At 40.5% G+C, this 72089-nt stretch overlaps 1 protein-coding gene and 1 long non-coding RNA gene across 2 annotated transcripts; one reads left to right on the top strand and one right to left on the bottom strand.

Annotated features, from left to right (window-relative positions):
• Positions 1–29152: 29152 nt before the first annotated feature.
• Positions 29153–32571, bottom strand: LOC146445477 (uncharacterized). Its single transcript, XR_014852186.1, has 2 exons — positions 32441–32571; positions 29153–30464 (listed from the first exon to the last, which is right to left on the bottom strand). It is a non-coding gene; the product is annotated as an uncharacterized LOC146445477 (long non-coding RNA).
• Positions 32572–43905: 11334 nt separating this feature from the next.
• Positions 43906–67980, top strand: CXADR (CXADR cell adhesion molecule). The gene is made up of 7 exons (XM_085074790.1): positions 43906–44064; positions 60040–60209; positions 60866–61070; positions 61435–61590; positions 62603–62725; positions 63011–63149; positions 63502–67980. Exons 1-7 carry the CDS (start codon positions 44004–44006, stop codon positions 63767–63769), a joined length of 1122 nt encoding a protein of 373 aa, XP_084930916.1. The 5' UTR covers positions 43906–44003; the 3' UTR covers positions 63770–67980.
• The last annotated feature ends 4109 nt before the right edge of the window (positions 67981–72089 follow it).

Below are 72089 nucleotides of genomic sequence, written 5' to 3'. Positions count from 1 at the left end.
TTTGTCCTGCTCTAGAAACAATCATGTCTACATGACAGCAGCATTAAGTGCCAAGCTCGGCACCTTTGTTTCAGGGTAATAGCAAGAAAGTTCTAAAGAACACCATCTTCCCATCACCCTAGGCTGAGGTTTATGCAATTTGATATCAAATCAAAAAGGGCTGCAAATGTACTGAAACAAGGTTAGAATTCAAAGTGCTCTTGACATAATGTACAGAGCCAGAAAATAGCAGGCTTCTAACTTTTCTAAACTTAAGACTATTCTTCTACTCTCCACCCCTTCACAAATTTTATGATAGATTAACTCTATTCATTAGTGAAATTGCTCTGGATAGATACTAAAGTGAAAGTACAAATAGCCCTGTGGATTCTGAATTTTACAGCTTCTATTTTTCATTCTTTATCCAGCTGAATATCCATGTTTCTTACAAAAAATTGTAGAATGTAAAGCTGAAGAATATAGAAGTTAAACTACAAAAGACATTCTTGCAATCAGGTAATATAATGTAGATTCTTTTGTATCTTTTTAGAGGTACCTTTATTCCCATACATTTGAAAGGAATGGAAATATAGCTATTCTAAGTATTTGACCTTGAAGAGTAGATTCAAGCCCATTACCAGTTCTTGAGTTATGTTGCTCCATGCTGCTACTTTTATTCTGCAACAATACATGTAGGAATATCAAATACACTCTGACATTAGACAAAAGCCATTGGAAAAGTTGGGCTGTTTTTTTCAGCAGCAAATCTGACTCACTACTGGAATAACTCCTAACCTTTCCATTTGGACGCTCTAGTTATTATTTGGAACAATTTATGAAGTATATTATCTTGTTTATTTTTAATTTTCACTATTAACTCTGAATGTTTTAATGAGGTGAAAATGGTTATGGCCATGTGAAGAAATCAGTGTAGTTTTTCCAAAGATTTTACTGTGATATGTAACTGCTTGTCCCCACTGGTGTGGATGAGCAACAGTACCAACCATGTGTATTTGGCCATGAAGTGGCAAAAATAATTCTTAGTTAAATTCTTGATTGTTTTCATTAGTTTAGTATGTTCAGCACTATCTTAAGTGGGAGAGCAAAAGAATGGTTGAACGGAGCCACTGAAAAGAAAATTGTGTTAGTCAGTCCCCATGTAACTATTTGATAAAAATATTGTTATAGTCATCTCTGAAATTATTGCTGGATAATGGAATTTCTATATTGGATACTGTGCAAACCTTTGCCAGGGCTGACATAGTTTGTAAATTCTTGGCAATGCTCCAGTTACTTTGATAGTGTGCATCAAAGTGCAACACAACTCTCTGGGTTAAACCAAGTGTAAAAAAAGTCATTAACAAATAATTCATCATGCTGTGCCAAACCACTGATCACATGTTTGATGATGCAAATATATTTCTTTTGCTCATTCCTGTTCTTCCATTAGAGGACTCCTTCCATTTGAAGGAAGGCAGCCTGGTAGCAATCCTCAGACAATGGCAATTTTTGAAGACAGAATCCTATTTTGAGCCACAGGCACCTGGCTGGAAAAAATTATTCTTTTCATCAGGAAGAAAAGCCCAGCAATCCAGTGTCTTGGGGACAGTTGAGAGGCAGCCCCTTGGAGGCCAAGGCCAGCCAGGGCCATCAGTCCAGCTTTCATCTGGGAGAAATCCAAAAGTGTTCTCAATTTTAGGAGTCAGAATCCCACTTTCAGCCCTGGGTGCCTGGATGGAAATGACAGCTCTTTTCCACAGAACAAAAGCCCAGCACCACAGTGTCTCATAGGCAGGTGAGAAGGTCCCCTCAAGAAACCAAGACCATTCATTTTACGATTAATTTTAACAAAATGTAGGTGGGGAAAAACATACCAAGTTTAAAGAATGTGAGAGCAGGTTGAAGAAAATTTTGATGAATTAAACATATTTAAGTTGGCAGAAGTTAGTAAAATGTACTCAAGTACTTTGGAAACTAACCCTAAGCATTTCTGAATCTTCTTTAGGGATTTTCTAGTGGACTGGGAAAATATAACTGTGGCACATGAAATGAAATATGGGAAATGGGCAGACTTGGGGCATTATTGAATGTGCACCCTTGTTAGGACAGTTGAGGGAAGAAATGCAGCTAGCTCTCAGATGGAAAGGATCTGTCAGAGCATGGCCTCTGTTCAATCTTGCATTAAGTTGTGGATGACAAAGGGGAAAAGGCACAAATTCAGCAAGGGAGGCACTGAAATTTTAGAGAAAATGATCAGAGTTCAAAACTTATGAAAACTAAGGTGATGTTCACTCAGAAGGACTAGGATGGATACACCAAGTACAGATGTACAAATGGAAAATAAGCAAGAAGCAGAAGAGCACAAAAGTTTCAAAAACACAGTTCAGTGCAAGCTGGCCACACAATTCATTCCCCAAACACCTCATCCTAAGACGTCATCCTACTCTGTCAGTAGATGCTACATCAATTAAAAGTTGGTGATGATCAGCATCTGTTTGTTACCACTACATATGGAGCACTGTCCTCAGCATGGCACTTAGATCCAATGTGGGCAAACCAGAGAAGATACCACAGCACAACAAGAATGACTTATTGTCATCACACCCCATGGGAAGGGATACAAAACTGCACTATGTATTCCTAGAAAAAGAGCATGGGCTGTGGCTGTGAAAGTGACAATGTGCAGGTGTGAGTGCAGTGACTACAGAAAATTATGTGAACATAATTTTCTCTTACACAAAATTTTGATGGAAACAATGACAAGTCATTCCATTGGAGAAGAAACAGTTATCTTGCCCCCAGTTATCAAGATTTTGTGTGGGGAGAAAAAAAAATCGAAACAGCTATGGAGATGAAAGTTCCAGATTCTTTTTTTCTTAATTTAAAAAACCCAGAGTGTAAAAGATGCTCAGTGGCATTAGAGTGATAACTCAAGGTAGGAGAAAGACTCATTTGGCCATGCTGCACAAAATACTTGTAAATGGTGAGCCACTACAAGGGATTCACTCCAGCTGATGGAGAAGGTTTGGAGTAGCTGCCTGTGTGTCAGATGAGATGTAGGACTCCTGCCACCTCAGCTTGCAATTACTGTGTCCAGGGTTTCCTGCCTTTTGGCTTCCAGAATTGCATAACCTAGAACTGAGATCACAGCTCTAGAAATAATCATTCACAGCCTCTCCTTCAATTGTTTATTCAACTGTATATATTTAAAAGGTTGCTGATTAGACAGCTGAACAGTGGGAACTACTCCAGTAGAATAGGAGTGATTCCAGAGAGCAAAAATAGTGTTATTGTCTTCCTGGTTTTACAGGGATGTTAATTTAATGACAATTAATACAGAGTGAAACTGTGGGACATTCTCTACAAGAATTGCATGAAAATTACAAAAAATCCAGAACAACAACAAAAAAAATCAACCAGTGGTGATTTCCACTTTTATACTTTTATTTTCTCTAATTATTAAATTAGTGCTTTGTGGATTTTTTTAATATTGTGCTTGAATTGGCATTTTATTTAGATAAATTATCAAATCTCGCTAGATTACCAAAAACCACAGTATTGCTCTGCTCCAGAATCAAGAGCTAACCCACAGCCAGCCAGAGCTTCACTCCCAAACCAGCCAATGGGATCACCTTGCCTAGCTGGCCAGGCAAAGCAGCTTGCCCTGGCCAGATTCTGTTTCTCCAGCCACTCAGCCCTAGCCAGAGATCCAACCCAATCCAGAGCCACGTTCCCCAGCTGGTCTGTGAGATCCTCCTGCCATCCAGACCCACTCAGCCCTGTCTGGTTCACTGGAGCCTCTCTTCCCTGGACAGCTGAAGCCCTTTTCCCCAGGCAGCCAGAGCCTGCTTGTTCAGCTGGTCAGCCTGAGCCACTCAGCCCCAGCCAACCAGCAAGAGATCCAGCCTGCCTGGCCAGTCAGTCACCCTGGCCAGCCAGACAGATTATCCTGCCTGACCAGCCAGGCACAGAGCTCACCCTGGCCAGCCAGCTGGAACACCCAGCCTGTCCTGCCAGCCAGAGCTCCTCTCTCCAGCCAGGCAGCCAGCCAGAGCAGTGCTTTTCACAGCACAGCATTAGTGTGGGAAACCAGTCACAAGCCCTACTAAAGTCTATACAGACAGCACTGTCTCACCTTCTGCAGTGATTCATCTTTTTCAGCACTGAAGCCAATCAGATTGGTCAAGCATCATTTAACCTTAATGAATCCATATTGACTATTCTTGCTCATCTTGTTTTCACTCATTTTGCCCACAGAGAGCTCCAAAGAAGGCATGTTTTGTCATCTTCCCAGCAACTGAGGTGAAGCTGACATGCCTGTGGGTCCCCAAATTGTCCTTCTTCCATTTCTTTGTGTAGATGCAACAGGTATCATTCTCCTGGTATGTGTTCTTCCCCCATCTCTGTTATGGGCAAGTTTACTGTCCTGAGCTCCAGCTCTGTATTCCACTGCTGCCTCCTCCAGGCCCCTCAGGTTCGTGATCTCCCACTATGCCATGGACTGAACAGCCATGGTTTCCATTAAGATCCCTCACCAGATCCTTGAGAATGGTTATCACTCCATATCTCTCCATCAAAAACCTCTGGTACTCGTGCTGCTCAGGGCTCTTAGTGCAGCAAGTGGCATTGTTAGAATTCAGCTGCACTTTGCATTGTTACAGCTTTCTCTGAACCTGCTGAGCCAGTATTTCCCAAAGCCTCTGCAATATTTCCCCTTCAGTTTTCTTATGCCATTATTTTCACCCCTTTTTTCTCAGGGCTTTGTGCCTGTAAACCCCAGCCACACTGTTATGGAAAGTTTTCATGGGAGGGAACAATTGGTTTTGGAGTGTGAGGACAACAAGGACAAGGACAAAGCCTCCCCTTCATTATCTTGTTTTGCACATCTCAGTTTATGCTGGCAAAATCCAACCAAACTGCACAACAGAATAGATAAGCTATTTAATTATTATTTAACTGTTTTTTAATTTTGTGTATTTATTTAGCACTATTTAACTTCTTATTTTATCACTATTTAATTCCTTGTTAAATTCATTATATATTATTACTTTTTAAATTTTAATTTTTATTATGATTATTATGTTATCATTGGATTATTGTTTTCCAATAACATGCACAATTGGAGCTCAACTGATGTGCAGTATTTGCACCTGATCACCATGTTCAAGTCATCAGTAAAAGCATAATGAACAGCCAAAAGAGAGATTAAATGAATAATTATGAATACAGCATAACTGTGTCATCCTGCCAGATCACCCATGGAGGGAGTCTGCAGCTCACCGAGGGCTAAGTGTCCCAGTGTCTCAAGAGTTCTACATAGATGGAGTCACAGAATCATAAAATCATTAAATTTGGGAAATACCTCCAAGATCATCAAGTCCAACTTTTTGTTGAACTCCACCATATCAGCTAAAACATAGCACTAAGTGTCACATTGAGTCATCTCTTAAACAATACCAGGGGTGGTGACTCCACCTGAGCACCCCAATTCCCAATTCCAATGCTTGACCAAAGCAGAGCAGAGCTTTGAGGTCTCTTCACATTCCCATGGATAATATAGATTGGTGCTACTAAAAGGAAATAGCTGAGGTGGTGACAGCTCACACCAGCTGGAATTCAAGTGAGTTTCCTTACTGCCCTTCAGTAGTGAGACCCTGTTAACTGCAACTGCCTGTAATCCCTTGTTCACTGTTAGATTCACTTCTTAATCTTCTGTATTTCACATCCTTCGTGGATAATTACTTCTTTGGTTTATTTGCTCATTTTTAATTCCCATGCAGATGGAGCTCTGCATTAGTTTGTGGTCCCCCTAATTTCTGTATCACTCCTCTGCTCTTTGAAATATCGTGTCATGCACATTAATGTGTAAAGATTGATAAATGGGATTTTTGCTGTCAAATAGAGAGAACTCATTCTAGTAACTTACATATTTTCTTTTTCTTTTTTTTTTTTTCAAGGTAAATAACTATTGAGGGTATCTTGGTTTTCCAGCGTTCTCTAGATATTCTTATTTATATCTCCCCTTGGCAAATCCAGCTACTTACTTTATCTTACTGTCCACAAGAAATAGAAGTGTCATTTTTGCAGCACCCTCACCCTGCCATAGGTTTGCAGCTGGTCAGCTGATGACCAGTCAGATGCTGAAAAGTGCAGCCAGCAAAGATACACTTCTGAGGTTTTGATGCGTTTCTCAGCTGGCTGAAGCAGCCCAGTGAGCTGCTTTGCTCTTCTTGGAGTGACCTGTTCTGTCTCACAAACTTGTGTTTCTCAGTTGCCAGCCTCCAGTTTCCAGCCTAAATCCTGATCCTTTCTCCTGGTCACTCAGCCCCAGCCGCCTGTTTCTCATTCTGGTTCTACCAACATCCTCAGGCTCTTCCACCCAGCTCCTGCCTCCTGCAGTCCCTGCACAGCTCCTGCTGCCAAACCACCAGCCTCAGAGGGGCAAAAGCAGTCTTTTGCCCTTCAATTGCCTGGCTTCTTCGAGATCCTTTATCCTAGATCTTTAGCTCTGTACAACTAACCTTCTCTGAGGTATGATCATGATTCACTGTTTCAGCATCTGACTCCTCCCTCCCAGCCAGCTGGAACTGTCGGACTCAGCAGTTAGTTGGTCTCCCAGCCACAGCCCACCTTGTAGGTCTGGTCCCAAATCCATTTGCAATTCTTAACATCTCAGTCGGTAGATCTTCCTTATTTAGAGTTGCTGTGCACTAACTTAGCAATTCAGAGATGTCATTATTTTATCAACCCTATCCATAACCTAGCTCACAAAGGCAAGCTCTGGTATGCTGGGTTATTACATTTTTCTCAATCAATATATTGATTTTTTTTTTTAACAGAGGGCTGTGGCAAGATCAAACAGGAAAACAACACAAGCTTTCCATTTAGGATTTATGCTTAAATGTCAAGACACATATCTCTCATTATCCAAGAGCTTTCCCTCTTAGCAATTGTTCTAAATTATGTTCTTTCTTTCACAAAGGGCATTTGAGATGCTTAATACATATGTACTTAGAGAAGCGAAACTGCAAGACCTTAACAAAGCATAAAGGTGTGATATATAACCAGGAGAAAGCAATCTAGGGTGCAATCCCTTTATCAGATGGTAGAATGGGGCTGCAGCCTCTACATTAAATTCCAGACAGGACATGACACAACTGTTAAGGTGTATTGGTAAAGATATGGACCCAGGAGATAACTGCAGCCATGTGAAATGCATAAACCAGGTCTTGTCCCTGTGTAACACGCTCAGCACTCCTACAGGGGCTCAATAATCCAGCTACCATTGAAACAGGATGAGCTGGGATAGAAGAAAAATAACTTAGATGGGGCTGTTACAGGACTCAGAGCAATTGGCGGTTGAAGGGAAACTGTTATCAGTTTTACCCGGAGAAATGTTATTTGATCAATGCTACCATCTTGAAAGGAGAGATGTGATAAGGGGATTGGAAATATATCTTGGAAAATATGCCTGCTTTCCTCCTATTTTAGATAAGCATTCCTTGTTCTGGGGTTTTGGGTTTGTTTTTGTTTGTTTGTTTGTTTGTTTGTTTAATATTAATCTAACACCAGCTATACTGAAGGGTCAAAAATTTCTTCATTTATGTTGTTCCAGCATTGAAATATATCTACCTTGAAAACACTTTGTCCAGGCTTCAGAATGTGACCAGGTAAAATATATGGAGATAGAACCTAACATACAGAACACAGATCAGAGCTCATTTATTCAAAGACAGATGGAAGTAACTCCTAAAAAAACCCAAGAGTTCAGGAAGTGTTCCATTTGAAGACTGTATTTGCCCTGAAAAACAGAGAGCAAGCTGGATTAGACAGCAATAAAATGATTACTCTTTGACATTTTTTTAGCAGACAGAAGGTGGCAATTTCTTAGATATTTTTTGTGTCAGTTTTCTGAGATTTTCCAAAAGCTTTCCTGATATGCTTTTGGTAAAATCTTCACTTAAGAACATAAGGAGTTACCATATTGGATCAGATTTGTGATCCATCTGGTCTGGTAGTCTGTCTACAATAGCGAACAGTACCAGACATGTCAGAAGAAGGTGCAAAAACCACACAGTTGACAGAGGTTGTTTCATGCCTCCTCTAATAGTCAGGGCATAGTAAAAGGATTTTTAAACCCTTAAAATAATTTGTCTGCATTAAATAATTCTGGATATCTTTATTATTGCCGAAAATGGTAGTTCCTTTCACATCCTTCTAAATCCTTAGCCAGAATGGCTTCCACTGTCAGTATGTTTAACAGCCAAGCAATATTGGAAAAACTACTTTCTTTCTTAATCTTACATTTTTGGCCTTCTATTTTCATTAACTGGTGGTTATATCAGTCAGTGTCTCACTGCATCATTGAATAGCTTAAAACACATCGACTCACTGTCTTCCTTTCTACTCCAGGCATTGCTTCGTGCTCATTTCTCTCACTCATCCTCTTTTTACCTTTCCAGAGGAGAAAACCCCAGTCCTTTCTGCCTCTTTTGGTGTGAGATTTTTCCCTGTGTCTGATAATTGCCTCCCCACTCTGAGGAAGCAGATTGCAGCAGGAGGTCCACTTGACTCAAAGTGCAGCTCGAAAAGACAGGACAGGAGCAGAGAGGTCACATAAGAGAACAAGGTTTTGTTTTGCAGGAGGTTGGGTGAGAGGAATAGGACATGAACTCAATTCTGTCCTGCAGAAAGTAGAAAAAAGTCAAGGTGAGAAGGTGAACAGTCTCCAAAAAGGGCTTCATGAGGTACCCTAACCTCTACTGCTTTGTCATCTGCCTTGGCTAGAAACACTGTGAAACCAACTCAAATGATTTCAGGAATGCAGGACTTTTCCAGCAGTACTGAACAAGAACTGAAAGGAAAAAATTAATATCATCTCAATAATGAGAGACTCTAAAAACCAAAAGCTTGTGTTACAGGCTGCTCAGAATGCAAAAGTTCTGAATGTTATTCTTGACTGTGATTACCGCTGTGTGCTTATTAATGTACTTTCTGACCAGAGGGATAAATTCTTGGATTCAGAACTCTTAAATAAGTTCTCCCGTTGAGAGTAAAAATCCAAATCTCCAGATTTTACCAACTTCACTGTATTTCTGCCAGCTCAGACAAATTCTTCCAAGCTGTTGCCAGTATCACTGCTCAGCACTCACATACTGAAAATAACTTTAAATAATGTCACAAGGCTGTGCACAGAAGACGTACCATTGCAAAATAATTCCTGGAGGAATATTTGCATATCTCTCTCCATTTCTTCTTAAACTGAAGAATGAGACTAAATTTTTGAAAGAAGACTCCAATGTTGCCTGTGAGACTGATTGTTTCTTTGGCAGAGAGATGTAGGAAATGTTGCCACTTTTGTTTCTATAGAGTTTTCACAAGTGCAACCAATGGACTTTGGTAACATAAATTGAACAAATATATTACAAAGCACAGAAGAGAGAGAATCCCATTCCTATGTGTATTTGCTTGTTCAAAAGTAAAATGGCACAAGCAAATGAAGATCCACAAAATATTAATTAATTCATTAAGAGGGAGGACTGTAGAATGAATAATGGATACTGGATAGCAGAAAGACTGAGGATATCTGTAAAGTGTCATCTTTTCATTGTACGATTCTGAACAGTCATTATTTTTAATTATAGGATTTAATGCATATGATGAGTTAATTGAAATACAACACAGGGAAAGAAAAAAAGTCCTTTGTCAATCAGTGCATATTTACAGTACAGTTTAAATGTCTACATTCAGGCTTTTGCATTAAACTCTGTCCAAAAATCCAGCTTAAATGCCTTAGTTGTTGGGATGCTAGTGAGATGTAGAGTTCAGCAGGATCCTGGAAGGTTATTAAAACTGACGTAGATAAAATCCATTGCAAGGGCTTATAGTATGGCTAGACATTTGGGTTCTAAAAAGTGTCAAACCTAAGGATTCCAAAAGTTTTTGAAAAACACACTTTTGCTTCTGAGACAAACTTAGAAGTTGAATAAAAAATTAGTTTGTTTTTATTCTGTTGTATAAAAGATTCAAGTTAGTAACACTGAAAATCACTTTTATTGATCCTTTATTTTCCTTCCATACATGAATGTAGATGTGAGCTGGAACTTTTTTGAATGTAGTAAGTACTGTGTTTGTAGTTGATCATTTACCAATATAGAATTACAAATGATGCTCAGTTTCATTATTGTTTTAATAACTGGTAAGACTTGTTTTGCCATTGCTCACTGATAGATCTAATCAGTTACCTGCAATTTAGTCAGCACTTTATGCAAAGTTCCTTAAAACAAAGGAGAGGGGGAAAAACACTGAAATAATGTAAAATGTAATGTGGTGGAGGACTACCACCAACACTACGTGTTTATGTCTATAGGTAGTAGAGAGTAAGAAAAGAAGAGTGGTGACTTCTGTGAGTGTGAAGGATAAAGATGCCTAAACACTGCACACACAAAATGAATATTTACATGTGACATGGGTGACATCATCTGAAAAATTACCTACAAGATTTCAGTATCAGGAAAGCTGCGTGATGCCCATTTGTGCAATCACTGGGGGCTTGTTTGCTTTTTTTAGTACTTGGCCTTACTTGTTCGGTTCACAGACTACCTGGGACTGGCCAAATTCTCTACTATTTGAGGTTTTGTCTTCTCACTAAGTTTACAATGAGCTCTTCATTATGTACTCTTTTCAAATTCCCGCCTAAAACACAAAGCAATGCTCATTTTTATTAATTTAATTATTAATTAACCTGTGGTCTTGTTTCAATGCACTAGCTCTTCTGTCTGTTAGCGTTCACAGTAATTTTAAATCCATTTTTACAATACCTCTCTGAGCTGACAGACAGGGGTCTTTATGTCCATTTTACAGGTAGTCACTGAGTCACTGAGAATTGAAAGTTCCCACTCATTTTTGATGCCCTAAGGCTTTATTTTGTGGAGTATTTAGCATTATGTTAAACATTATACCTAGAGTTATAGTTAATATTAAAGTTCAGCTTTCACCAGCTTTATTTTACTGCTATGTGCCCTTTGTATCTGCAGGTTGAATTTCAAGAAGTCAGACAGACCAGAAACAGGAAAAACACAACTAGTGTGACAAATTGAAAATACTAGGCAAAAAATTTATTTCTTCTCTAAAATAATTTTCCACTCTCACTCTGAACTTCCCCAAATGAAAACCTTTCCACTCAAATGCCTGGGCACAAACTCATGTAACAGGACATGCTGGACAACTTGAATAATACAGAGTTTCCTGCCCTTGCCATAACATGCATTCATTAATATCAGCATTCTTGACAGGTTTCTGCAGTCAGGGGATGTTGCTGCAGTGTCAGGGATTTTGTTAGGTGGAAGGTACTGAATACAAAAGGTTAATTCTAGTAATTAGTTGATGATAGATTAGGACCATGAAAAGCTGCAGAGAACATCAATATGAACATTGAAGAATGTCCCCAGGGCCATTTAATCTAATTCAGGAATCAGAGTAATAGCTGAAGTAAAGGAAAGCCTGGCACCAAAAGTCAACAAAGTAGAGACAGCAGAGCCAAGGTCTGATGGGCTGTTTTGGTCTGCAGATTGAGAGTGACTGAACCAAAGACAGCAACCGTAGCAGATTGTAAAATATTAAACCAAAATATGCTACAGGACAAATCTATGAGGAAATGACACTGGATTTTGATTAAAAGCTCTTGCATAATTAGGTTATGTAGTGTGCTGTATAGATTGGCTCTGGACCACCATCCTGCCTGCCTTCCATCTGTGTTTTCGTTCAATACTGATGGGGTTGAGTTAGATTTTGATTTCATCAATCTAATCTGTATTGTGCTTTAGTTTTGGCTTTCCTGCCATTGATCTTATTGCCTTTGCATCACACAGAACATCTTTTTTCAGGTTGAAGCCCAATGGTACAACAGTGAATGTGCTGCTGCAGAGACTTTTCTGACTGATAGAACCTCAAATATGTCACTTCAGGAACTAAAATAACTTCAGTTCAGATATTATTTGGGGCAGGGGCCTCTACTTGAATGAATTCACATTAATGTAAATATTTTAAAGTACCAATTCAAATAACCTAGTGTAAGAAGAGGGAAATGAAACATTTTTGTTTACCAAATTATTTTATTGGTTTTTATGTAAATTACATCTTTGCTCAGAAATTGTAATTTCTCTGCCTATTTCAATTATTTTTTAATATTGACTATATTTTGTAGGTTCCAGATGTAAGGCTATGATTTTTTAATAAGCATTCTTTCTGTCCTCTTATGCTTCTGTTTTACTTTAATTACTTTCCTCAGCTCTATTTATTCCCCTCTTTTTGTATTTTCTCTGTTTTTGGGGTTGCTTGGGCACAGAAATTGTGCATGAATATAGATAAATTAGGGGGAGATATTTTGTGTTCTTTAAGTATGCTGGATTAGAATTTAGAAACTGATACAAATTTCTAACACTGGTTAGAGCAGTGTATGAACTGGGGGCAACAACCAAGAATTGTCTATATTCCAGTCAGTAATTCCTCATCTTCCTTTTTGGTTGTAGCCAGGTGGGGCTTGGCCTCTGCTCCCAGGCAAGTAGAGACAGGACAAGAGGACATGTCCTCAAGCTGTACCAGGGGAGGTTGAGGCTGGATATCAGGAGGAATTTCTTCATGGAAAGTTGTTAAACATGGGAACAGGCTGCCCAGAGAAGTGGAGTCACCATCCCTGGAGGATACCTCCAAGAAATGACTGGGCGTGGCACTTTGTGCCATGGTCTGTTTGACAAGGGCTGATCCGTCAAAGGTTGGATTTGATGATCCCAGAGGAGTTTTCCAACCTAAATGATTCTGTGATTCTGCGAAATATCCGTTCAGGATGCTCAAGAGGGATGCACAGGAGTACCATGTCGCTGTCCTTTTCCCTATGGGATGAACAGCCAGCTAACACACGGCGGCGAGGGGATGCGCTGGCAGTGCCATCTCTCTCCCCCCGGCCCCATCGGACCCGAACCGCCTGAGGGGGCCCCGCCGCATTCCCGGGTGGGAGCAGCACAGGGAGCCCGCCTGCACTGCGGATCATTCCCGGCGCTCCACGGCATCTCCTCCTCTTATCCCCTGCGGGTCACCCCCGGCGCCCGCTTCCATCCATGCCATCCTCCGCCTCACCATCCCGGCACTCCATCCCCACCCACACCCTCCTCCGGCACTCCATCCCCATCCCGGCACTCCATCCCCATCCCGGCACTCCATCCCCACCCCGGCACTCCATCCCCACGCCGCAGAGCACGGCGGCTCCCGTAGCGTCGCTCCGCCGCCGGGGCGCGCTCCGAGCCCGTCCGGGAGCGCTGGGCACGCCGGCGGCTCCGCTCCGCCCCGTTCCTCGCTGCTGCGGCAGCGGATGGCAGGAGCAGCTTTGCTGCCGTCCCAGGCTGTGCAGACACGCTCGCACACGTTCCGCGGGTACTGCTCTTCCTTCTGGCGGCACTGGGAGTTCTAATTACACTGGAACCGTCGAGCTAACCTGAGTTCAGCTCTGAGGCTTTGGTGCTTTTGGTTCAAAGCTGGGAAGGCATTTGCCTACAGAAAGTTTCGGCTTTTCTTGGGGCCACTAACTGCTCTAATCACACCTCTGCCTAGAGACTTGCTTCTGCTTTTCCCAGAGAGACAGACCTCAGCCCAGCTGGTTCCTGGGGTAAAAATCATGCACTGCAAGGGCGGATATAGGTGAAGAGATTACACCTGCCCTGCCAGTGAGAGGGAGAAGGTTGTCTGCCTGCTCACCTTGGGAACAGCAGCCGTGGTGTCCTTGGGCAATTTCTCAGAGTTCATATCTCTGTAAAGCTGCCTCAATTGAAATTAAAAGCGGCTCTATCTTCAGTGGGGAATTTCAGCTTGGGATCTGCAGCATTGGAACTAGATGGTTGAGCCAGACAGGTACAAACTCCTCACATAGGCAAGATCATTAAAAAAAAATTGTGTATGCAACTGAACTTGACAATCACAGCCAAATGGTTTGTGCCTTTGGTGTCACTTAGCCCTTGCAGCTTTCAGCTTGATTGTCTAAGAAAATTAGGATTAAGTGATAGGGCTGTGTGCTTATGTGTGTGTATATGTATATAAACACCTGTCTGTCTCTTCCACCCTCTGTCCAATTCTAACCAATTCAGGTAATTGGTCAGAGATGTCAATGTTAATCAGTTTAGGCATGTTTTGTGGAGATAGATAGTCTAAGGCTGCACTAGTCTACAGCTCAGGAAAAGCCTGCAGCTGCCATCCCTCTTACTGTCTTATCACACAACAGAGAGCCCACACCTTGCAACATTAATCCATAGAAAACCAGGCTGCGTTGGTCCTGCTGCTCTCATCAATATTATTTGGTTGTTTTTCCTACTTTTCATCTGTGAGAAAGCTTAGAAACTCAGAACTCCAATACTTGAGAGAAGAAACACCTCAGAAGCAAGAGCACTATGACTCTTGTGGTTACCTGCAGATCAGGAGGTGTATCTGTCTCCAGATGCAGCCTGAACTGAGCAAGGTAGGAGAGAGGTTAGCTCAGAAACACAGTGGGAACTAACAAGAGGAAAATATTTCATATCTTGCCAGTTGTCAAAGACTGCTCTGTCTGAGTGTGGAGAAATGATAGAGCTAAGAGAGCTGATCATTGAAAAAGATTGTGACTTCCACCCCTTCCTATAGTAAAAATGCTTAGTTCTCTCTGTGACTATAAAGTGAGGCTAGATTAGCTCTGATTATACATTTCTATATAGAGACCTTTTGTTCAGTTGAAGCAATCTGCCTTCTTTTATCATAAGTGATAACAATTCGGAAGATTTAGAAAATTAAACTTGCAAGATTAAAGATATTAAAGATTAAATAATTTACTATTAAATGAAATTGACTGTAAAGAATATGCAAAAATACAGGAGAAAAAATAGAAGGTCTCAAAACACCAAGTTGTGTTTCAAGACTTCATGCATTTAGGCATGACAGAGCTAGCAATAAAGATCATTTTCTCAAGAGGTCTTAAATGACATGGATTTTCTATTTTACACACTACTTTAGTGTGGTTTTCTTTTTTTTTTTTTTTTTTTTTTAAATACTTTCTCTCTGCCTGTACAGGGCAGAAGGAAGATCCCTTTCTCCAGGTCTCAGGGAGAAGGCAGATCCCATTCTCCATGCTGGGGAATGATATGTCATGTGTGGGTTCACTGTGCTGGGAAGGGGCACATCAGGTTCCCTGAGGCTCTTTTGGCATTGTGGACTAATTCCTAGAGAGATTTTGTTATTAAGATTCCCACTCTGCTATTAGCAGGGTTTGCAAGGTAGAACTTCTTGGTAGTCTTGTAATTCCAGGCCTTGCTGTGGTAGAATATCCATACCCAGGGAGCAGCAGCTGCCAGCAGCAATGACAGCTACAGAGCCTGCCTCACACCAGCTGTGAGCTGATGCTGTCTGCTGCTGCAGAGCAGCCTTTGGTTTCCAGTCACATTCCATGCAGAGACAAGGCTTGTGCAGCCTCACTGTCATCATCACCTTTTCAAATCCTTTCAGCCCCAACAGAGAAATGTCACAAATAGAGTTACACCTTGAAAATCTTGTGTCCCACAGGTTTCCTGGAAACTGGTGAGCAGATATTGCTTTATTGCTCAGTGAAGTGAAGCTGTTTCTCTTTCTGGTAGACATGCCAGGCTGCTGAGTGAGTAGCATGCCTAGACTTTGAATGAGACACAGAATATAAGGTATCTTGCCCAGCTATCATGTAAAACAGTCGGAATAGGAACATTACAAGAGAGATACAGAAGGCATGAAAGCAGAGATGAGTGTAGTAGGAGGCCTCAGGCAACACACGAGGGAGCTGTGTGTCTTAGTTCACTTAGGAAAGCACAGGAGAAAATGGAGTATAGAGATGCTTATTAGGGGGAAAAGAGAACCTGGGAACACTGCAGCATTGGCTTTATTGGGTAAGGACAGGAAACCAATACAAAAAACAGAGAAGATCCACAAAACATAGGGTGGGGGGGAAATAGAAGAGGACTGGCTTTCTATGTCTTGCTACTCACAGATCTATCTTGTGCAGATCACCTGTAGTAGAGGATCAGTGGGGCACTTACAAAAAATATGGGGATACCTGATGAAGCACCAGAGAACAGACAGTTAACTCCTGTGAAGGAAAACAATTGAGTACACCTCAGGAGAGTGGGAGTGTCTGTGGATGATAGGAATAGACAGTGCTCACTTGTGTACATGAAGTCTTAACAGATGTTTGGTTGCTATGGATTTTACGCAGGTGATCTACTTCCTTTTCCATTTTTGCTCACATTGCAGCTTTACTGTGACAGACACTGCAGAAAGAAATGCTGCTCTACTTAAGGAGCACCAGAATGCAAGGGCAGAGTACAATAATACCAGTGTCCTACAGCAGCCTTCTGGTAGGAACACATTTTTGGCTTCCATGCCATCAGGTGGCTCAGTTCCCCTTTGCTCTTACCACCAAATGCTGGCATAGGGGAGCCCAGGAGGAGAAGCAGGATTGCTTGGCTGCTTCTGCTGGTGATGTGTCAGCAAATCCCACATAGTTCAGGAGTTCACATAGAACAAGCTGGTACCTGAGGGCTTCCCATCTCATGCTAGTGATAGTCTTGGCAGCCTGTAGCTTCTCCACTATATAAGTGGTAGCAGTGAAAGCACAAGCACCTTTCTTTGCCCATCTTGAACACAGGTTCTCATAAACGGGCTCATCTGAGCAAGATTGTGAGGAAGGGCTTTGCACAGTGGTTTTGTATGTTCATACAGTGCTCTGAAATCCTCAGGGATAAAGCATTGCACTCCTCAACCTGAATCACCACAGTGCAGAAATATACGTGTTTTTTATATGAAACAATTAAGAAATACAAATTTCTTAAGAAATACAAATTTCTTAAGCAATACAAATGCATTTTCTGCCTAATGAGTAAGACATAAGATAATAGAATTATAGGACATTCTGAATTGGAAGGGGCCCACAAGGATCATCAGTCCAGCTCCTCACCCTGCACAGGACAGCCCCAAATGCACACCACATACCTGACAGGGTTGTCCAAACACTTGTTTGGTGTGGCCATGATTTTTGTTAATATTAATGTCACGGAGGTTTTTTACTACTAATGTAATGATTAAAGGCAAAGAAGCTGTTTAATAAAGGCAAAGGTGTCTTGGGGTTTGGCTTGTAATAGTTTGTGATTAGCATTTTTTCCCCAAGGCTGCTTCTGTGAAGGCAAGCCAAAGGCACTGTGGCAAACCTCAGACTGTCTAAGGATACGTCAATGCTGCTCTGTTGAATCCCGGGATCTGGCGTTTCGAGTCACACTTCGGGAGAGAATGAGGAATCCCAGCCCTGCTGAAATGGTTGATGCAACTGCAGGCAGGAGTGTGGCAATCCAGCCTGTAGTTGGGAAAGGCACCGGTGGAGGTCAGTGTCTCCCCGGGACAGGCTCTCCCAGCCCCGCAGCACTCTGTGCCCACCGCAGCCCTTCCTGCTCTGCCTGGAGATGTGCTGCGGCTCCCACCCGCCTGCTTCTCTCTCCTTAAACTCATCTCGTTTCTCCCCATCGTTGCAGGGATGAGAGCATGAGCTGTTCAGCCTCGATATGCAGCCTTGTCACAGCAGAAGTGCTGCTGGACCTGACCAAGAACAAAACTTTCCAGAACCTTTGGGATGGAATGAAGGTTTCAGGAGTCTCCAGAGCCAGGCAGCACATGAATGTGGCTGTTTCAGGTTAACTCTATGCCTTTCATTCTGTGTGAATGCAACAAAGATCAGCTCCTTTGCATGGTACTCTTTAGGCAAAGATTGTGTGTTTTAAGATTCCACCACAAGCCAGAACAGTTTTACAAAGGACATAAGCCAAGGCCGTGTTGTAACACTGAAACCAAGCCAGAATCCCAGATCTTTGGTTAGGAGGGAAAATCACATGGTTAAAACCTAATTGGTGTTTTATCTGGTTTGCCAAATGCCTGTCAATATTCATTCCGTTTCTCCTGCGTGTGTTTTTGTATCAGAAGTGATATTCTGCTGTATCAGAAGTGCCAGGAGAGCTGGACTTTCAGTTTCACATGGACTTTGAGTGAAAGGGAGAAAAAGTCTCTGCGTTTGTACATACTAGAAGCACAAGCTGTCCCCTCAAACCTACACAGCAGGGTACTAAAATATGTAAAAGTAATTGCCAACAGAGTCTGGCTGCCTGGTTGGGGACAGCTGCATTGGAGACAAAAAAACTCTCACAAGCACATGGAGAGCCCAGAGGAATAGGAAGTGGGTGACAGCATCTGGATGTAACACAGCCAAGAAGGGAAAGGCTGAAAGATTCAGGCTGTTGAGCCCTGAGAGGATGTGTGTGAGGAGAGAAACTGCTGCAAAGGGGGAAATGAGTCTTTTCTTCTGCATGGACTCAGTAACAGGCTTGAACTGCAAGAAAAATTGAGTGCTAGAAAATGTTTTCCCTGGAAAGCAAGACATGCTGGGATCTACTGAAGGACTATAAAAAAATCCAGGGCTCAACCTAAAAAATAACTGGTTAGGCAAATGTTTGATGGGAATGGTTATTGGAGAACTGATCCTACTTTGGCCAGTAGGAGGGCAACAGACCCTCTCAAAGTCCTTCCTGGCCTGTTTCTACCATCCACTGATAAGACATAAATCCAATGAGTTTCATACCTCAGGATCTATTGACAGCAAAAATAGTTTTAATCAATGTAGCTTTGTATTTTCTTTTCTTTTCTTTTCTTCTCTTCTCTTCTCTTCTCTTTTCTCTTTTCTCTTTTCTTTTCTCTTTTCTCTTCTCTTTTCTCTTTTCTCCTTTCCTTTCCTTTCCTTTCCTTTCCTTTCCTTTCCTTTCCTTTCCTTTCCTTTCCTTTCCTTTCCTTTTCTTTCCTTTCCTTTTCTTTTCCTTTTCTTCTTTTCTTTTCTTTTCTTTTCTTTTCTTTTCTTTTCTTTTCTTTTCTTTTCTTTTCTTTTCTTTTCTTTCTTGCTTAGATGGGTGTCTTTTAAGGTTTAAACTTTCTAAAGTATTCAGGCAATTTATCTCCTATCCAAGTAGATGGAATACTTCATCCATCTGCCTGTTAGTGGGAATTCCTCGTTACGTGCAGCTGAGGTGTGTTTCCACATTTATTTTGAAAGATTGTCTTAAAGGTAAGAACAAACCCAAAATCTTCCTTTCTGTCCCCACAACTTACACCTATATTCCAAAGAAGTCAAAGAGATTGGGAAATAATATTATGAAATAAAGCCTGTGTCATTCCTTTTTCTTCTATAAGGGATGTCTAGTGTTCTAGTTAATTTTCCTTGGCTACATCTTGAGCAGGGTTGGATGATGGGAGAGCTGTAGAGCACAGACCTATTACATGCTACTGAGTTGAAATCCAGCACAGCTGCAGCATGAGAGCTTTGGGGTCACAGTTGTTCATTTTTTGACCATTTTTCATGTCCTGTTTTGTACAAAAGTTGGTTAGGCAGGGATTAGGTAGAATAATCCTCCTTATCTACATGCTTCAAAGTTTTGTCTGTCACAGACGCAAGATCTTGGCACTGCTGTAATGAAAAGAGACTCTCTTCTCCTTCTCTATTCCTGCACTTACCTGCTGATCAGAAATAAAGCAGCTTCTTCTAGGTGACCAAGATTAAATTTTCCAAGTTTCCACCACAAAATTCTTACACTTATTTTATTACTCTAGAAATATGAGATTCACTGAGAATGTTTTCCATATCCTCTTCACAGACAAGTGAGATCCCTTAAAAGGAAAAACCCCAACATTATTTTTGGAAAAAAAAAAACCAAAACTGTGAGACTGGGTGTTTAGTTGAAATCTACCAGGCCAACAGATGCTCATCCCAGCACAGATACAGTGAACTGCCATGCACAGGTATGGGAAACAGATTAGGAGAACCCTAGATGGGAATGAGAGGCAGAATCATTTCCCTTGTGGGTAAAAGACAGAGTTGTCTTTGACTGCCTTGAAACTGGTGATATGAGAATTCCTTCATTCCTCCCTCCCTAATCAAGAAATGTGTAATAAGTAATTTTTAATGCATTAGATTAATTGTTCTGGTCTCCTTGCAAAGTGCTGTGAGTGCCATTGCATTGCAAAATCCTAGATAAAAAAATATGAGGAATGGCTACATTTTATTAGGAAAAAAATGTCTGTTCACTTGGTATCATGTAAAGCAAAAAGACAAGGAGGCAGAGGGTTTCTGATTTGTTCCTGGGCTTTTGATTAGAGGTTACTAAGCAACATTAGGCCTGATCTTACCCCCACATTCCTTCTTGGAATGCAGTGTCTGTTAACACTCAGGTCAAAGCTGGACTTATGTATACATTCAGCTGACATCAAAGGCATGCATTGGTGCAAATGAAACAGTGATTCCCTGACTTTCAGGGAGAGGTCAACCCCAAATACATACTTTATTGAGCATGTTTGGTGCATGCAGATATCACTCTGCCCAATACTGGCATGCATTTTGTTTCAACAGGGTTATTCCCCTAGTTTTGTTGTTCTTCCTTGCCTGCTTCCTGCCATCCCATGCCCAGCAGCCTCTGTGCTCCTGTTAGGGATGTACATTCCTGTTCATGCCTCAGTGACAAGGCCTACTAGGATAAATCCTTGTGGAAATATTAATGCAAGAATTACTTGGGTGAATTACACTGAAATAATGTGAGACTTACTTGGGTGTTTTCCCTAAACACTTTTCCCAGGCAATTTTGCATCACCTGAATGATGCTGCTCTCAGCCACAGCTCACTAACCTGCCCTGAGGCCAGGCAAAAAAGCCCCAATCAGCACAGTAAGGTGTCCCTTCGGGATTTGGAAGAGCACAAACAACTTCAGTGCAGACAGTCTTCTAGAGTTGTTCAGAAGGTAACATCTTCCCACAGTTCTTGGGGATCCCAGGGTAATTCAGCTTAATGGAGTGAAAAAGCCATGGGATATATCCCCAGAAATCCCAGCAAGTGCTGACATGGTAACTCCTGTAGAGCTTTTGGAGTGGCTGCCTTCACCAATTACATGAATTAACTCAGCAAAGGCTGCTCATATATAGAGAAAATCCATCCTGACAGGATTCCTATTGCCATTTACATCATTCCTCAGGACCCACCTTACCCAATATACCTCTGTAAAATGAGCTGCTGAGAAAATGAGAAGATATAATTTATCTCTTTGTGATAAATCACAAATGTTAATGTGTTTATTACGACAGAGGTGGCTGGTGGTGACTTCTCTTTCCTATGCCAAATGTGTGCTGGTAGTGACTTATATAAAACACACTGAATTCAAAACAATGCATAAACATTTCATAAAGTTCTATTGCCATCCGTATAACAGTTCTTTGCAATTTAACAAAGAGAAAGCCCATGGGCTAGAAAAGTGCCCCTTCACTGCTAATAAACTTGGATTAAATGCATATGATTTAATTAACTCAATTTCATAAACCTGCATTCCGGTTTTGCTTGTGCAGCTTGCATGCCAGAGAAGCATACTGGCAAGCTCCCAAATAATAAACAAATACAGAATATTCCAGGTTGGGCTTGTGCCACCACCAGAGCAGGGACAGCCAAATCTGCAATAGAAATATCTGCTAATTGCTGAAGGAGAAAAGCTATGCCAGGGCATAACCTTTTAAATAAAATCCCAGGCTCACAGGTCCCACTGCAGGGCTGTGGCTTGAGAGGTGGGAGAGACGAAGAGAGTATTCAGCTGTCTGGACAATGAAAACAAAAACCACGACTTTTCAACAAATCTGTTATTTTCTTACATAAAGAAAATAAAGCTTATTTTCTTCTAATATTGTTCCCAGGACAGCTGTATTTGTCAATATGTCAATGTATTAGTCAATCTGTTTTTCTTCATTTGCTTGTAATTCAATCTGAAGTATATATCCAATATGGAAAAATTATGAATGGAAAAGTCAGAACTTTGATAACTTATATTTGGTAAACTTAGAAAAAACAATAATCTGGAATTTGCAGGGTAATTGTGAATAACCTTAGCTAAACTTAACCATGACTGCTTCTGCCTATATCAGCATTCTTCTCTGCTAGTTTTTTAGTAAACTGGTTTTCATTTACAAATTTTAAACATTGTAATAATTATCGAGGAAAATCTTTTAGACTAACTGCCGCTACACTTTCAGGTAAAAGTACAGTGAGGTAGTATTTAGTATTTAGTCTTTGCTCTGAAAACAGCTATTCTGGTATAAACTTTTCTTATACTAATTGTGAATTCAGATTGGGAATATGTGCTGGTTTAATTATACCATAATTAGATGTGCTAAATATATATCATAGTAAATACACTAAAACTGGGAAGAGATCACTCTTTTAATTACATTGACATTTGCATTTTTCTAGCACAAAAAGAGGATCATACACACATTCCATGGTGTCAGCTGAGGGACTCAGGTCTGATTGCAGAAAATGCAAGGTACTGTCTTGTGTTTAAAGCTACACCAAGTCATATCACTTCAGCTTTACCATGAACTAAAAGCATTCATGTGGATTGTTTTCATGGCTCACTTGGTCCATAGCAACTTGCTAAGCCATGATGATTCAGTTATGAATTTGAGCTTGAAGGGAAATGTTTCAGTGTACTCTAATGGTGCTGCTGCAGCTGTGGGAATACAAGGATAGGTTTTATATTAACACAGACCCTAACAAAATAGCACCATCATCTAGACCTGGCCTGAAAGAGAATTAAACAATGAGTTTTAAGTGCTGCTGAAATGAATGAGGACTCTAAAGAGAATCAGTGCTGGTTAAGACACAGCTACAAGCACTAGGATTCAAGTTTGAGCTTAAAACTAAACATATGCCTACATCTTTTCCTGCATGGGGGACATTGATTTAGATGCTGCAAACTATGCAAATTAACCTCTTTTCAAATCTAGCAAGGTAGTGTTTAAGAAGGAAATAAAATTAAAACTTCAAAACCAAGGAAGTCTTTGGATCATTATCCAAAGTTTCAAGTTGAAAATTGTGGTCCTCAAAGTGGAGAATCACAGCGAGATAACACAAGAATGACAGAAATTCCCTAATGTCAACAAAGATGAATCACCTCTGGACCAGGAGGTGGGGGAGAAAGGAGCAGGATTGCCCAAAGGTAACCTAACACTGATAAGCATGGCAGAAATCACACCCCTGGGAGAGGACCAAATGATACCAGACTGCTTTTGCATGATGGAATAGGCACCAATCAGAGCCCATGCAGAAATGCATTGGTTATATAATTGAAAGCTGACTAATGAACAAGTTATTGTGCAGCTACAAACTCCCCAAAAAGGGGTGCTAGCTTTGGGAGCTATGGCCTAGTGCCCCTCTCTGTGCAGAGCAGCATTAAAGCTGGAAGGTAGATCTCAGCTCCGTGTGCTTGTTGGCTCCTGCACTCCAAGAACAGACCTCACTCCTCTTTGAGGGTCAACAAAGTGATGTCACAGAGAACTGCTGCAGCACAATGAAATTATATTAATTGTATTAATTAATCCCAAGGTATTTTTGATGACACAGTTTGTTTACTGCTTCTTGTGATTTTTAACCTGAGAACTGGATAAGTCAAATAAATTGTTTTATTTGGGATCGGAAGATCTGATGCAAGTGGAATTTTGCTAGTGCTCTGAGCAGCTTACTTTCCCCATTGAACTGCACGTGTAAATTATCCTGGCTACTCTAGATGTGTAAGTAAATAGACATGGGAAGGGCAGCATCAGTTCCAGGAGTCTGTCTGCTCAGTCTTCCTGTTAAAGCTGTAACATACTGGGATGTGTTCACATGTAGGGTGAACACTTACAGTCAATTACACTCAATTTATTAGATTAGGTATGCAGAGGAATGGAATAATAGCAGAGTCATATGGCAGAGGAGGTTTGCCATCTGTTATCTGCCTTTAGCAATGGACCAGTTCTCACTGTGGACAACAAAAAATAGGAGTAGTGAAAAAAATAAATGCAATATATGCTTTTAACTTCCCAGCTGGGAATTTGATTCTGAATTCTCCATTTACAATCACGCCATTTTGTAAGCAAACTGCATTATTTTCCAGTATTTTACAGCTGAGAACATTTGCTAGCAGGCTTTTATTAATTACATTTAATAGTCTTCTGTAAGAAGCCTGTGCAGAGTGTGCCAAAGGGTACAGGCTAAGGGAAGAGATCCAGATAATGCAATTGACAGCAGCAGAATTCTGCCGAGTTCATTTTGGCAACCATTCATGTGTATACTCTGAGACTTTTGTATTTAAAAAAATGTATCTGTGCATAAATAATAACCCCTGAAACAGAGCTGAGGAGAGACATATGTGACAAAAGATTTCCAGGCAGCATAAGTCAGGCATCTAAACCTGAAACTGGGGGACTAAAACTTCTATAATGGAATTTAATTCAGCTATTAGTTAACAGTCCTACCCTGGATGAGGTGAGGTTCCTCAAGAACCAAAATGCCACTTCTTTGCAACAACAGCACCTTATTCTTCCAAAAAAGGTACAATTTAGCCTGATGTCAAACCCACCATAAAGCCTCATTTGCTTTTAGAAACCAGAAATATCTCCACATGCTTCCCTAATGGCCATCTGCAGTTTTCCACATTGTGCCTTTTTTTTCAAACCTCTGTAAATGAAATTTGCCTCCTCAAATCTCAGGCCTTTCTGCCTCTTTGATACAACCAGCAAAGTTTGATTTCTTTATGGGAACAATCAGTTCGGAGTAATTCTGTGAGAGCTTGTGAGTTCTGTGACACAACAAAATAAATACAGCATTGGTACTACTGCAGCTGTTTTGGGAGACTGACTTTCTGGGCTCAATTGACATCCCTTACTCCTGCTTTTCCTCCCACACTTCACTGGAGATTGGTATGGGGTGGGGAGAAGTTGTTTGCAAAACAGATCTTGACCTCGTCAGCAGCAAACAAAGGATGCTGAGTAAGCAATTAAAAACCATTTCTGTGAGGTTTTTTTCAAGAATTTTAGATTGGGATTGCATTTGTCATCTCGTTTACTACCATGACTATTCCAAGAGTTTATACACCAGATTTTCAAACTCAATTTACACACTGATAGTTCAAGTTTTCCAATTCCTGTTTCTGACCTCCATTAAAAACCCCACATATTTAGAACTACAAACTCAAAAATTTTAATATTAACAGCTGAAGTAATGATTTAGAGGGGCTAGAAGTTACTGATTTAGGGGGGAGGAAGTTGGATAATAACCTTCTGGAACTGATTTAAGAAGCTAGAGGTTGGATAATGATTTACTAGGAGTTGCCTGCTGAAAATAATCTATCATTTGCTTAATGATTTTGTGCCTGCCTAGCAAAAGGGAGGATACAGAAAAGAAAGCCAAATAATTGATAAAAATTACATACTGTGACCGAATGTCCTGCTCTCAGATGTGCACCATACTTACCCTTTAAAACTTTATACTTGTAAGAAAAAAAAAATTACACACTATTTTAATCAAGAGATGGGATCATATAAAAGAATGGTTTTGAAGTGAAATATTTTGTAAATCTATTTGATAAACTGAATGATACTAAAAGATTTTGCATTTGCCTTGCTTTTAACTTGATAATCTCAATCCCACAGGTAAGAAAAGATAAATTAATTCCTCCAAACTAATCACAAGAGAATGACATTCCTAGTAATACATCCATTTTATAAAATGTGTGTGCATAAAATGTAAAGTTATATTATTTCACATTTATTTGTGTGGGGCATTTTCAAATTTGTGTGAGTCTGTTTTTAACCACATTATTCGAGTTTCATTTCAGAATGAAGATTTATTTGCTATTGCATCAAAGTCATGTGAAGTTCTGAACTTGCCAAAAACATCCTTCCCTCCATTTGACCTCACCAACATGGGACAGCTTGGTGGTTTTGGCATCTTTTGCCATAAAAAGGGACTTGGATTCAGGGCCTTACTGACCTAACTTGCCCATTTTTAGCTGTTTTTCTATGGAAACAAGCCTTTTGTGTTTACATTTAAAACTTCTGTATATTTCTACCTGTGAGTCCTCCCTGTTCTTGAGCAGCTCAGGGCATGCTGGCCAGTTTAACTTCACAGATACACATAGAGGTTTCAAAAGCAAAGCATGTAGTTTAAGTGTCATTACAGCATATAGAAACTTTAATAAGTACCTTTGGAGGCTGCTGTGTGACCTCAGGGCTTACAATACACCTAGGTTTACCTGGGAAAGAAGAGAGACAAAGGGCAGGACCCTCCAGCAGCAGGAGAAGCACCCAAGTCAGTCATGCATATGACAAATATGCAGGAATACAAGTTCCCCTAGTTCTGGTGCTCTTTGAGTGGCCTGTAGGTGTACATGATGCTCTTTCTGGTCCCAGTGCTGCCTAGAAACCAGTGCCTATCAAGCAGTATTAAAGACTTGTCTGACTTTGCTATTGTTTGGTGGCTACAGGCAGTGGTCACGTATCTGGACCAGGACTCTGCCCTGGACTTCTCCAAGTGATTCTTTGGTCTTGCACAAAGCTGAGTAGAACAAAGTTTACTAGTGGATACAGTATAAATTCACTGGAGTAACCTAGCTGGTAATACCTGGGATTTTTGTCCTTGAACTTGCTGTGATAGTGGCCTGAGAACAGCAGAATAGATTGTATTGTGTGTGTTTATAGGCTGTTAAATCAATAAGCTGCTGGAGGGGAATCTTCCACATCATTTATAAACAATGGTGAGAAATGGGCTCTCAGCAGCACAACTGCACATGCAAAGTGCCTCCATTGACTTCTGCACTGTTATACATTTTGCTGCATGATTAATTTAACTTGTTCCCTCTCATGAACTGCCCACACCAACATTTACCGCTCTAACCAGAGACATAGCTGTTGCAAAGAACTACTATCCCAAATCAGCCTTTCAAATGACTGGGAAACAAAAGAAACAATGAAAATCAGAAGATATTAACATCAGAGAGCTTTTTGTCCACAGGCACCTACACCGGACTGTCCAGGAACAGATGCTCTCTGCTGATACAAAATGTTGATTTGCACTCCTGCTCTTTCACAGTTCATCAGGTTTCAGATCCATCACAGGTTTCCTCCCCTAGCTTTGTACTTTGGTGTTGAGCACTGTAAATGTCAAGTCCTGTACTCCACACTCATCCAACTTTCTGACCCTGAAATTTATTATTATTATAGGAAATTATGGCCTACAGATGAACTCTGCTAAAAGTCATCATAGAGCTGATGCAATAAATTAAACATGTCAAAAGCATGGGCGTGGGCATATGTACTGCAGTATTACTTCAGTACACAATGAGAGGAGGAAATATGGGTGATCACAGACAACCAAGAAATCCTAGTCAGAATAATGAGCAAATTAATGACAAAATAATATCAGCCTGGTCAAATCCAAAAAGAAGTCTGCAACAATGATGATACATTCATTAATTACTCAGGTAATTGATGAATGAAGTAAAACTATGTTGCAATAGATGAATGATAAAAGCATTTAATTTATCAAATTAGTTAGGTTTTATGGAGCAGTTTTTCCAGGTAAGAGTTTTTCTGTTCAGAGCATCACCACCTTCACAGTAAAGAATTTCTTCCTAATCTCTTATCCAAACCTACTCTCTGTCACTTTGAAGCCATTCCCCCTTGTCCTGTCACTCCAGGCCCTCATAAATATTCTCCATCTTTCTTGTAGGCTCCCTGCTGGTACTGGAAAGTCACCCCAGAGCTTTCTCTTCTCCAGGCTGAACAATCCCAGCTGTCTCAGCCTTTCCTCACAGCAGAGGTGCTCTGTCCCTCTCCTACTCACTGATTAATGTCTTGGATAAAGAAAACAAGTTGTAACATTAACTCAGTGAGACACATTATTTTTCCCTTTGCACCTGAAGTTCAGTTGTACCTTATTCCCACTTTTCTGACATGGTACAGAAGCTACACTGGGCAGGTCTAAATGGTGGTCAGTAAGTTTGTATATTTTCCTAATATAAGATGAATTCTTATTCTGTCCTTCTACTGAGTGGGAATTAGCCACGTCCTGGAACTCATGAAAAACAGGAGGTTTTGGGCAAAAATGAGTTTAATTGGTCGTTTCAACTATCTCTGCCCAAACATTAGCACTCATTTCCTCATAGCAAGTCCTTTTGTAATCGAAGTTACTTTGACAATAGAGAGAAATGTTCCTTGTTGATCTAGTGACCCAATAAACCACAACAAACAAGGAGCTGTGAAACACCACCAGCAGCCATCTCTCCTCCAGCATTTTTTCCCCAACATCAAAAGACTGTTTCTTGTAAAACAAACAAGCCTGTAAGATTCTGTGCTTAATAAGATGTATCTATGCAGAGCTACTTGAGCACCCTCCTAATAGATAATTCCACTACCCAATAAAGGTCCACACTCTTCTTGATCTGCTCTGTGTTTTCCTTGTCCCAGTCAGTGCCTTTGGCTGGCAGGGCCAGCACTAGTAGCCCAGCAGAACTGCACTTGGCTGTGCTTCATACCTGGTTCTGACTCATCAAGGTTGTCTGGGAAAGTTTGTAAACATGAGAAATAGCCATTAGACATGTCTGACAAATCAAGGAAGTTCTTGCCGGGTTAGGATGAATAACAAAGGGCATCGAGGTATATTTAGAAAGTCAATGCCGATGTATGATGAGCTGCATACATTTCACAAGCAGCAAAACTGAAAAGTTTGTGAAAGAACCAGTTCTCACAGGACTCCACCCAGACAAAGACAGCAAATAGGCACCAACATATGATGAAGCAGGTAAATTAAATCAAGGCATACACACCCAACCTGGGTTACTTTCAGCATTTATATGATCATACATAACCTAAATGTATTAAATCGGTTTATGGCACTGTGAAATATGAATCTAACTAATAAGACTATTTCATAATTGTTTTTTGAGACAGGAGTATTTTTCAGTGCAGCAGCTTTCCACTGGGAGAGAGGGGTGCATGTAGGCAATACATATAATCTTTCTAGATAAACACTCCACACAGAAGGTATGAAGTGCAACATTTTAATTTTTATTATTTTAATTCTTCATGGCACCTCCTCCTCTGTCTTTTTCTTTCTTCTTTTGTTTTCTTCCTGTACATTTTGATTGCCAACCTCTTTCACTTTATCACGTTTTGATTCTGTCTTCGCCTGATGTTCTGGGCAGTACCGCCAGAAAGAAGGGGGGAAAGGGGGGGGAGGGAAGTGTAGAAAGGGAAAAAAAAAAAAAAAAAAAAAAAGGGGAGGGGCGGGGAAAGACAAAAACGACCCAACCCTGGCTCTGCTCCTGTTATCTGGTGCTAATGATGCTGTAAAGAGCAAATGCTTGGAGTTCCTGTTATTGCCAACAGCCCAGCTGCGTGGAAGAGGCTGATAGGAGCAGCCTCTCTTGTGATGATGCTTATTTTAGCAGGATCGCGGGGCCGGGTACCTGAGTGGGAAAGCCAATATAGCAGCTACCAATGACGGTGAGGGGCTCAAGGGTGTGTTGCTAGCGACAAACCTTGAGTGGCAGTCTGAAAGCACGCTGCTCCCCGTTAATACATGGAAAATAATGCGCGGCAGGTAGTTTTTTCCCGTGTTAACAGACCAAGGCTGCATTTTTAACCTTCCAGTCACGCCGCTGACCTCCTTTTCCGTAGCGAGGGGAGGAGGGACAGAGAGCAGAGAGCTGATGGATGGTGATGAGGTGCTGGGTTACCCCTAGTGTCACTATTCCGCTGCGGTTTACTGTCACACGTGGTGAGGGAACCTCCCCATGCGCTTTTAGCAGATTATTTTTAGCCCATGTAGATTTATAAAAGCACAGCAGAGACTGTCCTTTTCTTTTTAGATCAGCTGGTTCGTGGATGAATCGCTGAGGTGGGAGTATCATTGTCTATCCCGATAGGAAATCAGAATTCCCAGAAAGCCTCCCATCTCATTATCAGCACCAGAGGCAAATAGCGGCATTGTTATTCCATGGGATTGCACCTTTTCAAAGGCTGAACTGCCAGCCCCGGGCAGTGTCTGGTGTGCAGGGGCTGGGGGAGGGAAGGATTGCCTCAAGTCCTTTGGTTTCAGGCTGTTCCATTTGTTTCCTTAGAGGATGATAGTGCCTTGGCAGGCTGCTGGAGGTTTTTTTTTTTTTTGTCTGGCAAGCTCTATCTGTATATTGAGCCCCGTGTAGCCACTGCACGTTGAGCTCTCAAGGAGCTGGTTTTGTGTACGTGGGAAAAAAGAAAAAAATAAAAAAGGTGGAAAAATGTGCAGAATTGCTTAATAAATTCACGTGGTCCGCATGGATATTTTATCTTCATTCTGTTCTTCTGCACCAAGCTGTTAGTTACAAGCCTTTGTTGTGGGTTTTTTTTTCCCTCGCCCCTGAACCCTGCACAATGAAATGTGATTCAGAGTTCATTTTGCTAATCAGTCCTCCTTTGACCAAAAAGTGCTTTTCGGAGGCTTCATCCAGCTTGGTGGTATCAGATTTCAGTGTGAAAGTGCTACATTCCTGACTGCCCTGCACTCTCTTTGTGTTTGATTTTGCCTGGGAAAATAAATTGAATACTTAGGAAGACTAATCCCGTTCAGAAAAAAAGAGAAAAAAAAAAAAAAAAAAAAAAAAGGGGGAAAAATATATTAAATAAATATGAATTTCAGCTGGTTTTCTTTTTTCATACTTGATTCGACTTTTCCATCCATTATTTTAATTTTCTTTTACTGTTGCTGCCCTATTTTTTTTTAACCTTTGAGTTACTTCAGGTTTGATTTTACTTCTTGACTTCTGGTTTTAGCTGGAAAAAAGCCTTTCTCTACGCCTGTGAAAACTCATAAAACCTTTTTTGTTTTTTTTCATATATATAGAAGTTTTTTTCATATATATAGAAGTTACTATATATATTTTTTCATATATATAGAAGTTCTTCTATATATATATAGAAGAAGCTGTAACTTTCACCTTTCACTTCTTGCTGTAGTTCATGACAGAAGTAGCTCATGCTGGAAAAGCTGCTTGAATAATTTGAGAGTCTTAAAAACACTCTGGATTTTTATATTTATTTATTTATTTCTCTTTTATAGCATCTAGCTAAAGCCTGCATTTTTACATATATCTTTTATTTTAAATGCTGCTTTTCCCCTGCCTTTATTCTTCTCTATAATTGTCTTTTTCTGAAGGCACTCGAGGGGGAGGAAAATCATTTGCATCACTGTAGCTTTTTGTCTGAATGCAGTTACACTGGCACAAGATAATATAATTATAGTGCCACTCTAAAGTGACAAAAATGTTGACTAATTCTTAGAAGAAAAACGACTTTAAAATAGTATTTGCTGTGAACTCCTGACATACATTTGAAAATCTGAAGGAGTCTTTTTTGTAGACAGTGAATTCTTAACATAAAAAAAAGCAACACAGAAACATTTTTAATTAAAAAAAAAATCACTCTGCCCATGTTAAGATGATAACAACAACAAAAAAGGCCAAAATGTTAGATCATCCCTCTGTTTCAAAAGTTACATTTATAAAATAAGTAGAACCACATTTTGATTAGTGTATCAGAGAATGTCTTTGTTTTGCATGCAATAGAACATTTCTGTTAGCTGTTTGTTGATTTGTTTTGTTCTTCTTGGAAGGATGGGCTTCTTTTACATTTTTAAAGGCTGTATTTTTATTATATTTGTTTTCTCTGCTTTTGCCTCTTAATTTTTCCTTAAACAGCCTCACTTGCTTTAGAGACACAATTAAGAACCTGAAGACCTTCAGAAAAAAAGAGTTTTTAAACTAATTATTCTGAATATTATCATATTTTAAAAAAAGTTTGCATTTCTAAGCATCCCTCCTGGTCTTTCAAAACTGAAGCTGGCATCTGTGTTGGCTTGAATTTAAATGGTCCCTGCAGGCTCTTTAACTCAAAGAGTTATTTTATTCATTTCGTTGTTTCTTATTTCTTCCCGTAGGGCAGCTACAAACCTAGCTCTTGTATTTGTTTACTTGCCTCACTTTGTTAAAAGATTATGTCTTCACCAGCGCTTACGAATTTATTAGTGCTTAAAATGCACTCAAATTGTCGAACAGTTTGCCTTTATCACTGTATTTTACCTGGAGCATTTTGTGCTGTGATTGTTCCCTGTGTATCCCTAACAATAAGCTCTCTGAATGGAGAAATGCACCCAGCGAGCTGAGCAGAGGATGCAGGGAAGTGTCAAACATTATTTGTCTGGCTTTATTTGCTCCTATTAATATAGCCTTCATTTGTATCGCCTGCAGTCAGCATTTCCAAATACAAGGGAATCTAACTGGGTACCTGACCTCCACATCTACTGAAATCTGTTACTGACACTTTGTTCAACGGGGACAAATCCATCTCCCAGGCTGCATTTCCTCCTGTCCTCTCCCTAATTCCCCCCATGCCCAATCCAATGTATTCCTCCTGGTGCAATGGTAGGACACACTGCATTCCCCAGTCGAGCCCCAAGAACCTCACATTCCATCTGCCCCCTTCCCTCTGGCTGAGTGCTACTCACAATGTCCAGCACTGTCCCTACGGTGGTGCCTGCAGGTTTTTGAGGGGTTGTGCTGGAACAGAACTCCCTGAGAAGACCTGAGCTAGAGAAGAGGGAGATGTGGTGCAGAGTAAGACCAGGAGGGCCCTGAGTGTTTGTTGAGCATCGCTGGACTGCACCTTCCCCGTCACACCCAAAGAGAACAACCTCCAGAGAGCAAAGTGTGTCTCTTCTAAAATATCTTCCTAAATCCTATGCCTGTAGTTACAGTGGCCAGAGAGGGAGAAGGGGTGAGAAAACCATCACTGGGCATGGTGGGAATCCTGGGATGAGCTTTGCTCTGGTTCTTCAGCCTGCCCTCTCCCAGAGCTGCCCTCAGCTAGTGGCACAGCAGCCACACGGGCAGCTTTCTCCATCCAGGATGTTTCACAGGGTCATAGTGCATTTCCAATGCATATAAAACAAGTGGTGTAATCTCCTAGTCCCTGTTTCCAGCCTGATCAGCCTTTGATGTTTATAACATGGCTGTGCTCTGCTCAGCGTTAAAGTATTCGACAGTTTTATAACCATTATTATAAGAGATAGCAAATATAAGAGACAAGCAGTGGAAATATAAGAGTCAGCATCTGACTCAACCTTTTCCCTCTGACAAGAAAGAATAGCATTTGAAAGTTTTTCTTTGGTTTGGGTTTTTTTTTTGTTTTTTTTTTTTTTTTTGCTACATTTGTATCCCACCAGTGATATTGAAGAAACAATTGGGAAAATTAAAAAAAAAAGAGAGTTGTATTTGTGACAATGTAGGCAAGTTTGAAGTATTCCTGGGATGAGTCTTGAACTAGATCTTGAGAAAAAAAAATCTTTCATTTCCATAAAGGTAACACTCCCAGTGGCAGCAACAGACTGTTATCAGAGGAGGAACTGAAGGTTGGTGAGAGGAACTGCTGTGCTTGGAATGTACTTAAATAGTGTAATATTCAAAATAGGCCACCCAGTTCCCATTTGTATGTGAGCAAAAAGACAACAGAACACTACAAGGGCAGAGATACCTGAATATGAAATGGTGAGGGGAAGATTTTGTGGTCTTCACTTTAAATCCATGATGCAAAACACAAGTCCATCAAAACATCGGGGTTGTTTTGACTGTCTGAAGAGACACTAAGCACTTCTAAACTGCCCTGAGAGATTTACACCAACTGAGTAATGCAATTGATTTTATTAGATTTATTTTATTAGTATGTTTATTTTATTTTAAATAATTGCTGTGGAACTTCATGGTAAAGTTTTAAATTGCAAAGTGTTTGCTTCTTATGTTGCAGCAAAATCTTGTAGATAAGCTGCTGCCACCTTCTTTTTCCCAGCTCAGCAGATACAATCTTGTTCTCTAAATTCAAGTATTCACACATCTTACTTCCAGCTTCATCACTTTGACCACAGCACATTTGCTTTTCTGTCTTTCCATTACTTTCTTTTTCTCAGCATGTCATAAATACTACTTGTTTTGTCCTATGTTGGTCAAAACTCTATCTATATTTTTTTTTTACATTCTTTCAATCTCTTCACCTTCTTGGCCTCTGTCTTTTCAGGCGGCATCATCTTTTATTGCACATAACACCTTTTTGCTGTCTCTTTTGATTATCAAAGGACATTATTTGATTATCAAACTAGCATCAAAGGATACCTACTACCAAACCCCCCCCCCCCAAAATTAAAAAGGTAAGGCCTCTAAGTTAATTTAGTCTACATCCTTGCATAAAGGCTGTCTCTCCCAGGAAACGTCCATTTGCTAGTAAGTAGGCAGTTATGTGTTATTACTTGGATCATAATCATCTCCTTCCATCTGCTCCGTACTCACCTTGGAGGCACTTAGTGTTTTCCCTCACTAGACATCATTTAATTTTTTGCATGAATTGTCTGAATGACAAACCTGTGCCATACCTTTGGTTGCTTTGGCTTTTGGGTTTGTTTTTTTTTTCCAAAAAAAGGTATTCTCTATTTGTAGGGAGAAGTATAGTCTCCATATTTCTAGTCAAGACTTATAAAAACTTAGTTCTGATTTGTCTGTGTTGCTTAAGGATAGGATGTATAAAATACTTAGCTTCAGGACAGCTAAAGCGAATTAAAAACCATTGCTTAAAAAAAAAAAAGGCATAGTTTGTAGAGCATCCTGCCCTGCTCACCCTGCCCCAGCCTTCAGCCACCAAAAGTTACTACACACAGAACAAGCAGGCATAAAAAGAAGTGTTGTTCTCCTTCCTTCCCTTTTTTTTGTCACATCTGTTCACCCTGAAGTACCCTGATGAGATGAGAGCACTTTGATTTTGCAGATTTCAAGGTGTAAACCACAGAAGCTGAGCTGTGGGTACACTTCCTATTTTGCTGTTTCTGCAATTGGAGTAGTAACCTCCAACAGAGAGAAAAGAAAGACATTCAGAATAGCACCATCTTAAATGACACACAAAAAACATACCAGGAGGCTACACCCTTAAGAAGGGCCTATTATGAAATAAAGTCACACTTGAAATGAATTGTGTTTGACCTGCTATGAGGTTGCAATGCCAGGTCAATTATCACTGGAGTAATGTTACTTTGTGGTAAAATGAAAATGCTGTATCTCCACCAAGACAATTTATCTTGAATAGTTTACCTTTATCTAGCTGGGATCATGATGACAGATTAATTGTACACCTTTAGGAGTGCTAAAAGGAAACACTAGTTTTGGAACAGAGTAGATGTTACTTAGGGCATAGATCAATATTTTGTTATGCATATGTACTGGATGATACAGAGCTGTGACTCATTTTTAGACTGCGCTGTAGCACAAGCAGACAATCTTATTCATAATTTTGACAGTCTTTTAATAGCAGATTTAGCTGAAATCATAAAATTGTTAAGGAAAAGATGTCTAAGATCAAGTCTACCTGTTGATGTAGTACCACCACCATGCTCACCACTTAACCATCAAGTGTCCTCAGGGACCATATCCACATTTTTTGAATACTTTTAGGGATGGTGACTCAAACCACTTCCCTGGGCAGCCTGTTCCAGTGCTTAATAACCCTTTTTGTGAACAAATTTTTCCTGATGTCCTATCTAAACCTCCCCTGGTGCAACTTGAGGTCATTTCCTCTTGTCCTGACTTTTCTTTTACCTGGGAGAAGAGGCTGACCCTCACCTGCTACAGCCTCCTGTCAGGTAGTTGCAGAGAGTGATAAGGTCTCCCCTGAGCCTCCTTTCTTCAGGCTAAACACCCCCAGCTCCTCACCAGACTTGTGCTCCAGACCCTTCCCCAGCTCCACTGCCCTTCTCTGGACACATTCCAGCCTTCCTGTCCTTCCTGTCACAAGGGGCCCAAAACTGAACACAGGGTTTGAGCTGTGGCCTCACCAGTGCCCAGCACAGGGGAACAGTGATATTCACTTTAGCTGATGTAATAATCATAACCACATTGCCTTCCTGACCTTTTTGGGGGCTGTGTCACAGCTGCCTGAGCCTCCACAAGCTGCTGCCTGGGGGATGACAGGAAGGTACACCTTGCAAGGGGAACTTCTGACCTATCTGAGCCCTGTGGGAGCTGGGCCCTTCATTCCAGTGGTGCCAAGATTTCTCCTGTAGCCTGTGCTTTGGAGAAGAACTGCTTAGGTGAAGTATCAAGAGCCCTCATTGAAACCGATGACATAAAATTTGCTCATGCACCTGAAAGGGGCAGGTTCCAGCCCTCATCTGTCCTGTATTTATCATTCTTTTTTTTCTTCCTAAATTTTGGGATTTACCCAATCTCATCTCCGCAGCAGCTGCAGGGTAGTGAGCACTGCCCAAGCACAAAGGAGTAGCTGGGAGCAGTGAGAGCACAGGGGAAGGGAAGGGAAGGGAAGGGAAGGGAAGGGAAGGGAAGGGAAGGGAAGGGAAGGGAAGGGAAGGGAAGGGAAGGGAAGGGAAGGGAAGGGAAGGGAAGGGAAGGGAAGGGAAGGGAAGGGAAGGGAAGGGAAGGGAAGGGAAGGGAAGGATCAGAACTGCTGCTTTTCATGTCACTGCAGATGAAGCATCAGCCTTTGCCACATTGTACTGTGAACAGATCTCTGAACTTCCAGGGAGAGGTCATAAAATGCATTAAATTGTCCTCCGAAATGGACCTTAGAGCTCCTATAATTTTTCTTGCACTTCAGTATTTCCCGTATGAGGGGGGTAAAACAATGTTTTGGCAAGTGTGTTATTGATTTTCATAGTTTCTCATACTGTCCCTTTCAGACAAGCAAATGTTTAATCATACAATTATTCAGATGAAGCAAATGAGGAACAGATGAAGCAAATTGTCCAGAGATTTCAACAAACAGCAAAACTAAGACTCTGGCTGTCCTGCCTCTCCTCTCTCCTCTCCGTGTCAGTCCATTTAGCTTTGAACTCCTGAATACATTTTGCTCATCCTTCTGGAGCATTTCACTAATTGATGAAAGATTAAAATATAATTCAGGGTGACATTCATCACTGAAATCTGACTTAACAAGAGGCAATAAGCTGAAAGCATGGGAAAAAAGGGGAAAAACGCTTTCAGAAAAAAAAAGGAAGTACATAATTTGGAAAGTAGTTTCATTCTTTGGTAGAGGACTACTGGAAGAATCTCCCCAGATACACCACAATGCTGCAAAAAGTGCCACACAAAATAAGCAGTGACATTGTTCTAGTTTGCCATTATGTTAACAGTGCTAGACTTCCAGCTAGGTGCTACTTCCCCTGGGTGAGCACTTTCCACAGGCTCTCTGGGGAGCCATTCGAAACAGGTTTCATTGTAAACAGTTACGCAAGACTTCACAAAGGTTGTTAGCAGTAAAAATATGTATTCCATACACTGTCAGCGTTTTTTTCCTGGGCTAATGTAATTACAAAGCACTATTGAAACCAACCCAACCTGTTTATTGAGTAGGAAGGGAAATTACATAATCCTACATAAAAAAACCGAAATAAACCACAAAACCCAACCAACCAAGAAAAAAGAAACCAAACCAACCAAGTGAGATTTTCACAATGATGTGATGTTAAAAGATCCAGCAACTGAAAATGCATCAAATTCAACCTGGAACTCAAACTGGAACTCTCCCTTACAACGGGAGACTTTTTAAATGCACTGGACAGGGAAGGAAAATCTCCACAAAGGACATCTGCACCTATGAGATGTGAAGGCTTCTCTTTGGGTCAGCAAGCAACACACACTGCTATCTCAAGCAGCCACATCATACACTCCCTTCCAGAAACTGGTGAAGTACTGCACTGAAAGTTGTTCCACCTTTATTTTTACCTCCATGGGGGAAGGGTCCTCAATCACATCCAATTCAGACAACCAGAAACATGACCCTGAAACACACGTGTGGGTTCCCTGTGCCAAGGTCCCTGCCGTACCCAGCAGGGTGTGGCTGTAATGAGGGACAATGTAAATAAAGAGCAAAGGGTGGTTTCTGTCACACTCGTCAGTGCAGCAGTACAATGGACCTGCTCTGAGGGTACACGATCAGTAGCCAGGGTACAGGAAATGCAGGAGGAAGTGGCATCCACCGCAGAATGGGCTAGGAAAATTATGTAGTACAGCCAACCAAAAACTTATGAGTAAACCTTTCTCCACATACCCCAAATACTTAGGCTGCACTAAAAAAACCCAAACCCTTCTTGAAACAAAGTTAAGAGTATTTTATTTGGGTTGTTTTTGTGATATTTGCAGGTGTTCTTCCCAGTCTATCAGCTGCAAACAGGTTCTGATATTCTTTAATTTTTAATGAAGGTTCTTTTTTTCATGACAGTAGAAGCTGATGCAGAAGACTTAGCAGCACAAGGCTTCAATCAGATTGGAGAAAATTATAATTCTTCAATGGCCTTATGTGTAGCAACAACAGGTATCAGTGGAAAGTACTGTCAGAATCTCTGTAACTTGGGACACAACATACAGAGACTCCATGTTATTTAATTATTTTGTTGGAAACAACAGCATTTAACACTGAGCTACCTTTAAGGACTTTATCTGTATGAGCTGTTGCAGTTACCTTAAAACACCTAAGCTCTTATGACAAGCAGATTTTACAGCCCTGAGCTACCCATCCAGGCTTTCCCGGGAAACAGGAGTGTCAGACACTTACACAAGAAACATCAGAAAGCAGCCAGCTGAGCACAGAGTGTCTCACACTGGTCAAGAGTGAGAGGTGAAGTGTGCGACAAGGAGTGGAGTGAAGGCATCTCAGCTACTGACTCCACAGAAAAGCTGACGGACCTGAAATGGCACTTTCCTGTCTGTTCTTGAGCTCTCCTCACACGCATGCTTCAGGCTGGATAAGAAAAGGTAGTTTTCACAGATCACAGAGAATCTTGCCTCAGGAGTTCTGGGATTTCATCCCAGGAAAGGGCTTTGAGTAGGTTGCTAGAGACCAGGCAATGTCAGCAGTGCCAACCAGGAGAAATTTGGCTGCCTATCAGGACAGTGGCAACTGAGTAGCAGTTCAGGAAATGTCACTGGAGTCTTAAGTGGTAGGTACAGGCACCAGAGAGACTGCTAAGTCCTCTGCTAACCATTCATAAATGCCTTGCACAAATAAAATAATCTGGAAGTTCATAATGCAGTCCAAGCTAATGTCAGTTACCAGTTCTGCAGTATTAAAACTGACCTCAGTTAATTGTAGGATTAAGTATGAAAGTTCATTGCTCTGCCATGTCTGTTGTTATCTTCCTGTCTAATTGTTCTCCCCAAAGGGTTCCTTCCAGTGTCTGAGGGGCCCTACAAGGAAGATGGAGAGGGACTCTTCATCAACCAGTGTAATGACAGGACAAAGAGTAATGGGTTCAAGCCGAAAATCTTCAGCTAAGCTGCTAATGATGTGCTTCCTCTTTTTTTTTTTTTTTTTTTTTTTTTTCCTTTTAAGAAAATCATCACTGTGGTGAATATAAGCTTAGAAAAATAATTTGCAGGAGTACAGGTCTGTACTGTCTATTGCATTAGTGCTCAAGCCAACAGACATTGCACTTTTACTGCCATCTGCATAGCCAATGAAAGTTTGAATACAAATAAATCTCCAATACATAACTAAGAAAAGATAGCACTCATCTTTCTATAGAGATGAATCACATGATGTACTTCTCTTGTGGACTTCAAACAAAGCAAATCTATTTGATATGACATAGATTTTGTTTCCTTTTTGCAGCATATATATAAAGCTTTAAGCCTGTGTTAACTCTAACCACCATTGGTAGGGGACTGGTCTCCCTTCTTTCTGCTTTCTCTGTTTCAAAATGATGCAAACATCCAAGTAACTGCTGAGAGAAAATTATTCAAGGCAAATTATTGTGCTAAGCTTTAATATTACATAGAGACAAAGGTGTAAATTGCTGCCCTCTCAGAATGTCTTTGCTAAAAATTGGCTCTCCAAAAAGAGGAGCATGGCAAGGTGTGAATTTTATCCTGAGAGCAACTGTCACTTGACTGAGGTGTTAAATGGGAAAGCTGTTATTTAAACTCGGAAAGAGACTGGCTCTCAAAAACATTAACTCGAATTAAAGACAATTAAACCTCGGCTACCGTTGCATAATTTTTCCTTTACTCCTTATTTTCCCGAGTAATGGATTGGGTTTAGTTGTCATTATGAAAAGGTTGTAAGAGCAGGAAAGCTTATCTGGAAACAGCCCGAGGTTGTTAAAGAAAAGGCAAACCCCGGTCGCGGGGTGCACTCTCTGGGGAAGCTGAGGTCAGGACGGGGGTGGTGATCCCTCCTGGACCTGTCCCAGCGGGGAGGCAGGAAAGCTGCTCTCAGGACACTGCTCCGGGCTCTGCCGGCTGGGACATTACACGAGAGCTGCAACGCCAAGCTTTATGATTAAATAGCGCTCCGGAGCTTTGCCTGCTCAGATCCTTTGCTGTAACCATCCCAAGTTGATGAGAACTTAATGTAGACTATCTCTTAACTCTGGCAGCTATTTTCAGCATATCAGCCTGACTTGCCCCGGGCTGGTTTAACTAATGCTGATAAGGACAGTTAGTGCCAAAAAGCTTAGTAGGACAAGTGCCCGTTCCTCGCATAGGGCACGGATGCCACGACAAGCAACGACAAAATTAATTTTGGAAAAAATGTTTGCACAAGTTAGACCTTCTCGTTCACACAGCTCTAGATGTGGTGCCAACTTAAACTGATCCCTGTTGACTCTCAGTCCTTCCCTTTCTCCGCCTGCCACCCAGCCCCTCCCTTTTTTTATGTTGGCTGGCATGCAGGCAACTAAGCAGGAAAACACTTGAGAGAGCTCAGCTGACTGGAAACAAAAGGTCTTCATCTGTGGGCAGTCTGGCTTCCCAAACTATCTTATCCTCTGGTGTCCTGAGCTCCAGTGCCAGCGCAAGTACACACAGGGGAGTTTGGGGCTTGGGAGGAGACCAGGACTGTGGCACCTCCAATTTAATGACCAACCTCCAGGGGGATTCATACTGAACACCAATAACCTGCAACAGAAATGGTCCTGTCCTCCTACCTCACTTTCCAGTCCCGGGCAAACACACCTATGCCCTCCCTTATGCCTACTCTGGCCTGAATTACAGAGTACAGTGATGGAGTTTACTGATCCAGAAGAAAATGTACTCCCCCAAAAATGCAATGACTCCCTCCTATAAGTAGAAATCCAGACCCAAAGTCCAAGGGTACAGTTTTCTCCTTCTCTTTATTTTTCTTGTCTATTTTTTCCCCTCTTGCCCTTCTTGAGAGATGTTGCTATCCATGTTAGAAACTATATGGTCCTTTGGGAAATTTTGACTCAGGTATTGTAGTGGCTGATGACAGCAGCTCCTCTTGTACAGGACAGAAACTGAAACAGAAAATAAGCCTGTTTTCCTTGTATGGCACGGACATGTCCTACGTGACCTGTGTAACACAAGCATGGATGATTTCCATTTCACTACTTCTGTATGTCAAGCCTGTGAGTAACTTCACTTGGTGCTCTTTCACCTATCCTCTCAAAAAACTAAACCCATAGTAATTTTACGTTATGGAAAGTCAGGAAGATAAGGAATTATATAGAATTTTGAGAAAATTATATTGATTTTACATTTTATTTCAAGCTATCTATAAGTTTAGGCTGAGACTGATGTAGGGATGGTACTGAAGTTTGGGTTGTTTTTTTTTTTTTAACATTAAACCCACAAAATGGGGTTTTCAGATTTAACATAAAACATAAGATTTGTGAACATGGGACAGCATTTTCCATAAGAGAGATGGGAAAAAATTTTCATTTGCAAACTGTGTGTGGGTCTGGACTGCAGACCTTTGCTCTCATGGATATATTTTCCTTTTTGACAGGATTCTGCCTTCATCCTGAAGCCTTTTTTGAGCTTGATCCAAAATGTTTGTTCTAGTAGAAATCTGCTCAAAAGTTTTGAACCTGACCTTTTATTTTGTGAGTGGTCATTTTCACAGTTATCTCTTTCCCTCATTGTGTTCAGTGTTCTAGGAAGTAGAGGTCACTCAAAATCTACAGAATGTCACATCCTCTAATAAACCTGCCAGTTTTATGTCTTTTTACCTGGACCAATGTTTGCAGTGGGGAAGCAGGGATTTATTTTTGCTTTTTAAAAATAATTATTTAACACTGTACTATTCATTTGCAGGAGTGTGAACAATTCTCAGGAGTGTGAACATGACTGCATCAGTGTTGCCTTTGATTTAAATGAGACCAGGAATAGGTCTGTCTAGGATAGTCAAAATGTGGAGCTCATGTTTTCTAGGTGCAGTACAGTATTAATTTTAATTACTAGCTAGGATTTATTTCACAGGAGAGTGAGCATCTCCATTCTAATGACGAATCATTTTCTCTTTCTGTAATGACTGTGATTGCCCCATCACACTTTCCATGGTATATAATTTCTGTGTTGACACAAGTGGATGCACAGCAAAAAACCTCACTCATCCAGTCAGCCTGGGATAGTCGACTCAGATTACCCTTTAAAGCACATGTCTGCAGCACATATGAAAAAAACAGAAGAGAGCAAAATCTTAATATCCCTACTTTGAGGTTCTGGCTCCTTTAGCTTCTATGAATATTTTCTTTCCCTCACAGAAAGAAAAGACAGTTCTGTTCTGTCATTAAATAAAGCACTTGAAATCTCCCAAACTGAAATTCTATGCTTTACGTATAGTATCCAGCATCTTATTGGGTAGATTTGTTTTTAAAAGGAGATCTAACAGACACTGTGAATTGTCATGTCCCTACAAGATGTAAGCACTACTTATCTCAACCTTCATTGAAAATGACAATGCATTTGCCCTACTTATCAAAACACTAATTCTAAGCTGGCAGGTAAAAGCTGCTGCTTTACTCAGAGTAACCAACCATTTTCAAAGACTTCAGTGCATGTTCACATATTCATAATTCCAGCAGAAATGGAGACACTGCTGATTTCAGCACTAGGAGCCCTTTATTGAATGAAAGGTGTAGCACCTCCTTTTTAGCTACGTGTATCCAAAAAAACTCCCTATATGATACCCACTTAATCCAATGTTTTCGACAAGGGCAGAAACAAATTTGGGTTTTAAACTCTCACATCACACATACAGAACATAATCATATAAAATGAACTTTATTTATTATGGTCATCACAGAAAAACAACAAACTGTAACACTTTCAAAATTCGTTTGGAATGCAAATCTGGATTGCACAGCTTTTGTGTAAATATTTGATTATGGGGGCACTTTCCCAATCGAGACAGAGCTGTGGACATAACAAAGGACATGGTGCCAATACTATTGAACCCTTTACAAGTGTCAGAAACTTGAATTTATTGAACAATAATTTGCTATTGCAGTATGTGGCAATAAATTCATGGAATGCGTTCATTTATGGAAAATAAACCTCGTCGAGTGCACTTTGTCTTCTGATAAATGTAACTGATGGTTTTGCTCTATAAGGAGCACGAACGGGGATTTTCTGGAACCGGCGGCGGCTGCAGTTTTGGGCACCATGCTACCACCAAGCAGAACCAAAGTCTGATTTGTACCCTTCCGCAAACGCTCTCGTCTCCCTTTTGTCTCCTGAGCTAGCTTTCCGCAATTCCAGATCTTTCACCGGCAAGGCGTGTGCGCTGCACAGGGAGCGCACAAGGCACTCCAGCCGCGTTGCCATGGGGACCGAGACAAGTGCGCTGGGCGCTCGCAGTAATCGCAAGGGACAGGCGCTCCCGACGGGAGCGGAGCGCTGCCCGCCGCACCCCGGGCGTCCCCCCGGCTCCCGCGGGCAGCCTCCGCCCGCTCGCTCGCTCGGCGCCGTTCCAGGCGCTGCGGCCGCCGCGCCGCCCCGTCCACACTGCCGGCCGGGCGGGCGGTCGGGGGAGCGGCGGCAGCGGCGGGCGGTGCGCGGGGAGCCCCGGCGGTCGCGGCGGCGCGGCGGGCACGCGTGGCGAGCTGCCCCGGGCCGGCAGGTGCCGCGGGCGGGGCGGGCGCTGCGGAGCCGCGGCGGGGCGGGGAGCGGCCGGAAGTGACGGGCCGGGCTGATTCACCTGCTGGGCGGTGCGCGGCGCGGGAGGGGCCCGCCGGCCGCCGGGGGACGGAGCCGTCGCCGCTGGGTGCCCGCCGCGCCATGGAGCCGCCGCCGCTGCCGCCGCTGCTCGGGGTGTCCCTCGTGCTGCTCTGCTTCGCAGGTGGGCGCAGGTGGAAGGGACGGGACGGGACGGGACCGACGGGAGGGGAAGGGACGGGAGAGAGGGGGAGAGGGAAGGAGGGAAGGAGGCTGTGGTTCTGTGGGGCTGGGAGAAAGCGCGGCGGGCGTGAGGGGCTGCTGGCCGCGCGGTGTCCGCCCCGGGGGCTGCGGTGAGCCGCACCTCCGCCGTGCGTGTGTGGGGTCCCCGCCGTGTGTGTGTGGGCTGGGGGTGTCTCCACCCTGTGTGCGTGTGCCTCGGCCGTGTGCGGATCTCTGTGGCTCGGGTATTTCCCCGTCCCCGCCAGCCCCTCTGCCCTGCCCGCCCTCAGCGCGGGGCGCGGTGCCCCGGCGGGCGCTGGCGGCGGGGCCGCGCCGCGGAGCAGACCTGGGCTTTGTTCGCCCTCAGCGCGGCTGCCGAGCTTTATCTGTCGTCTCCCCCTCCCCTTCCCCCGCCGCCCTCCCGGGCAGCCCCCAGCACGGCCGGGGCCGCGCTGCTCCCCGCTGTCTCCCGGCCGGAGCAGCTCCCGCCGCGAGCCGGCGACACGCGGGAAAACCGACGTGGAAAGAGCAAAAGGAAAAAATAAATAAATAAATCCATACCCCAGCCTTGCGTGTGTAACACCTCCAGCATGCAGGCTGGCTGTGCTTTAGGGGGGTGGAAGGGCCGGGTGGCTCCCGGAGAGCGTTCGGAGCGCGGCTGGCCAGAGCCGATGGACACGATGGAGCCCTGCGGAGGGAACGGGAGAGCATTGGAGGGTGGGAGGAAAGGAGTTGAACTGGATGGACCTAAACGCGTTTGGTTTTTGTGATGAAAGAAAACAAAGGAGTAGATATTCTCAAACAAAAAAAGCAGCCAACCGTACCCAAAATCCACACATGCCAAATCAAACGTGCCTGGGCTACAAAAAGTAGGCAGATGTTTTTCATCTCAAATACTAGATGTTGTTATATTCCTGTAATGAACTTGGCTCCCATATCAATGTTTCCTAAGCATATCTCTAAAAAAACCTCCTAAAGTTGACCGAAACTTACATGAAACTACAAAAGGTGACAAAACACATATGGAGGTTCAGGTTCACAGTAAAATGTGTATGAGTGGTGTCAGGAGGTCAGTTTTTATTTCCTATTGAAATGTTAATGCCCGTGTTGTTGTCACTGCTGTTTTGGGAAATTAGTCATGGGATCAAAATTCTGTGTCTGTAACGGAATGGTGAACTCTGATCTCATGATGAAAGGGAATAGGTAGTTCTGCCTTACATGTGTTTCCCAAAGCAGAGTTAGAATCAAAATAGATACTGGTATAAGAACTATGAGTTACTGGTATTTACTTGACAAGATTAGTTATCAAGATTTATATTGAAACACTTCATCTAACGAAAACTGCAAAAAAAACTCTTGGGAGTAGAATTTTATGTACTGCATTTGGACTGGATCACTGCTAGGTTATCAAAGGCCATGATTCCAAAAGATTGGGAATAATTAATATATGAGGAAATGTCATGCCAGAAAAGAATTTTACGCTTTAGTTCTACTGAAGGATACAGGTGTCTTCAGACCTCAGTGTGAAATTGGATGACTTTCTAAATAAAGTAATTAAAACAGGCATACCTCTTTTGTACAATTATTTGGATGACTGTGCCCTAAAACACATATATTTCACAGTCGTCTGAAGGAAATAATGGAATAATCTATGTATCATAGCAGTTGATATATCCTCTGAGCTGGCTTGTGTTTTTTCCCATCAGATTGAGTTAATATTTCTGGGTCTGTGCTGCAGATAGACATCACTTCCCTCACTGAAGGAATGGATGTCAGTAAGTTGCTATTCTGCATATGGATCAAACTTAGAGGAAGCTATTTTTTGTGCAGTTGAGTGAAAGCTGCTGTCAGTGAAGGATTGCCTAGGTGCTGAAGTTACTCGAGTTTGTGGTGGTTGTGGTTTAACTCCAGCAAGAAACTAATTACCACCCACGTGGTCACTTCTTCCCCTTGCATTGAGAGATGAGGGAGAGGATTGGAAGGGTAAAGTGAGAAAACTTGTGGGTGGAGATGAAGACAGTTTAGTGGGGAAAGCAAAATCCACACATGCAAGCAGAGCAAAACAAGGAATTCATTCACCACTTCCCATGGGCAGGGAGATGCTCAGCCATCCTCAGGAAAGCTGGGCTCTGTCACACATAAAGGTGACTTGGTAAGATAAACACTGTCACTCTGAACATCCTCACTTCTTCACACAGCTGTGTATGGTGATCATGACATCCTGTGGTGTGGCACCATCTCCCTGGTGGGGGAAATACAGTGTTGGGGAAATAATCTCATTCCATTTGGCACAAATTCAAATTTGTGTAGGGTTTTAGATGGCTAAAAATAAATACAGGTGCTGAACTTGTGATACCAATTTAACAAATAAGATAATAATTTACAGCTTTTAAACTTCTGAAAATGTGTAACATCAGAACACAAATTTGCAATAATTGAAATATTAACATGGCCAGACTAGCATCTATCTTTGTATAGGTATAAAAGAACATATTGCATGCATAGTGATCCATTTAACCTTTGGAAGACATATTTTACAAAACAGTAATGCTGGGCATACAAATACCCCAGTTAAAGATAAGAGTTTGAGTAGAGTTTTAAGGTAAATAATGGGACAGGAATTTCTTTAGTCTTGTAATGGTATCTCTTATTGCTGCTATTGTAGTGGGTTTTAGGTCCATTTTGGTTTTTTGTTTGCAATGGTAATAGTAGGTCATTTTGTTCTCTGTTAAAATTCTGCAACGGGTGATGATTTATTAATAGAATTGTAAGTTTTTAAATAAAATTTAAGTTCTGGTAAACTTCAGGAAAAGTCTGGTTATTGCCCTGTTATTAAACTTCCAAAAGTAATTCCAATATTGTGCATGTAGGAGGAGTAAAGCCTAATGCAGGCAGGGTAAGTCAGCATTTGGTGGCTAATACACTTTGTCAAATAAGTGTAATAAGGAACTTAAACCTGTTCATGTTTTTATGCATGCAATAGGATCTTGCAGAAGCTTTAATTAGAATTTTGAATACCACAGGAGTTGAATGATGACTTCTATCCCAGTCTTTTAATTGCTAAACCTGGTACACTTTGTCTATTGGGTAGTAATTGTAACAAGATGAAGGGTTCAAGTTTTTCTAAAGTGTCCATTGACATGAAAAGTTACCCGAAGTTCAGGACTCATTTCCTGGATCTTAGAGTTTTTAGATGTATGAAAATCTTTCACCAGAGATTACTTAATCAGCTGTTTGTCAACTGCTTTGACATCGACCATGACATTTGAATCAGTGATTTTGCCTTGGCTAATCTGTGTTTCTCAGAATGTATTTTGTGTGTTTGGAATTCTTCTGCAGGGATTATTGTAACTCATCACTTTGGTCTCTTCTGACTGCCCCCCTGTGTTGCATCAAACTTCAGCTGCTTCTCTGTCTTCACTTCCAGCTCTTGCCTCTTCCACAGCCAAGCCCTTTTAATAGACAAATGAAATTACCCCTCCTGAATGTCTGGTTTAGCTTCAATTGCTGCTTTACAGAAATACACGTGCTCATATTTTGATGTGAGTACATGTATGCTTTGCTACTGATTCCATTCACACTTCACGAAATTAATTTTGAATATCTTTGAATCTACCTCAGTATTGGAGCATGTTAAAACTCCTTTGCCACAGTGCCTACAGAGATTTGTACAGACTAAGAAGTTTGGTTTTGGCGCCAGTATTGTTTCAACAGACTTCCACACTTATTTAATCAATTGTTGCTTGCATCCTTTCGTAAGGTAGTAATGACAGGGATTCTTTTTACTCTTGTTGCAGCCTCTCATTGATTTAATGAAACTTTTAGATACTGTGTGACACATTATAAATTTGGGGAAACTTCAACAACTGTGTGCTTCGCCAGCCTGGAAGAATGTGGGTGGTCCCCATCCTTTATTACATCCATTTAGTTACACTTTCTTTTTTTCAGTTTCTTTTTTTTCTCCCTTCAATTTTAGGGAATTCCTTTTGACTCCTTTGCACCTTTCAGGGGATGGCTCAAAGAAAAGCCCCTTCAGCCAGTTGCCATGGGAGTAAGTGGCAGGGAAATCATAGTTCTGTATAATCCTGTTTCAGTAGCAGCTGTAATATAAGCAGCCCCTGCATCCTTGCTGGTCCTTTCCTTTACTGCAGTTGTAAATGGGTCTCAGTTGTGGAAAATTTAAATTTTTTAACTGGTTAGGTCACATGATTTGAAACAAGAAAGTGTTTTGCCACCAACTTGTCCTGAACAAGGAATGAGTGATATGAAGGATGGGAGGAAGTATTAGGAGGAAAATCTGTTCTGTTTGATCAGTATTTTCCCATTGCGGGAAGTATCTGTAAAACCTTGGCCTGGAGGGAGCTTAGTTGAGGAGTAAGACTGCATGGCTAAATCAGGCAATCAGTCAAATGTCTAGATGTCACCTCAAAGATTATTTTTGCATCCCATTTGAAGTTGTACCTGGCTTTCATCTGACTCCATAGTGAGCCAGTTCAGGGAGTTTAAAAGTTATAAAGAGAGTACATTTTTGTGAGGTTAGTTTTCTACCTGTTCCTTTTCCTGATCTGACTCAATGAGATAAGTCTGAATTATAATAAAAGAGTGTCAGCTGGAACCTCAAATGCACATGGGTGGACTATATTATTACCATTGTTTATTTATTAATCTATTTAAATGTCACCTACCTACTGGATCGTGTGTTCAAAACCTGATAAAGAGGCAAGACTTCAAGCTTTATTGTATTTACACTGGAGCTGTTCACTGGTGCTGTGACGTCCTTTAGCTGCTGTCAGGAAGCATCTGAGGTACTTGATGGTTGCAAGTTTTGCAGTTCCACTTGCTGCTACATTTTTTTAATAGATGTTTTTCATGCCCTACAGCTAAAGCCTATATGCTCTGTATGCTGAAAAGTGATTAATCGACAAAAACTATGTGGTGTGTTGGAGGGAAGGATGAGGATTTGATACATTCTCAACTGTTTGAACTTGTGCAGAATTAGTTTGCATAAGGAATTGGAATTTCCTGTATTCACTTATCCAGCGTCTTCACTTCTTCACTTTAGGTGCATTAGCAGTATAAACTACAAGGAATATTAATCTCAGCTGTTTTAAGGCATGTAAAAATAACCTGTATGTGTATATATATATATATATATATAAAAGTCTTACTAAATGTTTAAATGTTAACTTTGTGGCTAATTAGGGTGGATATTCTAATTCTTTGAGCTTATTCCTTTCTGTCTGTTTCTGACAGAAACAGGGGCAGGGATGGAAAAAAGAACGGGCAGACAAGACATTTTTCTCTGTCATTGTGATGCGTCACCTTTATATTTAAACAAAACCCAAAAACCAGCAACAAGAAAAAGCCCAAAATCAACTCTGTGCTACTGAATCAAGTAGTTGTCAATCTTAACACAAAAATTGCATGTAGTGGGAAAAAAGCATTGCTTGTTCAGTAGCTCGGAAGAGCCAAAGCCCCTTTACTCAAGTGAAAATAATATGGCTGCTCAGTTAAGTGTTGGATTGTTGTGAACTCCCTGATGCATTGACTGACAGATGTGCCCAACGCATTCACACTGCCACTGAGCTGCTTCATTCAGCTCCCTTTTAAATGCCATCAAATTGGCAGGAAAAAGATCGAATCATGTGGCTTGATTGCTTAGTGACTGTGTAAGCCTCCAATATCCATCCCTAATGGGAAAGTGACTTGCAGAGCTAAAGGCAAAACAACCTGTGCAGTTGGTATAGACTTGGTAGAGGAGGGGCAGGATTTTGGGTAAGTCGTGTCAGGATTTGAGCTCGGATCTTTATTTTGTGCTTGCTGAAGAAGGTCTTTGTAATGGTTTGCCTTCATTTCGTTTTACACTTCTGAGTGCTGTTTCTGTTTCTCAAAGGCTCTGACGTGCAGTCTGAAGGTACAGTTTCACATTACACCTGCCCCCATCACAGATGTGATGTGGTTGCGTTTTGTGTCTGCCGAGGTTGTTGCCCCTTCCAGCTGTGGCATTGGATTTCTTCTCCCCTCCCTTGTGTCAGAGCAGCCTCATGCAGCTGCTGCCAAAGCCCATCCAGATGATACCACAGAAAGGTTGGAACTCGTCGTGATCTTCTGTAGATCCTGGGCTAAACACTACTCGTCTGCTTAAAACTAATCTTAATCCCAGTTTGTGTTACACTATCCCCTCCCCCTTTCAGTTGCCCTCCGAAAGCTTATCCTTCCCTTCAGTAAGGAGATCTGAATGCCCCCTCTCTCCACTTGATAAGCACGTCCCTCTCAGGAAGGTCATCAGCCAGCAGTTGCTAGGATACAGGCTGGTGGCTTTGGGTTTAGCAACCCAAAAGCTTCAAGAATGTGCTGAACAAGTAAGGAGCACAAGGACAGTTGCAAAAGTAAAGGGATGTTGGAGAGAATCTGAAGGCAAAGGGAGTGTTAAGGAAAAAACAAAGTTGTGGGGAAATAAAAAATGTAAAAGATAATTTAAGTTTTAGCCTGTGAATTTTAGGTTTTCATAGTTGCACAACTATTTCAGCTGATCTCAGTGAACTGTGGTTGGGAGTGAAATGAAGCTCATGCTATGTATTTGCAGAGGTGGGGTTATTGGTAGTTCTGTTTATATGAGCCTTAAAGTTAAGAATTTTTTATTAGATTGGGAGGATGTGTAACTTATAGCTTAGTTGTGCAGTACATTTTAAACTGGGGCACGTGTATGCAACGCTACATGAATTGGAGCTATTTATTAATTTAATGCTGTCTGAAGACATCTAGACTGAAAGAAATTTTTTTGTGTATTTGAAGAAGTGTGCATAGTCAGTTTCCTGTCTAGTTTGGTTTTTTTTTTTTTTTTAAACTCATGTGATTTGATAGAGGATTTGTGGATTCAAATAAATGTGCCTCAGAAAAGTGGTGCTTCTCTGCCACCCTGCTCAGAGGAAGTGAAGTTTGGAAACACAAGCCCAATCTTTTGAAACCCAGCAGCAGAGTTGACTACCCAGGTGGTAGAACTTTCCCAGGCTTATTCTTATATGTAGAGGGGTTTTTTTTTAGGTGTGTTTCATTTTGGTGGGTTTTTTTGGTTGGTGGTTTTTTTTTAATATATAATTTTTTTATAAGTGCCTTGTTGTTTCATTAGCCTTCTTTTTGTAGTTTATGGCAAGATCTTATTTCATGCACATAAGTCTCTTATCTGCACCATCTGTGGAAAAAGTGTTCTGAAAACTTAACCAGAACAGAATTCTGGGAATTTGGTCACTACGCCTCTCTGAGCTATTGGTGAGGTAATAGCTGAGATGAAATATGCAAGAGAGAGTTTTAAAATCTTGCCTCGTCTAACATGAGATGTATAAAACTCTAGCTCTTTTCTACAAAAATTGCTGTGTGGATTTAGTTTCCTGAACTGTTTCTATATTTAGTCTGGGACTAAATGAACTAGGAAGGAGAAGACAGTGTGTGGAGCCAAATCTCTTCTGGGTGAGTGCTTTAATTCCTGGAATGTCCTTACTTTCTCTGACTCCATAAACTGTATCTTCTCTGCACAGTAGGAGAGTTTCACTAAGATCTTGTGACTCCAGTTTAGAGGGCACTGACCTGGGAGGTCTTAATTGCAGCTGTGAACATCTTTTATGTTAATTTTACTCTGCCTTTGAGGATCAACCAGTGTTCTGCCTAGTGGACTTAGGCTAGCCTAGAGAGGCAACTTTTTATCTTCTGTCTAACCTTTTTGCATAGGGCTTTTTTGAGGTTTAAGTAGAAAAAGATGTGGTTGGAAATACCCCTTAAATAGGCTTGTTGCTTTTGCTAAGATGTTTTGTTGGGGTGTTTTTACCACTTACAATGAACTGTGCTTATCTCTGAAATTTGTATCATTGCATTGTATGATAACACTTAGGGTGTGAAGCATGGAAAAAATGTGGTCTGTGAAGCATGTTAAACAGTAACTTTAACACTTGATAGCAGGACAGTACTTCCTTTGTTAGGAAAAGCTTTGTGATTTGCCTTTATCAGCATGGGATTATCCTAAAAATCTGAATACTTTGCGGAGTTCTAAAATTAGAAGTACTAAAACCAAACTTCCTTGGATACGTGGATTCAGATGCAGTAATGCTGTGTGACTTTTTCTTCCCTTGTTTTGTTTACTGCTGCATTATTATGTAGCTTTTGTTAGTTCCTTACCAATTGCTTGCTTGTTCCCGTCCTTCATCTCTTGCTTGTTTTTACCTCCGTTGAGGTTACTGTGATACTTAAGTGTTCTTTGGTATGTAGGTACCTGGCTAAATTAATAGGATGTGTATTCAGCCAATATGTATTTTGGAATCTGTTATGAAACATTTTGGGTTTCATTCTCACATCAAAAATCTGTAAATCTATTGATTTTGCTTTCTAAGGGGAAGATAACTAATTTTTTTTATGCTTCTATTAAACTTCTTATTTTATTGGCAGTGTTCCTTAATGTTTAGTAGGTTAAAGGAGACTGTTTAGGGACTGTTCTTTGAGTTGTAGAGTTTATGACGTGAAGAGTTAGATTCAGCAAAGCTTAATAGTGTTTTGGGCCCAAGCTTCTGAAGGCTGGAACTGTACTGGGTCCTTTTGCTCTTGGAGGTAAGAAATAGAAACTGAGAACCCAAATCTGTAGCTGGGCCTTTTTTTTTGGGTTTTTTTTTACCTGTTGGGGAGGGGAAGTGTCTCACTGCTAAATTTAGAATGTGGTTTGTTTTTTTAATTTTGATAAACCGTAGCAAAACTGCATAACTCTGCAGCTCTGTGACCATCTCAGCTGTGCTGATGACTCAGCTCCTGGGTGCTACAAAAACCACTAAAATAAGTAATGTGGAATGTTTGCTTGCCTTTACTCTTTTTTGAAGGCAGCTTTTAATCTAGTTACTGGATCAGCAGGTCTTTACCTTGCAGATGCTCCCTTTGGCTGCTGAGGATGCTCATGGTGGGTATTGTGGGAAAGCAGGAGATGACTGTGAGATGGTGGCTGCTTGTGGGGATTTCAGCCATGTTAAATTGTGCCAGTAAACACCAGGAAGTCTCCTCAGCCAGGCACTCCTCAGTGTGTACGTTCCTCCCTGCATCCTCCCTGCTTACTAAGGGTGTAAATTTGACTCACTCATTTCCACGGGGCCTTAGTTCAGAAGTGCAGGTTTGAAATATGGTTTTGTAGAACTTCTGCCCGAGTGAAGGTGGGCAAGGGGAGAGGTGGGGAACTTTGCTTTGTAATATCATTACAGTTACCTGAAAAAAATAGGAGATGAACCGTGAAGAGGCATATTCAGAAGTAAAGTGGTGATGGTGGGGAGGTAGTTTTTGAGACTGAAATCTGCCCAGGGGAAATATTTGATCACAGGTACATCTCTAATCTGCATTTGAAAGAAAAGTCTAAGCTGAAGTATCTCTTAAGTGAATTTTATAGCTTGTAGTTCTCAAAGCACTAACATGCATTTTTGGTTGTGATCATTAGTTGCTACTTAAGGCCTTGTTCTGTGGAAAAAAGCATTTATATATTTAGAACCTCTTCTTGTTTGCAGTCAGGTATTGGCAAACAAGACTGATTTTGGAGAACCTGATGGTAAAGTACTCTGAAGATGCAGTTGCAGGTGGATCACACTAAGTACAGCAGCATTTCTGAACTCAGCTCTTACCTTGTGTGGAAACAGTCCTGTTACCCATCTAGTGAAGGACTGTGTCTGTCGGGTTACATAACCCTTCCGTGGCATAGCCCTATCTGCTGCCAGAACCATTCATGCCAAATTTAGATGCACACTTACGTTTGTGTAAGCCAGCAATGCAGAGTTTTGATGTATCCCAATTAAATAAGAAAATACTAAATGCATAAGTAATTAATCTAGTATTTTGCTTTCTGTTATTTATTAGTATATATCACAGCTCTGATTATGTCTGTGTTGGAATAAACAAAGCTTTTCTCCATTTTAATTTTTTGTCTGCTTTCTCTTTTGAAGATTCTTTTATACTAGAAAATGGCTTCCATCATATTCCATAAAATATTTCATTTTTCCTAGATTATTCTTAATGATAGCATAGTTTGCTAAGCTGTGTTCTACTTGAGTGATATTAAAAGGTAGGTTCAGATTTTCAGAAGAGAAGAGTTTTTCTAAAGATCATCTACTGGTTTGCACCTCTTCAGGAATTATGTGAAAAACTTGTTCATTCATACAGATATAGTTTGCAATGCTCTTTAGGGTCAGTTTCCCAGAAAAAGAGTATTTTATTCCACATTAAGAAACTTAAATCCAAATGTTCAGAATCCAGATTGTGTATTGATCTCTTACTTCTTCTAATCCAGACTTTTGTAAGGGGTAATACTTATTATTCTTCATCAAGGAAGGGTGCTTGTCTCTTCTCAGCCAGTCACATTCTTTTGTTTGCCACAGCCAAATATGGCACATATTCTCCTTGCAAAATCCGTTGAGAAAAATATATAAACATTTGGATCAAGTGCACTTCAGTGTTAACTTGCAGGGGATTTTTTTTGAGAGTCTGTTGCATGCTTCTGAGTCTATGCTTTGCAGTGATTTATTTGCTGCAGTAAGAAATTAGATATTTTAACGCTAAGCATATTTGAATAAGTGGGCTAAGTGACTTGAGTCACTCATCTGGTGTGTTAAAACCAGAAAAGGTGTCTGAAAAGGGTCTGAAATTTCTGTGAAACATGGTTTCTGTGAAACCACGCTAACCAAAACAAATACAAATCTTCCTTCAGCTTGATAAAATGTCTGCCTGTCATGTACTAGCAGTTAGATGCCACAGTGGATCCACTCATGTTTTGAGGAGCATACTACAGGGATGAAATAAATAGAATCTCCCTGATTTGAGTGGAAACTAAAGGGGTAAAACTTGGGGAAAAATTGGAGAAAATGTCATCTTGTCACTGTGTGTATTGGCTTCCTGTAGATCTTTAGTGCAGTTGCAGAATTGTGTTGGATGTGACCTCAGTCACATCCAACCTTTTGCTCCAAACAACATCAACACTAAGTACTTTGGTCTTCTCTGTATCAGCTATCACCTGTCCTGTTTTTCTTTCTGATTCTTTACTGCTCATGTAATAGTGGAAGATTTTCATGTGGCACTGAAGGCCCATGCTGCTTTCAGCTTTGGTTGTGTTTTGACTTCCCTGGCAGGGGTGCTGCATGCCTGGGCAATATTTGTGTATTCTTCCCTTGATAGGCTGTTCTTGCTTCTTCCTCCTTAGGCCAAGCCACTGATTGATCTGTTTATTTTGCTGGATGTTTGGATGTGCTCCTTGTGTGGTTAGCATTTGTCCTTAAATAGCCTCCAGTTTTCTTGAGCTCTCTTGCTTCTCAGAACTGGATCCCCCAGAATTCCAGCTACTGGGTAAGTTAGTCTGCTCATATGAAGTGCAGGTTCTGTGCTGGATTTGCTTTCCTCCACTCAGGATTTTAACCTTCACTATTTCATGGTTACTACAGTCAATGCTGCTGTTGATCTCATCCCCAGCAAGTTATTTGTTTTTTTTTTTCTTGAAAGCAATTTCAAGAAAGTATCAAATGGATTGAGTCATTTAGTGCTGTTTCCCCCTGAAATCTTTCAGAAACCTCTTAGATTTTGTGTCCTGCTGTGTATCCCTTCTAGTAGATGTCGCAGAGGTGAAAATGTCCCACAATAACCAGTGTCTGTTACTTTTTGAGGCTTTCTGGAACTGATGAAATAGTCTTCATCAGCTTTCTTACCCCGATCAGGTGATTTGTAACAAACTTTGACTGTGACATTGTCCTTACGGTCGGTCCTTTCCTTTAATCCTGTCCCACAACTCTTAGCCAGCCTGTTGTCTGTCCTGTAGAACGGCTTTTTGTGTTCTGGCTGCTCCTTCAGGTAGAGGGCAGGTCACCTGCTGTTCTTCCCTTCCTGGCTTTCTAAAGTAGCTTGTGTGCAGCCATGACAAAGTGCCAGTCGTGCTGGCTATCCCACATGTCTCACTGTGGTGGCAGTTCTGTGTGCAGGTGCTGTAGGTGATCTCCCTTTTCACATGCTTTATCCTCACCAGGGTCTCTGTTCCTCCCACCAGCCTGGCCCAGGTACTTCCCTAAATCTCTATTCCCTCCCCTGACTGCAGAGTTCAGCTACCATTCCCTGGTAGATCTCTCATTTAGAGTGCTTGTCAGCAGCTCGTAACCCACTTCCTGGAGTGGATCCCATCTCTATCTTGGCAGCCCTGGTTTGTCAGGGGTACTTGTGGCCATAAAAATGGATGTGTCTCTGCAAGCCTTTTCCTTCTCACAGGAAAAGAGCAAGGACAGCAAATGTCACCTGGGGTCCCATGTCCTCCTTTGCCCCTGGAGTTTTCTAGTAATGCTTGATTTGCTCCAGGTCTCCTTTGTTAATAGCAGGTAATAATTAGCAAGAAAAGAAAAAAAAAAAGAGAGGAAAAAAAGCAATATTGGTGATGATAATAAGGATCGGAGGACCCTTGATAATCTCTGACATGTTGAATTTGGCCAAGCCTCCTTCATCAGCATGTCTGGCAGCAGATGTGTGCCTTCTCTGCAGAAGGGAATCTCCAGCTAGTATTACCTGCCCCTCCCTTGTGTTGCTAATGCTCAGTCCAAGCCCAGCTAGCTCTGACATGTACCTTAATTGAGGTGCTTGGTGCTTCTGCATGCCGATGTTGACCTAGAAAAAAAAGAGAAAGTGGAAAAAAAGGCTTTGTGTTTGCAGCCGGAGTGTAAGAAAAAGACTGTGGAACACTGGTGTAATAAAAAGATGTGTTGGGAGATGTGCAATAAGAAAGGAATCGAGATTTATGGAAAAGCTCTGATAATTAGAAGGCTCAGACTAATGTTTGAGTACCTCTCTTAGCTAGCTAGTGCTTAGCTAGCTAGTGTGTTCTGGAAGCTTCACGTGCAGGAATCATTGTTGAGTGTTATCCTGAGGACTGTGTGCTTTAGCTTTCATTGACATGTTTGCATGCAGTCAATGTGAATGAAAATACTACTTGGACTTCAAAAGTATCCAAAATTGAAACTTTAAAAAGATTTTTGTGACAATCTTCTATTTTGGGCAAGGCACTTCAGACTGTTGGGTTCTCCTTTTATTTGGCACATGGTTACTATGTTGATTTTGTATGTTTTGGATCAGAGAAATGAGTGCTGTAGTAGAAACTAAAACATCTGCTGTTTCTGGCTTTTAAAGCACTTTGACCAAGCTGCCAGGCAGTGATAGGCAGAACTACTGGAGTCTGGTTTCCTAGGACTGTGCCTCTGAAATATAGTACTTCCAGCTTTTAACATAATTTTTTCTTCCTGTTGCTGGTGTCCCTTTCTCAGTGTTCTGCCATGAAACAATTTGTGTAACATCCACTTTGAAATTATGCTCACATGGAGTTGTCTGGCAATGAAAAGGCAAGAGATAGTTGAAGAATCTAATGCTTCTTAGCTATGTCACTGCAAATGACTACTTCAGGCACTTCTGGTTGTTCTGCACTGTTAGTTCTGCTTTTATATTTGTTTGAAATTGTCAAAGAGATGAACAAGTAACAGCTGAAGAGGGAGAGAAATAAAACATTGATTGTACAAGTCCCATTTATTTTGAAAAGTAGTCAAAAAAATCAGCATATGAATATTCATCTGTCCAGTTTGTTTTGGCGATGTTGTGTTTCCACAGGTATCAACTCTAAGAGTCAGAGGTTTTATACTTTTTAGTTGTAGGGATGTGTCACAGTGTCCCCAGAGTATGAATTCTATTACCCCTATCTGCTGTGAAAAGACAGAATGTTGCTCTTACCTGAATCATTGTCCAGTTTGTGAAATTCTCAGCAGGTTCTCTCGTGGGGAGGGGGAAGCAAATGCATCTGCTGTGGTCCTCAGTTGTGGAACTTCAGATGGCAAAGAGATTGTGACTAGAGATGCTGCCACAGAGCAGGAGCTCTGCTTCAGTGATTTACTTGAGAATGAAAGCTTTTAATTTCCCAGGTTATAGATTTGAGGCTTTTAAGGAAATAACATCATAATGTATTTCATTATCAGTCACTTAAACTGTACTTGAGTTCACATCCCTTTTCTTTAATATAGTAACATTGAAGATGCAGAAATGCCATTTGGAGATGAACTCGAGAATATTGTGTTACAGCTCCCTAATGAGGCTGTGGGGGAAAGGGAAACAGAGGAGTATGGAAGTCCCTGAAAAAACAGTTCAGGAATTTACATTAATAATGTAAATGCTACTGTGTGTTATGGAAACATGAATATACTCTAAATCTACCTGTAAACAGAGGTGATGTGTAGTAGTAGTAGTGTTAGCTTTGTTTATACAGAGGTTTAGAATGGCTAGTTTTACCCTTGGAAATCTGAAAGGATCCTTTAGGAGGGGGTAGGATTTGTGACAAGTCAATGGTATTCACACAGATCAGTATTATTTAGGAAAAAGTATTAATTCAGCCTAATGACAGAGAAGTAGTTGTTCAGATCTGTTTACTGTGGTCAAAAAGATGTGGTACAAACCTATTAGAATTGTCTTTGAAAAGGTGCATGTTGTCAGTAAGAGACATTGTATGTAAATCTCTTTCTTACCTCAAATTGATCCAGGTTTCTTTTTGTTGGTGTTTCTTTCTTTTTTTTTTTTTTCCTATTCCCCACGGACTGAAGGTAATGTTGTGAAAATTAATACCATGAATGGTAGGAAACAAAATAATCCTACCTGCATTTTCAGTAATTAACAATTGTGAAGGCCTTTTCTTGCAGGCTGTTGTCTGGAATTTAATACGTCAAGTGATTTCTCTTCCTAAAGGATTTTTTTAAAATAGCTGTTAAAGATCCCATTGTTTTGGCATGAGGAAGAGAATGCAAAGACTTGCTAGAGAGCAAAATTGGAGTCAAGCAGAAGGATTTCTGTTGGATCCCTTCCAACTCACCATATTCTATGATCTACTGCAAAAATGCACTGGAGCTTCCCTACTCTATGGAGAAGTGCAAGTTAGAGCATAAATGCACTGTGTTTATTGATTTTAAACTTCATTTCATCTGAGGCTGTTACTTTACAGATGCACCAGAGCCATCTCGCCTTCTCACATTGTCCACTCTCCTTGTGGCTGTGGTCACATCTATGTGTCTAGCAACCTGCACACATAAAATGACTGAAAATCTGAGTCTGGCTTCCAGCAAGGTGGACAAAGCAGCAGATGTACCAGTGCCAAACCTGTTTCCATCACGATCAAAGGGTGTGCTTTCCACATCCTGGCTGTGATGTGCAAGCCTGTACACTTGATATAAGGGAAGCCTGTGTTTGTTGTGAAATAGGGGGGAATCTTGCTCCAGGCCTTTTGAGTAGCTCTTTTTGTGTCAGTATATGGATTTTTTTCAGGGCTGAATTGAGGAAAATTTGTTGTTTGGAAGCATGTTTGCCTAGAGGCATGCAGATAAAGATTGCATGGCCTTTCTAGAGGAGTAAGACAAGCATAAAAGACAAACAAATGCAAAAAACTCATTGAGATTTTTGGAAAATATTCATTTGTCCTCTATCTCCTTGTAGATAGAGGAGCCCTTATAACTCAAGGCAGAGTAACTTATTTCCAACCCAGGACTTCTCAAGAATTCTGTCTCTCCTGGCAGACTTTATTGCTGTTCCATGCTTTCATTTAACAGTGAGAGAGCATTGGTACGGTGATTATCTAGTGACTTGAAGACCTGCTGCTGGAAATGTTTGGTTTAGATTTGTGTGGGATTTGAATTGTGCAAAAACCAAAATGATATGGCTTGAAAGATGTAGCTGCCTGTTGGATGTAATTGCAAATGAGCAGCATGTGACTTTGCACTGTGTTGGATAACAGGGTCTGCACAGGCTCTCTTCAGCGGTGACAAGTCTGACTAATGGCATGAATTCTTTACAGGAAAATTATGTTATTGGACACTTGCAGTGGAAAACTGTGTGTGACTTGTTTTTAAAACATAAAAATATATTTTTATAGGTCTAACAAGAAGCCTAACTATAACTTCAACTGACCAGTCAATGTTTGAAAAAGCACAAGGAGAGAAAGTTACATTGCCATGTACTTTTGAACTCTCGGAAGAAGATGAAGGCCCACTAGATATTGAGTGGGTATTGATACCTGCAGATAATCAAAAGAGGGAACAAATAGTAAGTAGAGACTTCTTTTTAGACAGTGTTAATTGTTTGAGTAGGTCAGTGTATCAGTTTTGTTACTGGCTTTTTAAACTTCCACCTTTTCAGGCTGGGATGCTTGTGATCTTAAATTGCTTTGAAGCACCAGTCATATGAAATCTAGTGGAAGTTTTGAAATAGCAGATTAAGGATGAAATGTCAAGACTTTTTTCACTATAAACTTGTCTTCTAATGAAGAACTCCCAAATTAAATATACTTCAGTTCCAAAAAGCAAACTTGGCTTTTGTACCTGCATTATCTTCCGTATTGAAAACAGATTTATGAGGATTTAATTTTAAGTATATTAACTCTTTTAGTTATTAGCGCTTTCCTGTCTTTGGAAGCCTTATCAGTAAGATGATTCATATTAGTACGCAGGTTTTGCAGAATTAAATTAGAGCAATCCTAAACAGATTTCTTTCAGTAAGAAGTCAGAAATGATATTGGTATTGCTCAGGTGTTTGGTTGTAGTATTCACTGTAATGCTGCATGTGGTGATTTTTGAAGATGGAGACTATGTCATATTTCTGGAATTAAAACTACAGAAAGAAATTTGAGAATCCAGAGAGATAAAATTATTTTAAATATTTGCATGCTAAGTGTATTTCTGAATCATATTTTTTTTTTATAGATAATTATGTATGCTGTAGACAGGATTTACAATCATTATTATGCTGCAATGAATGGGCGAATGCAGTTTACTAATCTTGATCCCAAATCTGGTGATGGTTCATTGGATATCCTGAATTTAAAGGCTGCAGACACTGGCACATACCAGTGCAAAGTGAAGAAGGCTCCTGGAGTTCAAAGCAGAAAAATACAGTTGACTGTACTTGGTAAGATAATTAATTTTCTTAAATTTTCTGTGATTTTAATAATGTGCTTATTCTGTCCTATTTTCAGTATCTGAAATGAAAACTTAGGTTGGGCAGTGTTGTGCTGAATCTGCGGTGATTGTGGTTGTTATCGAGGCATTGGGAAGAATGGGCATAATTCTGTTCTGGGAAACAAAGGGAATAATATTTAGAATAATGAGCATTTTTAGAAGTTCTGTGCCTAGCTTGTATGTCATGGAAAATCTTTCCATGCATAGGAATGGTTTGAGGCACAAACTATATCAGTCACAAAATTGACTGACTAATAGAACACAACACATTTGGCTGTGACTGTTACTAATTTACATGATGTTTTGTTTATTAGTAAAGCCAGCAAGGACTAAATGTTCCATTGAAGGATCACAGGAGATTGGAAAAGATGTTACCTTGAAATGTGTGTCACAAGAAGGATCCCCACTTTTGTCTTACGACTGGAGGAGAGTATCTGGCACACAGGAACTTCCTGCCACTTCCATGCTGAGTACTGTCAAACTTCATTTATCACTCTGAAATACTTAAAAACATTGCAATAGTATTTTTGGCTTGTCTAGACTTGTGAGCATCTCAGGGTTAACATTACTGTAGTGTGGTCAAGATTAATTGTGACTTCCACTCTCTAACAGAACTAACTTTGAAACAAGCTGGAGTTGATTTTGGTTTTTAATTCATGCTGAGAGGTGTTTCAAGCTTCAAGTTGAGATTCTTACCATTAGGCTGCAGTATCATGGTCACCTGTGCTCAAGTGTTGTGAGTTCTCCTGTTTGCTGATATTTTTGCTTGTGGAAAAAGTAGGGAATGAATTGTAGCTTCAGTTTGATTTAAAACAAGCAAAAAATACCAAGTTTTTTGTGTACTTCTGTTCTCTATTAGAGTATGTAATATCTTAAAACACAAATCTCTAAAAATCGGCTACAAAGGAAGAACCTAATAATACTCTTCATTTTGAACATGGCTTCTGGTAGTGCTATTTGATGTCTCTTATTCGTTGTTTTGACAGTGAATGGTTGATCATTAATGTCCTTCTGTGTACCACTCAAGACTTTAGGCTACTGCTCTTATGCCCTTCTTTGTCCACCTCCCAAATTTGGGTCATGGTAACAAAAAGATAAATTGGCAATATCAATGCTGGACAAGAATGAGTGGGAAATTGTGCAAGAGTGACTTGTAACTCACTAAAACATTAGTAGTTTTGGGCTTGTGAATGTAAGTTTGGGGACACTGAGAGAGTTCTCAAGGATAAAGACACTACCTAACTTGTTCAGCAGGTAGAGCAAATCATGCTCTAGATGCTGTGGATTACATTTCTAACAGAGTAAGACTTTTACAAACAATAGTGTTTTACAGCATGATAGAACTTTGTTTTAATCTGGATGTTTTTAATATAGCATTATTGAGTAAAGATTTTATGTATGTGCTGGATTAATAATTCTGTGATGTTGAATACAGAATTATACTTAAGAAAATGGTAAACCTCTGCCTTCTGTTGTTTGTAGATAAAAATACAGGGGAACTTCTTCTGAAAAATGCCTCTCGAGAGTATTCTGGTACATACAACTGTGTGGCCTCAAACAGAGTTGGCATGGATGAATGTTCTGTTGAGCTGAATGTCACCCCCCGTAAGTGTTTGCTGTGTAATAGTCACATAATGTTCTGTGTATTAAAACTGAGCATTTTTTTTCTCTAAACTCCTAAAAGGTTAAAAATCCCAACGCTGTTATGTAACTTGTGGGCGCCACTTCAAGTCTTACTGTTTTAAATGCACGTGATTGAGCACTCTCCCTCTGATTCAGTGATGTATTATTGATGTGCATCATGTGAAACATACTGTGCTTAATGATAAAAGAAAGTTGGTCATATAACTTTGACATTTAACAAACAGTATTGTTATTTGTCTGTTCTAGCCGTAAATACAGCTGGTATAATTGCTGGAGCTATTATAGGAACACTGCTGGGGCTTTCTGTACTGTGTTTTCTCATCTTCTGTTGCTGTAAAAAGCACAGAGAGAAGAAATACGAGAAAGAAGTTCATCATGATATCAGGTAACAACATGTCTCTAGTTTCTGAGCAGTATTATTGGAAGATTAACTTTTAAATGTGTTTTCGCAAATAAGTTACTTAACAGTTGAGATTTCTGTCCTAATCTGGAAATCTTATTATAACATACTAATGGCTTGTCAGAGAACTTTTTGTGGTTTGTCTAATTTCGGTAAATATTTTAAAGGCAATGAATATTGAGGGTTTGGGGTTTTTTGTTACTTTAAAGGAAGGTGTAAGGGTTTTTTTGGCTACTGCATCAGAATAGAAAGAAACAAACTGAATATTTGCTTTACAGTAATGGTGACTGAACTCTTGTTCTGCAACTGTTTTCTTTTTGGTTTTTGTCTATTTCAGAGAAGATGTTCCACCTCCAAAAAGTCGCAGTTCAACAGCTCGCAGCTACATCGGCAGCAATCGTTCTTCCCTGGGCTCAATGTCTCCCTCCAACATGGAAGGATATACCAAAACTCCATATAGCCAAGTCCCAAGCGAAGACTTTGAACGTGCTCCTCCTCAAAACCCAACCTTTGCACCTTCAAAGGTAGCTGCGCCTAATTTAAGTAGAATGGGAGCTGTTCCTGTGATGATTCCAGCACAAAGCAAAGATGGGTCAATAGTATAAAATATTATTAATTTAAAAGCTGTTTTTTAAAGTGTTCATTGTAAGTATTAGAGAAAACTACTGTGTCCCATCCCTCATTTAAACACTGGCATGAAATTTTCCTTGAAGAAAATGAGCAAGTTAGTTTGAAAAGCCACCAATTCTCATATTTAATTTTAAACTTATTAGGATATGACAGTTGAACTATTTGCTAAAAGCATTGAAATTCCTAAGTAAATATCGGACACTGAAGGTATTTGGACCTCTGGTAGGTTGCTGAGGAGGCACTGACACTGTCAGCTGATGTGCAGTTCTGAATGTGTAACAGCGAGACACAAGTGAGAAGTAACAAAAGCATTTCATATGTAGACCATGAAGTTTCTCAGATTTCCTGAAACTTTATTCTCTGTTGTGGAATAACAGAAATATTTTAACTTGGCCACTGTCTGGTGTAGTTGCAGCAGGCTAAAATACCAAGGATGACTTTGAATTCTGTTCCAATTGAATATTTATGTGGTTCTTCAATCTGGTAACGTTTGTTTGAAGTTCTTGAGCTCTTATTTCAGGGGCAGCCAGTTATTTGATTGGTTTAATTAATTTAATTAATCTGTTCTGAATTTAAAATGGCAGCGAGTGGAAGTGTGACAGGAGACCTTGCAAGCTCTTTGAAACACAAATTTTTCTACAATAACTAGTTCTGGTGATGTCAGATAACTTAATACTTATGTTATCTGATGCAAGAGGTGCTATCAGGTTGTTGGTAGTGCTATCTAAGCTCTAAAATCTACAGATCAACTGTTACTGTCACAGTAAGAATGAATTAATGTATCTTTATGCAGGTCTTTAAGTTAATTGTACCTTGCATTTTCCAATGCCTGTTTAGATACTAAAGGCAGTACTCTTAGGTTTTTTCCAAAGCAATTTCCTAGAAGCTCCATGGGGATTTAATGAAAGCTGTTAAGTAACTGGTATTTGATGTCTGTCCTCTTACTCTAACCACTGTGGAAACAGCTTTTCCCATATGCAACTAAGCAATAGTCAGCCCTTGTTCAAGATGCTAAAGTCTGACTGTATGAATTTGCAAGGAGTTCAAAGCTCATTTCTCCTGCCTCTTCAACAGCCCTAAATATTCTGAACACAGGTTCAGACTGTGGAGAGCAAGAGCTTCATGTAGCTGAGAGGAAATAGTTATCCAGAACTGTTAATGTAAATCTCATGTTGCAATATTTAAAATGCTTCTTCCCGATTTTGCAAACTAAAAGCAATACAGGAGAAATACAGCAATTCCTTTTCTTACTTTCACATGTATTTAAGGACTTCTGGTAGCTTCTGGTGACTGATGTTACATACTTGCAAAAGCTCCATTTAAAACTCAGTGCAGTTTGAATCTGTGATTTTTTTTCTTCCTTCCTGTTTTCTACTTTCTTTATCCTGTGCTGGGGAGCAGGTTCCTTCAGCTTGTTCTAGCTAGAGATGTTGAACGGCAAGGTATTTTGGAAAATTGTAAAAACGTTATAGTATGTGCGCTGATGTTAATGAAGGAAATATCTGAATAGCCTGTTGAAAGATGTTAGGATTATTTGTGTGTAGCAACAGTGAGAGAAAACAACATTCCCCCAAACTTCTAGGTTTAATATCTGCTTTTCTGTAGCTGCTTATAGACCTGTGATGAATTCTTTGGCTTACTAAGTGTTTGTCCTATCTGTAAATAGGTGCACAATTTTTGGCTGGCACTATTAATGTAAAGAAATCCCCCTGCCCATGGCAGCGGTTGGTAAAAGGTCGTCTTTAAGCTCCTTACAACCCAAACAATTTCATGATTTTAACATACCCTTCATACTGAATTTAGAAACTTGAATAGCTACTAAGTAATATAGAGTTAGTTTTACACATTTGGGACTTTTTTAGATTGTAAACTGATACTGTTAGAGATCAGATTTTTTATCTTTCATGTGTGCCTTGTCAATAAACTTTGCCTGATTGTAACTTCAGTTTTTATGAAATTTCTGGTGCCTAAACATACTGTATGAACAGGTGCTTAGATGATGGTACAGTTCTTAAAACATGACACTGTGATCTGATTTCTTGATTCTTATGTACTATTTATACCTCTTCATGCCTATTTTTGGATGTGAACTTCCGTGTCTCTCTCTGTATTGTTCTGTATTTCAAAATGTCACTTCTTCAATTGCTAATTATGATTTGAGTGTTTGTGTTCCTGAAAACTCTTCAGTTGTTGTACCAATGAGAGGGATGATTGACTTTTATTTATGTGGTAAATGATAGGTTTAGGAAATGTGCCAAACATAGCTTCTGAAGAACAATAGATGAGGAGACATCTTTTTGCATCCAATTATTGTGATAGAAGAGAATTCCAAGACATTAATCATACACTGATTGTTTACCTTGAAACTAAAGCCTTCCTTAATGAAAAGGGTATAGTTACTATAAATACAAGTTGAGTGCAAGACTAAATTGAATCACAGACAGAGAGAGAGAGCTATAAACCTAAGGAATGAGGCAGCAAACCTACTAAATTTGGTTCTAAGCCATCTGTGGACCTATGTGTTTTTTGGTGGTTTGGGGTTTTTTTAAATTAATTTTTTGTTTGTTGGTTGATTTTGGTTTGTTTTTGGTTTGGCCTGAGACCCTGTAACTTACAGTCAGGTAGGCCCTGGGACACTCAAACACAGAAACCTGTCTCAGTAAAGCACACACATGCTTGATGCTCTGTCAGCTTGTGCAAAATAATAAATGGACAGAAGGACAGCCTGATGTGCCCTCAGAGCCTGGCTGTTAGGCTTAGCAGCCTTGACAGTGTCTGTCTATTTATGTAATTGCATGGAAAAATGAAAGAAATGGAATCTGACACAGTCCTTATCTGAAATATAGAACCTCTGACTTGGGGTAAAACTCTGCCTCAAGTTGCTATCATCCTGCCTTTTTGGGTGGATGCAGCACTACTATGAAAGCATAATACTGCTATTATAAATTATACTTATTTCTTTTGTCACTAGATTGTTCACATACACTGGATTATGATTCGCAAAAGCAGCTACTGTATTTTAATAATAATTTCCAGCTGTGTGGGAGATGAACTGGTTAAACATGTGATGTGTCTGATGTGACAGAGAGCTCTGCTGACAGAACACTTTTAGGAAGTAATGGCAGCTGATATACCAGTTAGGAGGTGGCATTTTTAATGTTTCATTTTATTAAAAAAAAGGAGGGGGAAGGGGAGGGAGGGTGGTACCATTGTGTAAATACTCTAAGTGAGCTCAAGAAACCTCTAGTTAATGTCATGACTGTAAACTTGCCTGTTGAGGACTACTATATATAGAAAGAAACCCCTCAATTTTAGCATGATGTGAATAAAGTGTTAGACTTGTAATACTGTAGAGGTTACGTAACACTTGTCCATACATTACAAGAGTTTTCATCGACTTTCTGCAGTGGATATTTAAAGATACTTGTGTGAAACTTCCTTCCCTAAAAACGAATACTTCTTCCAAAACTGTGTGGTGCACAGAAATGCCTTGTTGGAGGGGTAAAACATGAATTTTGAAAGAAATGTACGATGCATACGTCTTTCTCAGCTCTTGATAGTCTCATTCGTATTAGATGTATGCTTCCTGTTTAATAGTGCAAGTAAGACTTCTGAATTGCAAGTTTTTCTGTAATGCTGAATATTGTATATTACTGATTTCCATGACAAGCTTTTAGTTTTGTTCTGAGCAGTGTATATATTCTGGATCACTCTAGGTCTTTGTTCCAGTCTAAAGATACTATGCTATTTGTGTCACATAAACCTTGTTTTATACACTTGATAGGTGCTTTATGGGGCCCTTTGTTTAATAGTTCCCTAGCATTGAGGCATAGCTCAGCTGAAATCGGAGCAATAACAACTTCCTGGGATCCAAAATGTTACATTACACTTCTCATGCACAAAGCACGGACTTTGACTATGAATATGAATTTCAGTATAAGGTTTTTTTATTCACACTTTTGGGGGAATGGTATTTTAAAATACAGGTATTGTGAGTGAATTTGTAAAAAAACAAAATCCAAAATTTTAAAATGCTGTAGTTCCATGACAGACTTGTGTACTTTTTGAAATAAAACTGTTGGAGAAAACAGTAGTCTGTCTTTATTTTAAAGCAGCACTTGTGTATGGCTTCAGCTTTCTCTTTATGTAATTGGAAGTGAACTAATAAATATGGCTGTGTATACCACACTGGCATGAATAATTTTATTTATTGCTTCCCCCCCCTTGATTTCCAAGGCAAGTAAAACTGTAGATATTTTAAAATACGCACTTTTTTGTGGGGTTTCTCATTGTAGATATTAACAGTTATTCTGAAACATAAGGCTGGAAAGGAACTTTATATTAAATTTCATCTCTCTTTATTTTAGGTAGAACCAAAGATTCCTGAAACTGAGTATTCTGTGTCTTTTGAAATTCAAACAAGCAGGTTGACAGCACTGAAAGTACATTGATAAAATGCTCGGGTTTTATATTGTTAGTGTGTTAATGTGCATCTTTTTCAATTTCAGTGAAGCTGACTTGATACTTTGCACCCCTTGGCCTTGCAAACCAACTGATTATTGTCCTTGTAATTTTACCTGAGATTAATGTAATTTCTCCAGTGTCATCTTGGGTGTATATCCAAAGTCTGGCATGGCCTCTATTTGCATTAATGGCATGTATTACATTCATATAATTGGAGGCATAATTAGCTGGCATTTGCTTATAATGTATGCATGTTCTTGTGTTATAATGCATGCCTCTCTTTGTATATTAGTGTGTTCTGGGCCAGGCCAGGTGTTCCAGTCACTTCTTTGTATATATTAAAAAATACCAATACATGTGTGCACAATACATGTGTGCACAAGCACGTGAAGTTAAATGCAGTACTGTTGGATAAACCTCTAGGAATTTTTTCTATTTCAAATTAAGACTCATGCTAAAATACAAAGGAAACCTAAGAAAAATGGAAGGTCAGATTTGTCTCTTTTTATAGAGTTCTGAGAAACCTTTCTTACACTCTTTTAAACATTCATTGGAAGGCTTGGAGAAGGATGGAAGTGTTGAACTTACAGGGGCAGTTTTGTCACAGATGGCTCTTGCATGCTTCAGCTGCTCCTCAGGTCTTTTATTTGGAGGACAGGTGACCGTGAACCAGAAACTGAGTGCCTCCAGCTTGTCTGTGGAATTCCAGCAAAGCAGCTAGAACTTTCCTGAGTGTCCTGACAGAACAGAGGGCACTCAGCACCTGGTAGTTCTGCAGAACCTCTGTGCTCCTTTATTATGTGTATTAGACAATGCCTTGGATAAGCTTTCATAAAAGGTCTGTCTGGCGGTTTATTTCTCTGAACATCTTGGCTGGGGCCTTTGAGCTTACTTTTAAATTTGTTTCCCTGATGGAGCAGCCTGAGTTCTTTCAAATCTCTATGATAATATTGATAGGCAATTAATTGCTAGGCTGTTTTAGAAAGCAAGTAATGACAACAGCTTAGCCTTGTTTCTCATCTTTAGAATTCATAAACCAGTATAGTTTGTAAAGAAAATCGCTGATTGGGGAGCACAAACAAGAGTAGGATGAAACAAAGCTATGACTGTTGCCTACCTTTCTAAATCTCAGCTTATTCTAAAACTGTCTTTCACTTGTGTATGACTGTAGGTGATTGTTCAAAATGTGAAGACTTGCATCTTAATATAAAATAATGTGTGTACTTTAGCTATGATGATTCTGTTGCTTTTCTTAATTTGCTTTAGGCTTTTTGCAGAATGGTGCAGGCACAGCTATCAGGAGAAGAGGATGAACCTTTTATTTTATAAAATAACCACTCTGGCAGAAAACTGGCCTGGAGGATTGTGTTGTCCCTGCTTCTGACTTCCATTCAAAGTCAAGTTTCTGGAAATAGGGAGCCTTTAAAGATCTTTTGATTTTTCATATCGTGGGAAATCAAAGTTAGCGTCACCCTTGTAAGCTGGCATTTTTTCAGCTATTGAAGTACTGGTCAGGTTGCTTTGGATATACAAAGTCAGTAGCATTTAGTGGCAGCACCTGCTATTTGGGTCCTCATTTTTAGTGAAGTTTCTTTTGGTCAATGCTCTCTAGAGAAATAGATGAAGGACAATTGTCCCATCTGATTTGGGAAACAAAGCAATGCAATTTGTACAGGATGATGCCAGGGTTGATTGATGGATGGAGGGAGGGGAGCAGCTTTGTAAGGAAGTTGAGCATGTTGGTTACACAACTTGATTATGTAACAGTTTTAAAAAGTGGCAATATTAGAAGAGACATTAGCATCTGAAAGCACATCATTTTATCTTTGGTAATCTAATTTTTTCTTAGGGGAAAAATCTCTGGAGGCAGTGTGTCCGCTGGGAAGCACAGGGAGCTGTGTGATGCCTTGACAGTTGTTCCACTTCCAGGGCTGGATGCTGTGGCTCTGGGAGCTGCAGGCAGGGCAGAAGCTGAGTACTGTACCTGAAGGGTATTGTACTCTCTTTCCCATGTATTTTTCCTAATTGCAAAATGGAGAGAGGAAAGCAGCAAGTCTGATCAGTTTCTGGGGAGCTTTGTACCAGGGATGTGGATTCTGGAAGCATGCATGAGCTTTCCAACTTCTTGAAGCCTTTCCCTACTCTGGTTTCCAGCAACATATGGCTTAGGAATTTTCAGTCTGCAAAACTTTTTTTGCATTTAGAGTTGCTTTTGTAGTGAGCATACCTTCACTTCTTATATTGCAGAGCCTTGTACTGTTCTTATGATCTGTAATTCCTGTGTGAGATGGCTTTGGTTCTATTGTTACTAATAGTATTTTATAAAGAAACAGAAGAAAGTGTAGACTCTCTTGAGCACCCCAGAGAGGGCAAATGGTGACAGCTCACCTTTTTGGTGCTGTGGGTACAAACATCTCCAGGGATGCTGTGGTCTCTTGGGTTAGAACTTACTATTAAGGAGTACTAAATCAGATGGTAAAGAGCTATAGAAGTAATTTAGTACCATTAGTTAATGGCTTCCAATTATGTTAAATTCTGTGTGAGTAAGAAACTTGAGCTTTTGTTTCTTGGCAGTTACTGCTGTATAAGCGAAGTAACAGCTCTTTACAGCTTGTGACTTGTCCTGCTCAGCAATTTGTAATTGAAACTATTATCCCATACAGGGATCTGAATCTCCCTGTTTCGTGTCACTTGGTAATATTTTACCTGTGAAACAGCAGTGAGGATTAGTCAGATTTCAAGGAAGTTAAAAGTGTGCAGCAGAGCATTTGTTCCCAATGTTTAACAGCTTTGATTGCAGCCCCAGCCACTCACAGATGACTCCTCAGGCAGGTGAGTGGGTGGTGTTTCGAAGAAACTATTTGCTGAAGTCAAAACACTTGTGCTGTGCCTTACTTAGGTGTAGGAGATCAAGATAAAATTAATTTCAGATTTCTGTTTCCCTGTACAATAGCTCAGGTGGGAGGGAAGCTGATACCTTACATCAGGAATAAAGGCAACTGGTGGGAATACATAAAACTACTGAATTGTTTTGACTGCTAAAGAAGATGCCAATTCTGGGGCACAGCTGGTGGTTTGTGGAACCTGTCAAAAAGCGTATGTTGTGGCTGCTAGCACTGCACTTCTTCTCCAGATAAATAAAATGCCCTTCCATGTCACTTCCAATCCTGTAACTGTCAAGCCCAGAAACAGTTCATCCCAGCTGTAAAATACAATAATAAAGCTTGCAATTAGTTTATTTTCTGATATTCTTCCCTCTTTCTTGTTGGACATGAGAAAAATTCAGACTTACAAAAAGGACACAGCTTGAAATGAACTGTTTGGTCTTGCCCTGGTTTCATCCTTGTACTCTGTAATTCAAGATGAAGTTGCTTAGGCATTGCAATATCTTTTGCTTCGGACTTGAGTTGTGGTTTGGGTGACCTCTTTAGGTAACCTGTTTAATTTAATGACCTTGCATCCCTATTTAAGATGAGAAAACTCATTGCGTTTAAAACATGGAACTTCAAAAAACAAAAAAATGCTGTGGATTCCCTTACTGTCTCCTGCCCACTTGGAGAAAAAAAAAAAAAAAAAGGCTAAATATGAGTGCTTTGTATGGAATCCAAGTAATAAATGTTGTGTTTGGTAATTATGAGCGTCCCCCACGGCTGAGGCTTTGGCAGCCTCTGTCCCCATCTCTCTGTGCCTAAATGTGACTGACCGTACAGTGCTCTGCAGTGACTTGCTAAGAATGTTTTCCAACAGAAAGCTGAGAAACCTTCTAAGGTGCCAGATGGTTATTTTCTTGCTGTTTACTCAGGAAAAGAATTCAGGTGAGAAATCTGCATC

The sequence above is a fragment of the Lichenostomus cassidix genome, chromosome 1 (assembly GCF_008360975.1).
Source record: "Lichenostomus cassidix isolate B80296 chromosome 1, HeHo_3.0, whole genome shotgun sequence".
NCBI classification, from domain to species: Eukaryota; Metazoa; Chordata; class Aves; order Passeriformes; family Meliphagidae; genus Lichenostomus; species Lichenostomus cassidix.
Note: the sequence above shows the minus strand (reverse complement) of the source record. Positions and strands in the feature narration are given on the sequence as shown.

What these genes read in the sequence shown, in the direction of transcription:
- CXADR (XM_085074790.1), top strand. Translation starts at nt 44,004, where the DNA reads ATGGAGCCGCCGCCGCTGCCGCCGCTGCTCGGGGTGTCCCTCGTGCTG. An exon ending in ATCAAAAGAGGGAACAAATA is followed by an intron (nt 60,210 to 60,865) that starts GTAAGTAGAGAC and finishes TTTTTTTTATAG; the next exon opens with ATAATTATGTATGCTGTAGA. An exon ending in TCCTGCCACTTCCATGCTGA is followed by an intron (nt 61,591 to 62,602) that starts GTACTGTCAAAC and finishes TGTTGTTTGTAG; the next exon opens with ATAAAAATACAGGGGAACTT.